The sequence below is a fragment of the Heloderma suspectum genome, chromosome 6 (assembly GCF_057233095.1).
Source record: "Heloderma suspectum isolate Gila_16-S chromosome 6, 16-S_ref, whole genome shotgun sequence".
NCBI classification, from domain to species: domain Eukaryota; kingdom Metazoa; phylum Chordata; class Lepidosauria; order Squamata; family Helodermatidae; genus Heloderma; species Heloderma suspectum.
Window position 1 is genome coordinate 121,510,156 of NC_139463.1, and position 71,745 is coordinate 121,581,900.

Genomic DNA, 71,745 nt, shown 5'->3' on the forward strand with positions numbered 1-71,745 from the left:
CTGTGGGAGTGCTGTGGAGATAACATACCTCGACTTCAGCAAAGCTTTCACAAAATTCCACATGATATCCTGAAGAGCAAACTAGCTCAAAGTGGGCTAGATGAGACAACCATCAGGTGGATCCACAGTTGGCTACAGGATCAGACCCAGAGAGTGCTCATCACTGGGATCTTCTCCAGCTGGGGAGAGGTAATGGGAGAGGTGCCACAGGGCTCATTCCTGGCCCCAGTGCTCTTCAACATTTTTAGTAATGCCTTGCAGGAGGAGGTGCAGGGAATGCTGATCAAATTTGCAGATGACACCAAATTGGGCAGGATAGCTAATACCTTGGAAGACAGAAACAAAATTCGAAGTGATCTTGATAGACTGGAGCGCTGGGCAGAAAACAACAGACTGAAATTGAATAGGGAGAAATGCCAAGTTCTGCACCTAGGGAAAAGAAACCAAAGGCACAGTTACAAGATGGGGTATACGTGGCTCAACAACACTACAAGCGAGAAGGATTTTGGAATTGTCGTAGATCACAAGCTGAATATGAGCCAACAGTGTGATATAGCTGTAAAAAAGGTGAATGCTCTTTTGGGCTGTATTAATGGTAGCATAACTTCCAAATCATTGGAAGTACCAGTTCCCCTCTACTCAGCATTGGTTAGGCCTCATCTGGAGTACTGTGTCCAGTTCTGGGCACCACACTTGAAGAAGGATGCAGACCAACTGGAGAGGCTTCAGAGGAGGGCAACAAAGATGATCAGGGCACTGGAAACAAAGCCCTGGAAAGAGAGACTGAAAGAACTGGCATGTTTAGCCTTAGAGAAGACAGAGGGGAGATAGGATAGCACTCTTCAAGTACTTGAAAGGTTGTCACAGAGAGGAAGGCCAGGGTCTCTTCTCGATCATCCCAGAATGCAGGACACGGAATCATGGGCTCAAGTGACAGAAAGCCAGAGTCCGGCTGAACATCACGAGAACTGTCCTGACTTTTAGGGCAATACGAGAATCGAACCAATGACCTGGAGAGGTAATGGGCTCTCCCACACTGGTGCCATTCAAGATATGGCTAGACAGCCATGTGTCAGGAATAGGGATGGGGGAGAATTTCTCCCCGAAACTTCGGGGGGCCGAGTGCCAACGCATTCGGTCCTCTGAAGGTTGTTCGGGGAGAAATTCTCCACCCCCCCCCCGGGATGGGACTTACCTTTCACGAATGTTGCTCCCGGCGGCGGGTCCCGGCGGTGGTTCGGCAGCTCTTCGTCTTTTGACCGGCTGCCACCGCTGCCATTACAAGAAAAGTAAAAAAAAACCCAACGCCCCTGTGATAGGCTACGTAACGATTTACGTAGCCTATCATGGCTAGATTTGCAAAGTCAGCCGTGATAGGCTACGTTACTCGTCACGTAGCCTATCACGGGTGACTTTAAAAAAAAAAAGCGCATACGGCTAATGGCGGCCCCCATAGGGAGCCGCCATTCGCGTTCCTTATTTGGTCCCTGTAGTCTGCGTAAAGATTCACGTAGACTATGGAGAAAATAAGGGCAACGCTACGTAAATCTTTACGTAGACTACAGGGACCAAATAAGGAACGCGAATGGTGGCTCCCTATGGGGGCCGCCATTAGCGTACGCGCTTTTTTTTTTCTTTTAAAGTCACCCGTCATAGGCTACATGACGATTAACGTAGCCTATCATGGCTGACTTTGCAGATCTAGCCGTGATAGGCTATGTAAATCGTTACGTAGCCTATCACGGGCCTTTTTTTTTTTTTTTACTTTTCTTTTGAAGTTCGCGGCCGGGGAGATGGGGCACTTCTCCCCAGCCTGAATTTCGGCCAGGCGAGGTGGGAAGCCTCCCCCCTGGCCTGAATTTCGGTGGGGCGAGGCGGGAAGCCTCCCCCCCCGGCCTGAACTTCGGGGGGAGAAGCGAAGCGCCTCCCCCCCACCGCGAAGCAAGCTGCGAGACCAGGTAAGTGACTTTCGTACATCCCTAGTAAGGTATGCTCTGACTTGGATTCCTGCAAGGAGCAGGCGGTTGCACTTGATGGTCTTGTAGGCCCCTTCCAATCCTAGTATTCTATGATTCTATGATTCTAAGACCATTGCACAGGAGGACACCTCCCTGGATTTTACTGATTAACATAGGATCTGCAGCTGTGTTCCTTTCTGGTTTGCTTTGTTGGTGTGAGGAAGTAATTAATGCCATGCTTTGATCCATCAAAGCATTACGAGAGTATCATGGGAAGGAGGAAGGCGATCCTGGATGGGGGTGGTGGAGACTTTCTTATTGGTTGAGAGGCCCCTGGCAGTCCGATGACATTTACTGCAATTCCCCCACTCCAGATGGAAGTCTGTCCTGTGAAGCAGCTTCTAGTGGTGCACGACACTTGCTCATGGAGCCCTGCCTGGACCAAAGTGCACCAAGGCTGATTCCTTGAAAATGTCCAGGTAACCCTCCCTTTGCTCCTCCTTATGCTGTGACATTGGATGTAAACTTTAATTTGTTTATTCTTTGTTTCAACCATATATGTAGGTAAAACAACCCACCATTTCTGAGGTTCCTCGCTGCTTGGTTCTTGCAGAAATAAACTCCACCAGAAAATGGAATTAATTTTAATTCTTTTGCCTTGCCTAAGTGTGGTCCTAATCTGATGCTGGACTTTCGGGGATACATGGAAACCCACTTTGGTGGAGACTGAAGAAGTGCTGCCAAAAGGGCCCTTTCCTTCCCCATCTATACGAACCACAGATCTTGATTCCTACATTTCCAGGCGAAAACTGATTAACCACATGGGTGGTGGCAGCGAAAACCCCTAAGAGACAACACAGTGGGTCTTGTGGCCTGTCCTACTTCATGGGGTTGGAGGTGCAGCTTCCCTTATGTTGCACTCTTCAATAAAAGTATTCACGGTACAGCAAGATCTCTTTGTTCCCATTTTTCTGGCTAAAAGAGAAGCAGGGGAGTCTTTTTTCTTTCTTTCTATTGTCTCAAAAGGCTAATTGAGAATGAATAATTCCCAGCTTCAAGTTAGGGCCCTCTGTTGGACATCTCCTCAGAAATCCATGCAGACAATCAGGCTTACAGGGAGAAGTACCTGCAGACGACAACAGAGACCTAGAAGAAATTAATGTTGTCTGCCATTGGAATGGTACAATATAAACCTCTTAAATGAGATCATTATAAACAGAAATGGAGACTGCCATTCTTTCTTTACAGATTACTCTGAGAGGAACACGATGTGTAATTTCTATCTCGGTTTGCTCCTTGCCAGCCTCGGTGCTTTCACTCACGGTGCTTTCACCACATGAGGTTCAGGGACATCAGCCTCCCAGTGACAGCCACAGCAATTTGCCCTCTCTGAAGGTCTCCCAGCAATGCTGACTTTGCCTGTAGATTATCATGAGGTTGCTTCAGTTGTGCACCACATCGGTATGAAGCTTGAATAACAAGTCAAAGCGGGCTGATTTGGAATGCCTCCTTCTTTGCGATATGAAGTGGATCAGACCAGCACCGAGGCACCACGGAGCGAAGTGCCTCCTTCACGAGGTGCCTCGTCAACCGCGGAGATGCGTAGCTCTTCTGCGTTCTGAGCAGCCCAAGCTGGCTGTCTCCAAAATGCATCAAATTGTTTCAGATGACGTGAATGGGCAGGAGGAGAAGGAGGGCAGAGGGAAGGCGAGAGGAGTCGGAGGTGCCAAATATAGCAGTCTGAGAGAGATCCAACACTGGGCAAAAGATGAGGATGGAGGGGGGGAAGGTGAGAGGAGACCGAGGTGCCAAATGTATCAGTCTGAGAGAGATCCGGCCACTGGACAGAATACGGGGAGGGGGAGGGGAGAGTAAACGGAGGTGCCAAGCGAATCAATTTGAGAGCGATCCGGCCACCTGGCAGAAGATGAGGAGGAATGGGGAAGGTGAGAGGACATGGAGGAGGAGGAGGGGGAGGAGGAGGGAGCTTTGCTGTAAGTCAGCCTCCATTTACTCATTGTGGAAGAGGTGGTGTTACTGGAGAGGACGAGAAGCTGGAGCATTGGTCTCCAAAGTGGGGTGCACCCACCATGGGGTGGGGGACAAGACAAACCATTTGGGTGTGCAAGCCGCCTGATAATTGAGCAGCCCCTGCTGCCCTGATGATCTGCCCGTGTGTGCAATGGTAGTGGCGGTGGTGGCGGCAGCAAGAATGGACGGGGGCAATGGGGGAAGCCCGATGGCAGTTCTCTCTCAGGTCCAATCCAACCCTGCCTCTACTGTGGCCACCGAGAGCAACTGCCCCAGCCTCTCCCAAGCATCACAGAGGTAGGGATGTATGAAAATCCCACCACAGATCTCGGGGAGGCCAAATGCCAGCACATTTGGCCCCTCGAAATTGGTGGCGGAATGGCCTACCCCCCCACCCCCCAGGATGAGACTTATCTTGGGCGGATCTTCCTGGAGGCGGCGGCGGCTCTGGTGGCAGCTCCGGTGGCGGGGCAGTGGCGGGGCGGCGGCGGCCAGTCTTCCTATCACCTGCCGCCGCCACCATTTCCAGTTTAAAACAAAAACAAAAACAAAAAAAACATGATAGGCTACGTAAAGATTTAGGTAGCCTATCACAGCTAGGTTTTTAAAAAAAACCTTGATAGCCTATGTAAATCTTTACGTAACCTATCACGGCTAACTTTAAAAAACAAACAAACAAAAAGCACGTATGCAAATGGCGGCGGCCAGGGCTGCCATTTGCCTTCCTTATTTTGGCATGTCTTAGTCTACGTAAACATTTATGTAGACTAAGACGGCGAAAATAAGGGGAACGCAAATAGCGTAGACGCTACGCTATTTGCGTTCCCCTTATATTCGCTGTCTTAGTCTACGTAAATGTTTATGTAGTCTAAGACATGCCAAAATAAGGAATGCAAATGGCGGCGGCCGTGGCCGCCGCCATTTGCGTACGTGTGTTGTTTGTTATAAGTCAGCTGTGATAGGCTACGTAAACATTTACGTAGCCTATCGTGGCTGACTGCAGGGACGCAAATGGAGGCGGCTATGGCTGCCACTATTTGTGTCCTGGCTAGCCAGCAGCCGGATGTCCAGCTGCTGGCAGAGCCGGCTGGAGGCTCCGCAGATTCACTGCGGAGCACAGCCAGCCGGCCAGGATTCTGGGGGGGGGGAGGAACTAAGCACCTCCCCCCCAGCGAGGATTCTGGGGGGAGGGATGGAATGCCTCCCCCCCAACCATAAACATAATCCGTGATAGGTAAGTACGTTTCGTACATCCCTAGACAGAGGACACCTTACCCTTCCCACTCCCCTTTGGCAGAACTAAGCCGAGAAGAAAGCTCATGTTAGTGTCTCCCCTCCCGTCCCCACCCCACCCCACCCCACCCCACCCCTTTCTTTAATAGGTTTACCATTCATTCTTGGTGTTTGTTCATTTAAAACTCCTGAAATTGTCACTGTAGTTGCTCATCTTTCCCCTGCGCCCTGACACACACCCTTTTTCAATGGTCTCTCAAAAACTAGTTTGCCATTACTTAGAAAGAGAGAGAGAGAGAGATCTCCCTTCCTTTTCTCTTTTCACTAAATAATAAAAAAAGAAATTTTAAAACTTGTTTCTCTTCTGTTAGGATTGTATGTAGTCATCCCTGCCCCCTGCTTGAAGTTTAGTGTTTGCTTTGCTTTCCTGAGCACATAAAACGATTCTGGCCTGTTTGCATTGGCTTCCTCTATGCTTCTGAGCCTGAATCAAGGTGTTGGTTTTAACCTACAAAGCTTAACAGAGCTTGGGAGAGCAATACCTGATGGAACACCTCCCTCAACATGAACATACCGAGACCCTACGATCAACATCTGGGGCCTTCCTCTGAGTGCTTCATCTGAAGCAGGCTTGGAAACTTCCAAAAAGGAAGAGGACCTTCTCAGTGGTGGCCTGCCAACTGTGGAATGAGCTCCCCAGTGAGGCCCACCTGGCAACAATCCTGTCCTCTGTTTGGTGCCAGGTGAAGACTGCCCTCTATGCCCAGGCATTTAATGGCATTTAATGGCAAATGATGGAGACCTTACCTTGGGTCTCTTGGACAGGTCTCTTATCAAAATTGAATTGAAATTGTATTTAGCTGTTTAATTGTTTTTAAATTGGTATCTTTAAGAAGAAGACCAGGTTTTATTATAATGTGGCTTTATACTGTTTCTAATGTGGCATTTCTCTGTATTTTTAATGTATTGTTGTGAATCTCCCAGAGAGCCTCTGCTATTGGGCAGTATAGAAATCATCATCATCATCATCATAACAACAACAACAACAAGAACAACAACAACAACAATAATAAGCACCACCACCACAACAAGAATAACAGTAATTAAAATGATAGTAATATCTGGAATCTTAAAATAAGATGGAGATTCCAGTTCTGTATGCTTTGCTTTCAGTAATACCCTCTGCTTCCGAGCATATATCATTGTTTAAATAGAACACTTCGAGATGAAAATTAATATTATACCACCCTAAAACTTTGTGGAAAAACCACTCGTGATCTATTCAGAACACACACCTAAGTCTTCCGTTGTTTCAGCTCATGGCCTCTACAGTCATGGATGGTAGACCAGCAAAGATACCTTTTCACTTGTGGTTTCGTCGGTATTGCAGTTTACATGAGGTCTCCCTCAGTATTTGTTTAAATTTTGTCTGTGTGTGAGAAGCACCCTTTTTCTGCAGATAAGAAAAAGAAACCAAATGCACATTTATAAGATGGGGGATACTTGGCCGAACAAGCAAGAAGGCCTCATCTTGAGTCCTGTGTGGAGTTCTCGGCACCACACTTTAAGCAGGATGCAGACAAACTGAAGAGGGTTCAGAGGAGGGCAACAAAGATAATCAGGGGCCTGGAAACAAAGCCCGGTGAAGAAAGACTGAAAGAACTGGGCATGTTTGGCCTTGTGAAGAGGCTAAACACACCCAGATTACCCTAGTTTCCTAGTTTAGATCCTCAAGACACCCTTGCACTCTTGGGCAGATGCTGGGACAAAGTCCTGAGCCAAGATTTCTATCGAGAGATTTAGGTGAGAATTTCATCTCAGCTCGTTCTCAGCTTTAGCCTTCCTGACGCCATCCCTGCAATCCTGTGCTCCCTGCCTATTCTCATCCTTTGTTGCTTGGCCTTCCTTCCACTTCCTATATGTGTCCAATTTTGTTTTCAGGTCATCTCTTAGCTTTTTGTGAAGCCACATTGGCTTCTTCTGTTGTCTGTCACCTTTATGTCTCATTGGAATTGTTTGTAATTGTGCCTTGAGAATTCCCTTCTATAAAAACTCCCACCCATCTTGGACTCCGTTTCTTGTTAGGGTTGCTTGTCACGGGACCTTCCTGATCATTCTTCTGAGTGTAGTAAAAACAGTTTTCCTGAAATCCAGGGTACGGGTTTGGCTACAATTGGCTTTTGCTTCCTTTAGAAATATGTAGGGATGTACGAAAGTGGCTTACCTGTTTGCGGATTATGTTGACGGTGGGGGGGAGGCGTTCCATCCTTCCCCCCAGAATACTCGACGGGGGGGAGGCACTCCATTCCTCCCCCTCGGAATCCACAAACGGCCGGCTGTGCTCCACGGCAGCTCCGCGGAGCAGCTGGCCAGGCCCAGACAGGACAAAGCCGTCTGCAGTCGGATTTCCGGCCATGGAGGGCTCTGGGTAAAAAACACACACAAAACCCACGTACGCAAATGGTGGCGGCTACGGCCGCCGCCATTTGCGTTCCTTCTTTTTCGCCATCTGAATCTACGTAAAAAATTACATAGACTATGATGGCAAAAATAAAGGGGAATGCAAATAGCATAGTGGGCGCTATTTGCATCCCTTTTTGATTCCCCGTTTTAGCCTACGTAAATCTTTACGTAGGCTAAAACGGCGAATCAAAAGGGGATGCAAATAGCGCCCACTACAAGATTTGCGTTCCCCTTTATTTTCGCCGTCATAGTCTACGTAAATATTTACATAGATTCAGACGGCGAAAAAGAAGGAACGCAAACGGCAGCGGCCATAGCCGCCATTTGCGTACGTGGGTTGTATTTTTTTTTTAAAACCCACCCAGCCATGATAGGCTACATAAAGATTTAGGTAGCGTATCACGTCTTTTTTTAAAAAAAAACCCAGCCAGCCATGATAGGCTATGTAAATCTTTATGTAGCCTATCACGTCTTTTTTTTTTTTTTTTACCTAGACTGGAAATGGTGGCGGCCAGCCGGTCGGAATACCAGCCGCTGCAGCCGCCGCTGCCGTCACCGCTGCTGGGGCCACTGCTGCCTGGAAGATCCGCCCCAGGTAAGTCTCATTCCAGGGGGGATCCGCGGGGGGTTGTGGCAGCTCGTTCTGACACAGATTTCGGGGGGCCGAATGCACTGGCAATCAGCCTCACCGAGATCCATGGCGGAATTCTCTGCCATCCCTAAAACTATGAACTCAAGAATAACATGGTCGCTTTCCCCCAGAGTTCCTCTTTAGAACCTCTTTCTCACTTTGGCACTATTGCGCATTTGTCCAGAAATACCAATCCCCCCTTCTTGCTAGACAACTATGGTGCAATAGGACTATAGCACAACAGTGCTATAGCGGTGACATCAATATGCAGATGACATGCAGCTCTACCCCTCATTCAAATCTTCACCAAGGTTGGCCATATAATCCCTGTCCAAATGTCTGGAGATGGTGAGTGGCTGGATGGGGAGGAATAAGCTGAAGCTGACCCCTGACAAGAGCGAGGTACTTTTGGTGGGGGATAAGAGGACTTTGGGGAATGTTGACCTGGTGTTGAATGGGGTACAGCTACCCTTGAAAGATCAAGTCCATAGTCTGGGGGTCATTTTAGGCTCCTAGCTGTCCATGCAGGCTGAGGTGTCAGCTGTGAGCCGGACAGCGCTGTACCAACTCCATCTGATATGGCAGCTGCTCCCCTGCCTTCCCGACCACCTGTTCCCATCGGTAGTACATAAGGATGTTGGAGAATTCTGCCAGGGACTCCAGTGAGGCAGGATTCTAAAGATTGCCCCAGACAGGGCAATCCCCCCTGCCACCACGCAGAATCCCCCCGGGACTGAGCCTACCTGGCTCCGGCGGCGGCTCCGGCTGTGGCGGCAGCTCCGGTTGGTCTACCGGCAACTGCTGGGCTGGGGCCACAAATGGCAGCCACTGTGGCGAACTCCATCTGCATCCCTGCCAAGCTGTGATAGGCTATGTAAGTATCTACGTAGCCTACCATGGCAAAAGGCAGGGACGCAAATGGCAGCCGCTATGCCATTGCTGTCCCTGCCTTTTGCTGTGATAGGCTATGTAGATACTTACGTAGCCTACCACAGCTTGGCAGCGATGCAAAAGGCGTAGCGGCCATCATTTCCATCCCTGCAGAGACCATGATAGGCTACATAAATATATACGTAGCCTATCATGGCCTCCGCAAGGACAGCACAGCCAGGCCATTTGCGGCAGTCCAGCAGCAGAAGGGGAAGCCCACATGGGCAAATAGCCTGCTAGTCCAGGGGGATCAGATGCAACAGCTCTCATCAGGGCTCCTGCACCTTTATTTCAGCAAGTGCAATTTTTATCCAGTTACATGAAACTGCAAAATCTTCCGAAATAACTTTCTGTGTACTGGACTCCTGTTCACGGACACTTCTTATGCCACAGTAGACTTGTGAGTCTTTAAGGTGCCACAAAGTATTTTCATTTTTGAACGCTAAAGAGCAAGAGCCCCCTATCCTCCTCCCACACCTCCTCCCTTTTCCCTGTCCTAGTGCAAACACCTGATGCCGCGAAGGACCATGAACCCATCAGAATCTGGCCACATGGATCCTGAAAAAAGCAGGTGCCCTCCAGAAAGTTTAATGCAGAGCCAAGGCGCTCCATGACAATGTTTTCTTACATTCTCATTCACATTTGAACTGAGGTCAAAGTGTTGTGCTCGTTTTGTGATCTTTTGTGCCACAGATCTCGAGACGTGTGCCTCCACACACAGTGTGAAAAGGACATACCCTCAGGTGGGCCTGGAGAAGGCTGAAATGTCTAAATTCTAACATCACCTCTGAACCTGTGCCAATGGTTTGTGCTGTGTTGTGACACAAATCCTGAGTTGTGTGCCTCCTGTTTAGTTTCTACAATATGTCACGTCATTTGCATTATCACTTGAACATAGGCGTCGTTTAACAGTTCTTCCTTTCCCCAACTCCCTTATGTGAAATTCATTTTAGCTTCTACTGGAGTGCTTTGTTAGAATCCTACTGATTTCATACATTAAGACCTTTTAATGCATCCCTTATTCTCCATGAAAATGTAAAAGTTATGTGAATGAGACACATGAAAGAACAGGTGGAAGGTAAAAGAATGCTATTTTGGATAAATATTTGCAGGTAGCCTACCATGCAGTTAGGTGCACAAGTCTTGTAAGATGCAAAGGCTTCTGGGGAAGGTATTTGTCACATTGGTTATATTGGACCATTTTCAGTTTTCTGGTACAGAGGCTGAATTTCGGGACATGTTAGGTATTTTTGTTGGATCAGCAATGTCATATGTGAGTTCTTTAGGGTACAATACTATTGAGATTAGGGGTGTACGAAACACTTACCATGTTCCTCTGGGGCCTCCATCCCCCCCCTCTCCTGGAATCTTCCCTGGCCGGCTCCTCTCCGCTGCTGGGCTCCGGCTACAAATAGTGATAGGCTACGTAAATATATACGTAGCCTATCACAGCTACCGCAGGGATTGAAATGGCATCCGCTATGCCATTTGCGTCCCTGTGCTAGCCGTGATAGGCTATGTAGATACTTACATAGCCTATCACAACTTGGCAGGATGCAAATGGTGGCCGGCGTACTGGCTGCCATTTGTGGCCATAGCCTGGCAGCAGCCAGAAGGCCACCCAGAGCCGCCGGAGTTGCTGCTGCTGCCGGAGCCGCTGCTGCCTCCAGGTAAACTCCGTCCCGAGGGGATTCCACGGGGTGGTGGCGGGGATTGCCCCATTCTGCCACAGACTCCAGGGGGCTGGATTCTAAAGAATCCTGCCTCACTGGAGTCCATGGCGTAATTATCCAACATCCCTAACTGAGACAGATGTCAGCCACTGAACTTGGATGCTGATGTTTCCCCAATGCAGGGTTGATGGAGCCTGAAGGGGATCCACTATTCAGTGCTCCACCTGGCCAGCATTTCTGGCTAGATGTGCGTTTCGCACCTCTGACCATGGGATTGGGGTAGGGAAAGGGGCCAGCCACCAGATAGGAAGGGTTATAAAGCAAGTTCTGCAGTCTCCTCACCTCCCGACCCCCAAGACCCTCCCGTATCTGCTCTCTCTGAGCTCCGTCGATGAGTCATTCCACGAAAATCTGTTCAGGAATAGAGAGCTGCCCTACATCTTCCACAGTGAGGACAGAGGAGAATAATGCCTTCAGTGTCTCTGCAATCTCTTGATCTTCCTACTTTACTCCTTGAACCCAGTGGTCCTGGTTACAACCAACGTGCTGGCAGAGAGCAGGATCATGCTGATCGCACTGCTTCTATTCATCCCCACAAGCATGATTTGACACAAAATGCTCTGTGCAATGTGTAAATTATATCGATGCAGAAGTCATTCACAGGGGAATACATGATGCTCCACTCAGATAATATCACATGTGATGTGGGAACACAGAAGCAAGTATTTCCAGAAACGTTTTTGACTGGATGGTTTATAGCACTCCCTTCAGCATCCCCCAAGGGATTGTATAGTGACGTGGGGGTATTGTAGAGCAGGTGGGAACACTTCAGGCTCACAGGATTTCCTTGGTTTTAACACAGTCTTAAGATGCACAGACCTCAGTCAAGTCCATAAGACTTCCACTTAAATCTAAGACTTCTGAGCCCAGCAATTTGTTTTGTGCACCAGAACTGTTTTGTGATCCCAATCCCTGCACAGAAATACCATCCTGATAACCACTCCCCCCTGCCCCATATGTTCATTCCATGAGTATAATTTAGGGCATGGAGTCACCTTATTATTGTCATCGTTAATCAATTCAGCTTCATACATGCCTGCAGATGACCCAGGAATGTACATATAGATCCCAAACTTCCTTAGTCCACTCCAGGTGTAGCCCCTCACCATTGGCTATTGTTATGCTCCTGTTGAGCATTGCAATAGCTGCTAGAGTTGGCCATAGGAGCAACCCATGGCAGGGGACCTGGGAGGGCCTGGGCCCTCAAGAGACACCCTGGGTCCATCCCCGCAGAAGGAAGGGTTTTCCACCTATGAGGCAGAGGCTTGGGACCCCCTCTCCCCGAGAGCATCATCTCCTCCAGATGCTAGTCAAGCTTCTTTAAGAAGAAATTCTTGAATGCAAAGTAAGACTTCTCAGTAGGGAGGGACTCCTCCGGAGCAAAGCTTATAATGAACTATAGCTGAGCCCTAAGTGGGAGTCAGGAAGCTCTGACAATTATAGGGATGGGTGAAAGTCACTTACCTGATCCCGATGCTTGCTTCGCGGTGGGGGGGAGGTGCTCCGTCCCTCCCCACTGGAATTCTGGCCGGGGGGGAGCACCCCGCCTCTCTGGCCGCAAAAATTCTTCTGCCGGGAAGAAGTTAAAAAAAAAAAGTGATAGGCTACGTAAAGATTTATGTAGCCTATCACGGCTAGATTTTCAAAAAACACCATGATAGGCTATGCAAAAGTTTACGTAGCCTATCATGGCTGACTTTGAAAAAAAAATGCGTATGCAAATGGCGGCGCCCATTGGCACCGCCATTTGCGTTCCTTATTTTGGCACGTCTAGTCTACGTAAATATTTACGTAGACTATGGTGAAAATAAGGGCAACGCAAATCAACATGTATGTAGATTATTAGAATTATGTATAAATTTGATTAGGAATTTTGTACTGGATGGAAAAAATAGTTCTGCAGCCTCCCATCCCAACAGCACATAATTCTTTCAGAAATATATAACATTGTCTCAATAAATTCACTGACACGAACCATATTGTACATGTGCTTTTTATTTAGGCAGCACTGAGGTGGCAATAAATGTGTGCTTACCAAAATGAACATGAGTTGTGTGATTAGGGACCAACAGGGTTTACGACTTTTCCCATGAAGAATCTTGTGTTACGCATTTCAATGCTAAGCAGGAGGAATGGCCTGTTAAATTTAATTGTAAGGGGAATGGACCTGGGAACGAATTTAACTACTGTGGTACCGGCAGCTTCGGTGCCATTTTCATGGATGTTCAAATAAGCTTTGTGAATAGCCTGAAAACAAGTAAGAAAGAATCATGATAGGCTCATGACACTGTAGTAGAGAACTGTAACCTAAAAGCCATTGTGTGTGTCTTAAGCAGCACACAGTATTATAAGAGCTGCGCATGCCTGGAATGAGTGAGCAGTAACCCTAAGATAAGGTAGCCAGGCAAACTGCTAGCAACCAATCAAAGTGACACGCTAGCTAAGGAATGCAAGCTGAGATGATAAAACTGTAGCGCGGGAGTTGCCCAGGGTCGACTCCGCTTTTTAGCATGACCTCCTTTGTCGAACTGTTTGCAAACAATAAAATCGAGTTGGACCCAACCTGAAGTTGACTCTCCTCTTTGGGGCAAATTGGACTAGCCTCCAGGGGGTGACACTAGCATTTTGTTCAACAATGTGGCCAGCGGTCAGGAGTCCCCTTGGATAACCCCGGGGGCAAACAACAAGACCGGCGAAGGTGCCCGTGGGGCGCGCCGGACCGCCTTTGAGCTGTGCCATGGCACCAGAGAATGGGGGTCGGGACACCTGGGAGGTTAAAGGCGTGGACTCCATTGACTGAGTCAACCAGGCTGAACGGGTCTGAAGGGACAGTGCCAGGGTGCTGGGCGGAGTAAGTATTTGATTTCCCTTGTGTCTTTCTGTTTGAGTTGCCTTCGGAGCATCTGAGGTTTTTCAGGCTCCGTGTATGGCTTTGAATACAGGTAGGCACAATGGGGTTGGGTAGCTCCCGTTAAGAAAACTCTGCAATCCCAATGGAATGCATGCTCAAAAGCTCTAGGAAGTTCAAAAGAGATGTTAGAATTAAGATGGCCAAGCATAAATTGACCTTCTTTTGCCACCTGGACTGGCCAGCATTTGGAATTAGCTGGCCAGACATAGGATCCTTTGATGTGAATCTTGTAAATGCTGTATATAAAAATGTGGTGAATAATGGGCAATGGGATCAATTCCCCTATATTGAGTGTTGGTTGAATTGGTACAGAAAGAATTCCCCTTAGTTACAGAAGTGTAAATGTGTAAATGTTAGAGATGTCGGAGAATTTCTCCACGAATCTCCAGAAGGCTGAATGCCAACGCATTCAGCCCCCCGAAATTGGTGGGGAAATTCTCCGACACCCCCCACCCCCCCGGGATGGGACTTACCTCGTGCGAATGTCCCTCCCGGCGGTGGGTCCCTGCGGCGGTGAGGCAGCGGTGCGGCGGCAGCAGCGGCCGGTCTTCTGACCGGCTGCCGCTGCCGCCATTTCCAAGTAAAGTAAAAAAAAAAACACACGTTGACTTTGAAAAAAAAAAGCGCGTATGCAAATGGCAGCACCCATGGTCGCCGCCATTTGCATTCCTTATTTGGGCACGGGTAGTCTACGTAAAGATTTACGTAGACTACAGTGAAAATCAGGGCAACGCAAATAGGGTTGCCCTTATTTTTGCCGTAGTCTACGTAAATCTTTATGTAGACTACCCGTGCCCAAATAAGGAACGCAAATAATGGCGCCCATGGGGGCCGCCATTTGTGTACATGCTTTTTTTTTTCAAAGTCAGCCGTGATAGGCTGCGTAAAGATTTACATAGCCTATATCAGCAGACTTTGAAAATCTAGCCGTGATAGGCTACGTAAATCTTTACGTAGCCTATCACGTTTTGTTTTTTTTTACTTTGCTTTTTTCTTTCACGGCCGGAGAGGCAGGGCGCTCCCCCCCGCCAGAATTTCGGCGGGGAGGGGGCAGGGCGCCTCCCCACCCGCCAAGAATTTCGGGGGGAGAAACGGAGCACCTCCCCCCCCGAAAAAAGCTGCGGGACCAGGTAAGGGACTTCCGTCCATCCCTAGTAAATGTGTTACTGGCAAAGGACTGCTGGGCCAGAGTCCCCAGGTGCTGTCTGAATAAAGTAGTGAGATAGATTTGCCTCAGGGAAAGTGAGGCTATCGGCATTTGGATAAGTGCCAACCAAAATCCACTGAAGGCGAGAAAAGGTTGAATATGAAGTTCAATATTGTAACGTCATGATGGTATGCTCTGGGGTAAAGCCCAAAGCCCCTGTTCTCCCCGATTCAAGCCCCATGGAAGGAGCTTGAAGATTGAGAGACCCTACCCAAGGTGCCCTGAGTTCCCCTCCCATCTTATTAGGTCTGTTAGGTTGGGAGGAGAGGTTGTTGGGGGAGGGAGGGGGCCCTCCAGAGACAGCTTGTCTGCCACCCTATCCAAGTTTGTTAGAAGAAGAAGCAAAAGCAGTTGAAAAAGTTGCAACTTCTGAAGAAAGATATTTGTTTGAAGTTGTAAAGACTGTGGCAAAATCCAGAAACAAAGACAGAGCAAGTTCTTAAAATATCAGGGTCTGTGTAAGCTCATCCCTGTCAGCCTGCTCAGAGCAGAGCCAAGGGGGAATTACCTAACCCCCCTCACCACCGCTGGTTTAGCTTTAGCAAGCAGAGAGGCTGGAAGGTGTCTGTGAGGACCTGACAAAAGAGTGAGATTTACAAAAAACAAGAAAAGCATCACAGCTGGAAAGCTGAGCAGCACTGCTCTGTTCTTATCTGTGGAAGAATCTAGAAGAGGTGTAAGGTTACACCTTCCCCATTTGAACTGATGAAGAGACAGAGAACTTTTGTTAAAAACATCCCGTCTTTATGGCCCAAAGCCTTCTTTTTTAGATCTATCATTGTTCAGACTTTTGAGAGGCACTCTGCACATGGACTGGAACTTTGGACAGTTAAAGACTTGCCGTAAAAAGTACTGTGAGGCTTGTCATAGCCTTAAACTCCAGTTCCTACAGATTGCGTGTTTGTTTGTGATCAGCTCAGTGTACAGTTTGATTTGTGGTTTCAACACTCAGATAAAAAGGCTGCATTTGACTGAAAGAACAGGGCATATTTAGCCTTGAGAAAAGAAGACTGAGGGGAGATCTGATAGCGCTCTTCAAGTACTTGAAAGGTTGTCACAGAGAGGAAGGTCAGGATGTCATCTTGATCATCCCTGAGTGCAGGACACAGAATAACAGGCTCAAGTTACAGGAAGCCAGATTCCGGCTGAACTTCAGGAAAAACTTCCTGACTGTTAGAGCAATATGACAATGGAACCAATACCCTAGGGAGGTGGGGGGTTGGACTCAATGGCCTTGTAAGCGCCTTCCAACCCACTATTCTATGATTCTATGATTTCCAAGGCTTTGATTTCATTTACCCTAATGAAGCATACAGAAGCAAATTGCTAGAGATTCACAGACAACAAAGGAAACAGCCTTCAAAAAGTTCAAAGAGAAACTACGAAAGTTAGTTTCCCTTGAAAAAGGGGGGCAGCAAATTCTCTTAACTTAAGGGGCGTGAGGGAAAGATCCCCCCACTCTCCCATGATACCTCTAAGCTCAGCTGTGTTTCTGAAGCCTGAGAAAGTTCCTGCCCCACGTGTTCCAGCTCTTTCTCAAAATCTGAAGTGTTCTGATGCTCCATTTGCTCAGGGGCAAACCTGACACTCTGCCCAAACTCATGCAGTGTGAAGTTGCCGATGCCAAAATGGTGGCTTGGAATGCTTTGAATGTATGAGAATGCCCTTCCCTTGATTTTGATGGGCCCTGACCATGCAGACAGAGGAGCAGTATAATTATTAGATCTGCTCCACTATGCCTTACCATGCAAAACACGTTTTCCAGTCATGGTGTTAGATTTTAATGATATGAAAAAGGTATAAAAGAAGGCAGAAGAAAGTAGCAGACGAAAAGGCTTAAACAAGAAAGGGACCTTATCCCAAATGTGTGTCGTTGAAATTAGTAAGAAGGTCTAAGCAAGTGAGTTTCTGTCAAGGCAATGGCAAACAGGCTAACTTGCAGAGAAGACAAATACAGAGTTAAAGCCGGTGCATGGTACAGAGAGTTTGAAACAAGACCTGCAGAACAGGCAAGCCAATTGCACTCATTTCACATGCCAGCAAGGTTATGCTCAAAATCCTACAAGCTAGGCTTCAGCAGGATGTGAACCGAGAACTACTGGAAGTACAAGCTGGGTTTCGAAGAGGCAGAGGAGCTAGAGATCAAATCACCAACATTCGCTGGATCATGGAGAAAGCAAGAGAATTCCAGAAAAATGTCTTTTTCTGCTTCATTGACTATGCTAAAGCCTTTGATTGTGTGGATCACAAGTAAGAACCAGACATGGAACAACCAATTGGTTCAAAATTGGGAAAGGAGTATGACAAGGCTGCATATTGTCACCCTGCTTATTTAACTTATATGCAGATTACATCATGAGAAACACCGGGTTGTATGAATCACAGGTCGGAATTAAGATTGCCGCAAGAATTATCAACAACCTCAGATACACAGATGATACCACCCTAATGGCAGAAAGCGAAGAGGATCTAAAGAGCCTCTTGTTGAGGGTGAAAGTGGAGAGTGCAAAAGCTGGTTTGAAACTCAACATTAAAAAAAACTAAGATCATGGCATCTGGCCCCATCACTTCCTGGCTTACAGAAGGGGAAGAAATGGAAGCAGTGGCAGATCTTATTTTCTTGGGCTCCAAGATCACTGCAGATGGTGACTGTACCCATGAAATTAAAAGACGCTTGCTCCTTGGGAGGAAAGCTCTGGCAAACCTAGACAGCATAGTAAGAAGCAGAGACATCACCTTGCCGACAAAGATTCGTCTAATCAAAGCTATGGTTTTCCCAGTAGTAACGTATGTTTGTGAGAGCTGGACTATAAGGAAGGCTGAGCGCTGAAGAATTGATGCTTTGGAACTGCGGTGCTGGAGAAGACTCTTACGAGTCCCCTGGACTGCAAGGAGATCAGATCAGTCCATCCTAAATGAAATCAACCCTGACTGCTCATTGGAAGGACAGATACTGAAGCTGAAGCTCAAATATTTTGGCTACCTAATGCGAAGAGAAAACTCCCTGGAAAAGACCCTGATGCTGGGAAAGACTGAAGGCAAAAAGAGAAGGGGACGGCAGAGGATGAGATGGCTAGATAGCATCACCGATGTAATGAATATGAACTTGAGCATACTCTGGGAGAGAGCAGAGGACAGGAAGGCCTGGCGTACTATGGTCCATGGGGTCATGAAGAGTCAGACACGACTGAACGACTGAACAACAACAGGTTGGTGCAAGACCAGAGAGCAGTGGCTAACTGCCCTTTGTGCCTCAAAAATGATTCAAAGATGTTTGAGCCCCCAGCTCAGATGAGAAGTCACCCATGGGCTTACTATCTTTTTCAGAGATTTCAAATTGACTTTTCAGAGTTGCCCCAGACTCATGGCTATCGGTACCTGCTAGTAATAATAAAACCAATTGACTGCACCGCACAGACAGTAGCCAAGATCCTGTTAAATGGTCCAGTTCTGGTCCTTCAAGGCTGAAGAATCCGTGTTGTCTCTTAGTAGACTTTGCTATGTTGCTATCTCAAACTGCCATGATCTTTTAATATGACTCTCTGAACCAGGATGCGATATGAAGCCATGGAAAGCATGCCAGTGCTTAGTGAATTGGGTGTGTTCAGTGCCCAGATGGGAGAACATTTGTGACATTTGTGGTGGGGGGGAGGCACTCCGTCCCTCCCCCTGAAATTCTGACCGGCCGGCTCCTCTCTGCAGGGATTCTGTGGAGCTGCCGGCCGGCTCCACCAGCAGCCGGACATCCAGCTGCTGGCTAGCAGGGACGTAAATGGTGGCGGCCATAGCCGCCGCTGTTTGCGTCCCAGCTTTCAGCCGTGATAGGCTACGTAAATGTTTACGTAGCCTATCACGGCTGATTTAAAAGGAAAAAAACGCGTACACAAATAGCGGCGCCCATGGTCACCACCATTTGCGTTCCGTATTTTGGCACATCTTAGTCTATGTAAACATTTACGTAGACTAAGATGGCGAAAATAAGGGGAACTCAAATAGTGTAGTGTCTACACTATTTGCGTTCCCCTTACTTTTGCCGTCTCAGTCTACGTTGCGCTGGCATTCGGCCTCCCCGAGATTCGTGGCAAAATTCTCTGACATCCCTAATTCATTGAGCTATCTACCACAGTGCCAACATGCCTCTGGGTCAGTCATAGACAGCTCAGACCCCATCAGCGTACATGTGAAGTTAGGCTGTGTTGCCCCAATGGAATCACTTTAGACTTTCTTGTGTTGAACTGCATTGGCCATTTAATGACCATGTGTTGAGAGATCTGAGAGATCTTTTCCGAGCACATCACCATCATACTTTGTTCTAAGCACCCTACATAGTTTGGAGTTGTCAGCAACTTTTTGACTTGAGTACTCATGCCATGCTTCTGCCCAGGTCATTCACCAACAAGCGAAAAAGCAGCACTGGTCCAAAATCAGGTCCTTGGGGAACCACAGAGTTTACATCCCGCCACTGTGAGAATGGTCTATTTACTCTCTGCTTCCTTTTCTTTAACCAGTTACCTATCAATCAGAGGATCTCATATCTTGTTCCACTAGATTTGCTCACAAAGTGACCCCTGCTGCCACATTGGCTCAAAAAGGATTTGATCTTTTTGCCATTTGCTTTAAAAGGTAATCCATGGTGAGGGGGGGGGGATTTTTTGAGGAATCAGAAGAAAGACTTGCAAATTCCAAGCATTGTATTCACTTGGCTCCTAGTCCTAAGGTGCCTCACACAGCTTACATCGCAGAGGGATGTGAACATGTATCCTTCGGCCTTACTCAGCGGAAGGTGGCAATGCCGCTGCTCTGACTCAGAAACACGTATGTCCATGTGCACAACCTTGAACAATGCCTGTTGGCCTCTAGAGCAGTTGTCCAGAGCAATCGAAAGATCGCAGGACCAGGGTGAGGCACTGAGCCTTTCCTATCACAGAGTCGGCACAGCCTTGTGAGCAGAGCCGTAGGTGTTCCGTAGGTGTCCCTGGCAGGGCCCCTGGGAGAAGGAGGAGTTACTTTGCAAATCATGGAGAGGTCATGGAGGACTAGGGCTGGATGGCACTACCTCCGGAGGGATCTTCTCAAAGGGCTACTGCGCAAGTGACCTTCGATCATGCACCATGCTCAATAGCAGATGGAAGGAAAGGGGGGGGGTTGATAAGTGTGTGAAATGACAATATTGTGTATTAAGTTGTAGATGGTGCCTAATGTCCCTTTGGAAGGTTGAGGACACAGCTCATCTCCATGTCTCTGCTTATGTCGCTATGACCTTCCATAATGGCTACCTTACACATGACATTTTTGTATGCAACTTCTGGTTAGAAGAAAACATGTGCAACTTTCCACACATGTCAGGATGCATAAATGTGCATTATGCCCATTTGGAATTCATGTGGTTATGTCCACTTGGAAGGTGATGTGTACATTTTGTTTATTTCAGGGGGATAACTTCATGTGTGAAGCAGATATCAGAGTCAAATGCAAGGACTGTAGTTCCCATCTTATGTTCTTTTGTTCACATGATGTACCCCATGACATCCTGATGAGCATAGCTCAAAGTGGGCTAGATGAAACAATTATCAGGTGGATCCACAGTTAGCTACAGAATTGGACTGAAATAGCGCTTATCAATGGGATCTTCTCAAATTGGGGAGAGGATAGGGATGTACGAATCCCACATACCAGTCTGCTGCCTGGGTCTACTGGGGGGGGGGGTGATCCATCTGTCCTCCCCCCCCCCCGGAATCCTCCCCTGCCGGCTCCACTCTGTGGCAAGGCCATGGAGCCACTGGGAAGGGGTGGTCCCAGCCGGACTTTCGGCCATGGCCGGGCTGCTGAGGCAGCAAATGGCAGCTGTCATAGCAGCCGCCATTTGCGTCCCTGCATTAGGCTGTGATAGGCTATGTAAGTATTTACGTAGCCTATCATGGCAAAAGGCAGGGATGCAAATGACGTAGCCAGAATGTGATGTGGCTGCAAAAAAGGCCAATGCTATTTGGGGCTGCATTAATAGACGCATAGCTTCCAAATCCCAGGAAGTTCTAGTTCCCCTCTACTCAGCACTGGTTAGACCTCATCTGGATTACTGTGTCCAGTTCTGGGCACCACACTTTAAGAAGGATGTAGACAAACTGGAGAGGGTTCAGAGGAGGGTAACAAAGATGATTAGGGGACTTGAAACAAAGCCCTGTGAAGAGAGGCTGAAAGAACTGAGAGAGTGAAGGCATGTTTATCCTTGCAAAGAGAAGACTGAGGGGAGATATGATAGTGCTCTTCAAGTACTTGAAAGGCTGTCACAGAGAGGAAAGCCAGGATCTCTTCTCAATAATCCCAGAATCAGGACACAGAATCATGGGCTCAAGTTACAGGAAGCCAGATTCCAGCTGAACATCACCAGAAATTTCCTGACTGTTTGAGCAATATGACAATGGAACAAATTCCCTAGGGAGGTAGTGGGCTCTTCCACACTGGAGGCATTCAAGATGAGGCTGGACAGCCATCTGTTGGGGAAGCTCTGCCTTGGATTCCTGCATTAAGCAGGGGTTAGGGATGGCGGTAAATTTCTCCACGAGTCTCCCTATTTACGTTGCCCTTATGTTCGCCATAGTCTATGTAAATCTTTACGTAGACTACCCCTGCCCAAACAAGGAATGCAAATGGTGGCGCCCATTGGCGCCGCCATTTGCGGACGTGATTTTTTTTTTCCAAAGTCGCCCGTGATTGGCTACGTAAAGATTTACGTAGCCTATCACAGCTGACTTTGAAAATCTAGCCGTGATAGGCTACGTAAATTGTTATGTAACCTATCACGTGTTTTTTTTTTTAATTTACTTTTTTTTATTTCGTGGCCGGGGACATCGGGTGTTCCTCCCCGGCCTGAATTTCGGTGGCGAGGGATGGGGCGCCTCACCCCCACCCTGAATTTTGGCCAGGAGGGGTGGGGCACCTCCCCCCCTGCCAAGAACCCCGGGGGGAGAACCGAGGCACCTCCCCCCCACCACGAAGCAAGCTGCGGGAGCAGGTAAGGGACTTTCGTCCATCCTTAGCAGGGGGTTGGATTCGATGTTCTTGTCGGCCCCTTCCAACCCTACTATTCAATGATTCTATGTGTGAAGCAGACATCAGAGTCAGATGCAAGGACTCTACTCCCCATCTTCTTCTTTTTGTCACCTGAACAGTCACCTGAAAGACAGTGCAGATTATTCGATTCAGAGCTTCTAGTATGAACAGTTTGAAGAGTCTTACCATGGAAACCTTCAGGTTGCGTGCTCCAGTAATTCCGGATAGGTCTGCAAGGTCTGTGAATACATCTGTAATCCCCAGTCTTCTTAATATCCCATTCAGAACATAGCTACTGGATATCGAAAACCTTGGAAGTGAGAGCTCCATTCTCCTGTTGAAAGAAGACCCGAAGGACAGTGAGTCTCTGAGAAAATGCACAATACATAGAAGACACACAGTATAGATGGGGTAGACAACATGGATGGTTGGGTGCGGAAGTTGCCACCTTGGAGCCCAGTAGAGAATACTAGGGCTGGCTCGGGGGTCTGAGCAGGTGGGGAATTCAATGGGCTCTCAAACACCTGAAGGCAGCTTTCAGAATCACTGTTTCTGCACAAACCCACCTGCACGAGGATTGTGTGTCCTGTCTCTCTGCAGCATCAAACCCCCCCCCCCCGCTCACCACTCACAGCCATCTGGCAGGTAAAGGGAACTCTGATTCTGCTCAGAAAAGTGGTGCATGTATTCTTCCATAGGCCCAGGTTGAAATGCAAACATCGGCACAGCAGATAGCTGGCCTCAGTGACGGTTGGCAGGGAGTGAAGTGCAGGGCAAACTGATGCTTCCACAGCCCTGCTGGTCACTCTGCCAGGGTAGGTAGTGCTGGGGAGGTCCCTCTACAGCCCCAGCAGGTCTTGATTTTTAAAAGGTTCCCCCCCCCCCGATCGCATCCATAGGGAGGGAAAAACTACCTCTGCAGAAAGAGGGAAGAAGCGCCATGGTGGGTTTGTCCTGAGAGGGGAAGTCGGCTTTGGATGTGGCAGATCTTTGACTGCCATCAAACACCACCAGAAAGCCTCTGTGAGATGAGGCTTGAGCTTCTCCTTCTGGTAGAAAGAACACCGCCAGTGGTTCTCATGAGCCCAAAGAGCTTTCTGCAGGCATACTGGTGCCTACACATCCCACCCACTGACCAACTCCCCTCCTACGGTCTTTCCTCCGTGGACAGCAGGGCTGAACAGGCAGTTCCCTGTTCCTCTGATGTAGTCCTGCACCATAAGTGCTCCGAAGTATGCTGGGCTGAGAGATGGGGAGTGGTTCGGTGTCCCCCAGAAGTTGGGACTGGAATCAGGTCATGCCCAGTCCAGATTATACACCCCATCCGCTACAGCACACAGGCTTACTGTGGTCTCAAGGAATTCAGCCATCGCAGCAACACTTCCTGCCCCAGAGCATCTTCCACTTGCTCCAGTTTCCCTGGGTCGGGCAGAATGAACAGCGCCGATGCGTCGCCCTGGTAAGCGAGCTGCACCACCTGGCAGGACAGATCCCTGTCGTAGTAGTGCTTGAACATGCCATCTCTGTTCATCATAGGAACTTTCACTGTTGTTTGCTCATCCACAAAGAAGTCATCTTCCTCCGTTAACAGAGGATTGAATGGCTCTCGCCAGGAAGCTGTGAAAAGTCCAAGGAAACACATCTTATTGTAGAGTGCCAAATGCTGTGATCATGCCAGTGATGAAAAGACTTTGCACACAAACAGACATTTCGAGATTTGAATATGATTTTCACACTTGTAAATGTGGTAGAGTAAGGAAAATAATAAGGATAATGATAATGATAATATCAACAACAACAACCTCCGTTTTTTCCTCGAATTTAAATGTAACTTGCAACAACAACAACAAAAGAGATACAAAAAGAAAGAGAAAAGCATGAATACAAACATTGAATTCAATGACCTACAATTAGTACATGACATTATAATCTAAAGTATTGAAAATACCCACAAAGTATCTAATTCTTTCTCATGTTCAGTATAATATTGTGAAAGCCAAAATTAGCCAGGTTAGTCTAAATCCAGCATTGCATGAACAGACTTCTGCTCAGGCAATGGGAGCTTCCCATCCTTTCCTCTGCAGCCCCCGTATATCCCAGAAATCTCATCCTGAGTCCCCCCCCCCAACTTCTGAAGTAAGTTTCGGTGGGGGGCTTCAGAGGTAAGGACAGTTTTCCCCTTCCTGTGGTTTCTATTCTGCTGGAGAAGGAGCACCATTGGCTACAGGATACAACCCGGAGACCTTTTTTTGTTTTTCGTACACAAAATCGTACACAATTAATATCTGGATTTGGATCCCTTTTACAAAGGTGATTTGGACAACCAAATCAACATTTGCTATTGAACAACAAGCTGCATCCCCTGTGGACTCCAAGGCAGATGTGCCATTTCTAACAAACTGATGTTCCCCACAGAAATGTGATGCCCCCTGAATTGCCCTTCTGCTGTTACAGATTCCCATTCAAGCTCTAAGACATCCGATGGCTTTTCTGAATCGCCCTCCCTGTCCAGCAAGCACTAGGAACATGGTTATGACACATTTAGTGAGGAGCTCCAGACCTTCATCTCCCCTAATTCCCCTTTAACATGTTTACCCTTCCAGTTTTTGCACTATTTTATCTCTACACAAATGAGGTGATTCTGAGATATAGAATGAGGAGGATCTGAATAGAAAGATGAAATATGAGAACCTTCCAAACAAGCAACGTGGCCTTCCAGGTGCAGGTGCTATTGTGTCATCAGGAAACTGGAGTCTGGTCCCCAGTCATTGAACTGGCCCACCAGATGCCAGACTCCTATCTGGCGCAGCAGAGGATGCTCATGGTTACAGTACACCGATGTATGGGGCAAGCAAAACTCCAACTTCTTCTGAGCTCACTGCTGTCTGATATCCCTGCATGTCTCTAACTGAGTATCTGTAGCCTGTTCCTCTCTGAAGACACCGAATTACCAGAAAAGAAAAAGAAAAAAAACTACCAGAAAAATACTGATAGTCTTTAGAGGTGGCTCAACAACACAAACACCCTGCTCCCGCTCCCAAAAGAAACACAACACCCATTAAATGGCATATAGGCCAAAATGAGACAGAGCAGGAGCCCAGCTATTGCTATTTGGGCATAGCATTAGTTCAAATTATTCACTAGTGATTTGTTTCTGGAGGACAATTGTGCATCTCCTCCTAAGATTGTCAAGATTTTGCCTTGGAACAATCTAATAAAATGTATTCCAGGACAGAGGATGATTAATCTAAAATCTAATTGTTCATTCTAAGGAAAGAAATAAGTCTTCCAATGTTTCAGCTCATGCCCTCTACAGTCGATGTAGATGGTAGACCAGCAAAGACACCTTTTCACTTGTGGTTTTGGTATTTCAGTTCACATGAGTTCTCCCTCAGTATTTGTTTAAATTGTGTGTGTGTGTGAGAACTGCCCAGAGAGCTTTGGCTATTGGGCAGTATATACATGAAATAAATAAACACAAAATAAATAAAAGCAAGACATTTATGGAAGCATACCTTGTTGGCTCGATAAAAGTTGGAACAAACTAGACAGCTTGCCAGCAGATACAAGGAGATAAACATCTTGAATAAGAATCACCACTGTCTTAATGGCATTACGAACAGTATGCATTACATTTAAGGCCAATTAAATTAGTTGTATCAGAGAAAAGGGATAGTTTAAAATCTAACTTTGCCCTTACATTTTTTGTTCCATTAACATGCTATTTTATAAAATGTGGAGCATAGGATCAGGGAATTTTTTTCATTAGTTTTAGATTATCACTTACCTGATCCCAAAGCTTGCTTCGCGGTGGGGGGGAGGCGCTCCGTCCCTCCCCCCGAAATTCTGGGCAGGGAGGGAGGTGCCCCATCCCTCCCCGCTGAAATTCTGGCCGGGGGGGGAGCGCACTGCCTCTCTGACTGAAAATTCTTCTCTTGCCGGGACACAAATGGCGGCTGCCGTAACCCCCGCCGTTTGCGTCCCTGGCCTGCAGTCAGCCGTGATAGGCTATGTAAATGTTTACGTAGCCTATCACAGCTGACTTTGAAAAAAAAAAAGCGCGTATGCAAATGGCGGCGCCCATGGGCGTCGCCATATCCATTCCTTATTTTTGCACAGGTAGTCTACATAAATATTTACGTAGACTACTTCGAAAATAAGGGCAACGCAAATAACGTTGCCCTTATTTTCGCCATAGTCTACGTAAATATTTACATAGACTACCTGTGCCAAAATAAGGAACGCAAATGGCGGTGCCCATGGGCGCCACCATTTGCGTACGCACTTTTTTTTTTTTTTCAAAGTCAGCTGTGATAGGCTACGTAAACATTTACGTAGCCTATCACGGTGTTTTTTGAAAATCTAGCCATGATAGGCTACGTAAATCTTTACATAGCCTATCACGTTTGTTGTTGTTGTTGTTTTACTTGGAAATGGTGGCAGCGGCAGCCGGTCAGAATGCGTTGGCATTCGGTCTCCCGGAGATTCGTGAAGAAATTCTCTGACATCCCTACAAAATAGCGGAGTTTTACATGTCGCTGAACTGACAATTTTTCCCAAGGCAGCTTCTTTGGCTTTAAGTTTGAAATTCCCTCTTTCATGAATGAAGCCCTAAGTGGCAGAGTTCAATGTATAAGGTGGCAGAGGTGACCTTTTTTCAGGTTACTGACCTGAGTGTGTAGCTGGGGTTTGACGTAAAGGATTTGCAAGTTACCTGGTAGTTGGTAGGCTGGTGCATCACATTTTAGTACATGGCATGGCCATATTTCATGGTCAGGCAGATGTTTACACAGCACATTGAAGTAGGGAGAAGTTTTGGTGAAACATGGGACATGGAGCAGGGTTTATTTGGGGGTACAGTAGGGTGATGTGAATTTCAGTTTTACATTGCTGTAGGCAGTGTCCACTGGTGGCTCACTGTGTGTGAGAGAGAATGGGGCTTGAAGAGGATTAGGTTTTGGTGACATATTTCAAGCTTTTGGTGACCTTTAAAGCTTACAAAGCAGTAAAAAAAACCCTCTGTGTGGACAATGTGCCATAAGCCTGAAACCATTTATAGTGTTAATGCAGTGTTGTGATAGGGCTTCATGTCAAACCAAACAATGTGCTGGACTCTAAAAACAACCTCAGCTGTGTATGAGGCAGTAAGGGTTGTGCCATTAGGGGTCCACAACCAGATGCTTGCCCCGGGTCCCATTAACATTAAAGATGGCCCTGCACACAAGTAGTCACACCTGAGAGGTGAGGGTGAAGGTGGGTAGCATTCCAGACATTTCCACATTGTTCTATAGAAGGAGATGGGGCAACCCTTTCTGTTAGTCTCTTATGAATAGGGCTAAAGTGTTATTAGAGCATCTGTTGAACATTTTAATAGTGGCATGAGACTCCATGTGGATTATATTGTAGTAGTGCTTACAGATTCAGTCTCTTGCATTTTTAGTAGTGTTTTTTTATTCAATCTGCTCATTATAATTGCTGTGCTTTTTTAATCAAGTCTGGTGGATTCAACATGACTCCAAAAAAACGGGGTTCCCCGACTCAGTTGTATGTCTTTGCTCCAACTGGAAAAACAACAAATGTTGTTTATAAACAAGCCTTACAATGAACTTCTACTTTCCTAATATTTAACTTTAGGTCCATAGTTGTTGGCGCCGTCACCATCATGTCACCCATCATGCTGCTCGGGAATCTCCATGTTCTTCCCACGTACAGTTAGAGCTTCCAGAATTAGTTTCTAACAATAAGCAAAAATTGTGTTGTGTCTTCTTTATAAGAAATTTAAAAAAATAAACAAAACATCCCCCAATTTTCCTTTCCCCCTTCCTTATGGAGCCTTTCCGAGAAGCGTAAACCTACCTTAATGTGTTTCTAACCAATAGTGCCAATGACAATTTTACATCCCAGGCAAAGCTGGGCCTATCAGCAAGTCTCCAAATGAAATTAAAACATTTTGTAAGAAAATTCAGGTAGTTTCACACCCTCCACAAGCTTACAATGCTCAGAGGACAACTCCAGAGAGGAATGTGTCAGGGACTACGGGTTAAACCCTGGCCATCTAAATGCTGGCAAAGAGCAATACGAAAAGCAACACAAGACTGTATTTAAAAGTGCAAAGTTCTTCTGACTTACCATTCAAGAACATACAGTTTATAAGAACCATGGCAGCCTCTCGTTCGAGACCCTGAATAACATCGACTACGTTGCCATGGGTTTTCTTGTGTATGTAGCTATTGATCTGCTCCTCCGCTGCTTCAGAACTGTTGAAATCAGTAGGGAAAATCTCTGCCTGATAATAATGTGTGACGTCATCCACAAACTTCTTGAGTAGTTTCAGTTTGTCATCTGTAAACAGGGCATTCCCTAGGCTCAGCTCGATTTTGGCCTGAGGATGGTTTACCTTGAGGAGAAGATTATGGAAACTGTCATGTGTTTCCTGTGCACTATTTTCTGTCTGGTTCAAGCCAAGTACTGACAAAATCTGACTCTCTGTGGTAGACCTAGCCCCCAGTGAGAGCATGGTTAAGGCAGTGACAATGCTCAGAGGAGAGAAAAATAGATTCTCCCCAGCAGCCTCTGAAGCAACCTCATGGTACAATCGAAAGGCAAAGTCAGCATTGGCAGGGTTGATCTTCAGAGAGGGCAAAATGCTGTGGCCTTCAGTGGGAGGCTGGGGTCCACTGCACTCCTGTTGACCAAGGCGACAGTGGGCACAAGTGCAGAAACTGGCAAGGAGCAAACACAAGTAGAACATGGACATTGTGTTCCTCTGGCAGTGATCTGGAGAGACAAGATGACATTCTCAATTTCAGACTCGAATGATATCGTTGAAGATGGTTGTTTGTACTGTACGTCATATTATTAAGGCATACACACTTGATTTCTTTGTGGATCTCTACTGTCGTCTGTGGGTATATTCCCCCTCTGGGCTCGATGGTGTGAATTGCTTTCTGAGGATATGCTCAACAGAGGGCCCTCACTTGCCTTTGGGAATTACTTAATCCCTATGTACTTGTCTTAAATTGTGCCATTCTTCCGACACAAATCCAAGACACTCCACCCCATGCATTTTCACAGATCCAATATGCAAATGTCCATTAAACGTTGAAAACAAATCATATCACTTGCTAAGCCTGCATGCCCTGCTGTCCATGGAGACATTAAAACAGATACCGTATGAAGCTTGCATACTCAATTTAAAACAAAAACACAAGGCAAGGACATAACAATAGCCAAGACAACAATGGGACCAAGCATCAAACACAGGATTTCAAATCCAGTGTTACTCCAACGTACACATAAGTCCCACCAGTGACTTTCAAGAGATGTCTGCACTTGCTTCGACCATTTTACAAATCTCATTCCCACCCCGGCAGCCTCATTTGAGCATGTGCAGCAACCCTCACCTGTCCTGCAGTGGAGCTTGCACTGTCTTATCTTGTGAAGTAACCCCTGCTGGTGCACAGGGACGGTTGGGCTGAAGCCACCATCGACAGTCAAGCACATTAGCGAATAATTAACAGGGCAGATGAGATGGTCCGCAGCCAACACCCACTTCCCGTTGCCAGCCACATTGCCACACATGGCTTCTTGATCTTTGTGCTGGAGAAGCCACTGCTGTTGTAGCTGTTTGGTGGCACACAGGACCATGAGTCCAGCTGGCCCGGAGGACAGTCATTGGAGGATCAGCAGGAGTAAGAGGCTCACACCCCACATGGCAGGAACCACAGGCACACGTGCAAGTGCACAGCCACTTCCCAAAAGCAAAAGCAAAACAGAGCTGCTGAGGGCATTGGTGAAGGAGATCTGGAACAAGGTCCACCTGCCCTGCAGGGGTTGGACAGGCCAATGCTGGCCGGCAATTCCTGAAAGGTGGCCAGTAGCCACCCTCCCAGCCCAGGAGCACTGGAATGAGCACTCACGTTGCCCAGGAGGAATCACACCAAGCTGAAGTGGGAGCAATGCTTATGTAGGGAAGAGGGGCGGAGGAAAAGGGAAGGTGGAGGCAGTAGATTGTACAGAGGGCTACAAAGATTCCCATCCCTCCCCAGCAGAATTTTGCAATGTGTAAGAGACTGTTGGGTGCAGAAAATACTCTGTTCATGGTTCCACTGAGGGAAACAGTTGCATTGGCAGAATTAGAGCATTGGACATTGCCCTGTGACTTTATTTTGGGGGGAGCTGAGTCCTAAAAAAGAACTCACCCAAAGTAGCTTGCGGGCAGGAGAGAGAAGAAGCCCACCAAGGACTCTCCAGCCCGACTTAGTCATTTCAATGCCAGCCAGAGCAGTTTGAGTGGTGCAGGAGTGGACTGAAGGGAATGGGGGAGCGGGGAGACAGAAGGAGTCCACCAAGGAAGGAGTGCAGATCGGAGGGGAGAGGTGTTGGCCAACTGCGGGGAACAGGAGTGAAAGCCAAAGAGAGAGGGAGGTTAGAAACAAGGGCAAGGATGGAAGAGAAGAACCACAGGTTGGCAAAGGTGGTCGAAAGCAGCTGAGCCAGCTGGAGAACCCCCTCATGTTTTTGGATTGAATGGAAAAGCTAAAGGTTACCAGGAGCAAATCTGGAAAACCAAGCCAGAGGTCCTAGTGGGCTCCACCTGCCTACTGCTACTTAGAGAAATCCCATTTGGAGTGAAGGAGACAGAGAGCTGGCAGGCATCCCCATGAGCTCTAGTCAGACAAGCCCTGCCCTGCCAGTCACTGCCAACATCAATGGAATTCAGTCTGAGAGGTAAGGAGACTGCAGACCAGCACTGCCAACCTGATGAGGCATTTGGCTTGTCCCTGGGCAAGAGAGAGAATATGAGATTTGCTTTCCTTCACTGCCCACCGGCCCTGAAGAACCTCTTAAGGAGTGTGTTCTTTGGCAGCAACTCACTGAGCAGGCACTTTGACCACAAAATGGAACATATTTGCCATTCACAGGCGAATCTCAAAAGAAAATGCTTTGGATGGTCCCAAAAGATGATGCTTCGGCATACGTTCACAGCCCACCTGCCCTGAATAAGAGGTACCCTCTCAAGGAGGATTTTCTTTGGTGGCCACTTGCTTTGCAGGCACTTGGCCAGAAAGCAAGAGACATTTTAGCTTCTCTGATTTGCCATGCACAGACTCCATCGGGGGATCCCCTATGTAAGGTAGCAATTGATGCACGTGCAGCTGGGAGAAGAACCAGCTTTACACAGTGGGAGGGAAAGAGATTCTCCATCCAGTTCTCCAATTGCAGAATTTGCTTGCTGAGCAGCTCAATGTAGCAAAAGGAGGCTTTTTCCCCAGTGGCATGTAGAACACTATGCCGTTCTCTTGCCCACAAGAAAGGCACCCTCATTTTGCGGCTTCCCAGGGGAGCACAAGACTGAGGGCCACCACATACCTGGGGGACCTAGGATTAACCCCATGTCTCTGCACTGACTAGCATGGCTGGATCGATTCCAGCTGCAATCAGAGATGGTGTCGGTCTGAGTCTCTGACTATCCTCATCGGGCTCAAGCTGAATATGCACGTTAAGGAGAGCATCAAAAACGAGCTCTGCTTTAATGTGCATGTAGGAGGCAGGGAAGAAATCTGGCTTCCTCAATTCACCCTTGATTGTCAGGAGGCTTTCTTGACAGTCCAGAGTGGTTTGTGACATGGCAAGAGGCAGAGATGGCTATGGATTGACTGGGAAAGAATGAGTTTTGACCCCCAGGGACAGGCAATAATGTGCATAGCCTCTGCTTGGGCATACAATGGCATTGCAGCCCTGGACTTTGGGAAGCTGGATTACATGCTCCAGAGAAATGGCAACCCAAAGATGTGACTCAAGTCAGGGATATGAGGAAGGGCGTTATGCAGATGGGACTGAAAGAGAGAAGGGCAGACAGGTCTGAGATAATGGAAGAGGGGAAGAAGAATCCGTAAGGCAAAGGCAGGAGTGATGGATGAAACAGGCAGTCAAGAACTGATCAGTGGAAAGGCCAAGGGAAGGGAAAGGGATGCTGGGTCCTGCAATATACTTTAGAATACACATTCTGTGAATAATTCCTGGGGACAAGGCAACCCAGTAGAATAGGGGCCACACTCACCAGTCATGACTCAAAATAGCTTTACCTAGCAAGACCCATTCCAGATCGATGTAACCACAAACCATTTTCATATTCACTTCAGAAAAAAGATGATTTGCTACTTGTCATACATTCAGAGATGTTCACATTGATATCTTCAATTTTTTTGATATTGACATCCGAAAATGACCATTTGCTGCTTACCTTACATTCAGAGGTGTTCTCCTGTTGAAGCAGTGGAAGTTTTTGTTGAGGGCTTTCTTTTATATGACGTGGCTTTGCAGAGGCATGTGTTTTCTCCACTAAACATTAAACTGACAGAAGTGGTCCCAGAACAACACATATTGGTCAAGAAGAGTTACTGTTTTTGACAGGAACAGCTCAGTCCACTGTGTTCTCATCTGTAGACATAGAATTCAATGCAATATCATGGAGCTCATAGGAAATGCAAAGGCAGACGTTCCATCTGAATCCTGAAATAGAATCCAGGGCAAGAGGCATACCATACGTCCAAGCATTTGCTTCCTCACAGCTTCAGCTTCAATGAAGAGACAAGGCTTGCACTCCCAAGAACTCTGATTCTGAAGGGTTCCCACTGATATCACTAGGATAACCAGAATATGCAAACCACTGTCAGGATGACAGAAGTTGATGGGGACCTGCCCAATGCAAGGACTCACTGCAGCAGCCACGATGGACTAACATGGCTCTGCAAAGATGCTGAGGAAAACCAGTGAAAAGGAGGCTAACCCTCACCAAGAGGGTTAATTCTCTCCAAGATGCAGGGGGATTACTGCCAAAGGTCTCTGTAATTTTCGTGAGAGATGCATTACCTTTTTAAAAGCCATATTGATTCTTCATCATCAGGAATTGTCTTTCAGTGTGACATTTTTTCTTTCTTTAAGAGTGCTTTCGACTAATTTACCTGAAACAGACACTGAACTAGCTTGCAACCTCCATTTGGCTACCAGGATCTCCTCATAACATTTCTTCATCTTGCTTCTCTATTGGCTAAATCTTCCGCTGATTTGACCACCCCCACCCTGCCTGTAGAAACATATCCCCCAGGGCATAGGATATCTGTCTGTCCTCAGAAAAATGGATCCCTTTCTCAGAGCAACACCCTCCTTCCCTGAAGCCCTCATTCTTCACAAATGCAGAAGAACTGTTATGGTGAGATTGGAAGGCTGCTATCACAGCCCTCAAGGTCTCATCCACAAAGCACCCTGCCTCTCACAGCTTCTCCTGTTCTGCAACCTTTCCTTCAGGAAATGGGTATCCTCCCTCCGGGTCATGAGACCTTTCCTCCTAGCACCCCCCCAGGACTTCTGCCCAGCCCCCACACCACTACAAGCACAAGGAACAGGGGGAGGGTCGACTGGCCAAGCCACCTTGCCCTCTTGCTGAGCCTGGATGGATGCCGCTGAACTCAGAAGTGGGCTTCCCTTTCCCTTGACACTTGGTCACGGGGTGGAGACACTTCTTCCTTACACTCAGTGAGCTTGCATGTGCTTGCTCCCACCCACTGTGTATCTATAAAGCATTTCATTCCTCTCAATAACAATTTTGAGTACGTGCCCTTTGGCCCTGGATCAGTTTGACTGACTGGGCTGTCAGTCAGACTATCTTGAAATAGTCTGACTGACTAGACTCTTGAAATCAGACTATCAAACCCAGCAGGATGTTTTTCTTGCAAAAACTCCACAAGAGTATTTCATTCCTGACTTCATCGGAATGTTGGTTCTAAAGCTTCTGCACCCACCTACTCCGGTGTTCCCTAAGTCGCCTGTTCAGCTGAGCTTCAATGGGGGTTAAACTGCCTTGTTTCTTAGTGCATTCAGTTCATCATGCAGACTTTCCTGACTGCTGTTAATCTATCACATTGGGAAACAGGCCTCCTCCTAGCATCATGGAATATCCTTTTTCATACCTGGGTTCATGGGCCCAAAGTACAATAGTGTGAACAATAGTGTGTTCAGTGTATGAACATTTGCTTTGTTTCCCTACCACAGACACCACCAGTCTGAAAAAACAGATGTCTTCAAACATGCTGATCTCCTCCCCCCCCCCAATTCAGAAGAACCTTGAACATCTCCCCCTGTCAGGAAAACCAACATCCCCTGTTCACAACATTTTTTCTTTTTTAATTTAAGAGTGTGTTGTTGCATCAGAGATAGCTGCTAGATGCTCTTTCTTGCTGTTGCCCCTTCTATGCTACTGTTCCCTCAGCCCCAATGCCGAACTCCACCAACACTCAAGAATATGTATCATTTAGGCTAACCAAATATCCAAATATCCAAATATTTGTCTGGAGACCTCTGTCTGTAGTTAGTGATGTACAAACTGCCCATCTCCTGTTCTGGGGGTTCTGGGGAAGGGCAATCTGTTCCTCTCAGGGCCTCGTGGAATCCTCCAGAGTAGCTCTCCATCTCCATAGAAGACCCAAGACACTAATGGCAGCTGCCCTTAGAGTACTCCTGGGAAAGTCAGCGTGGGACTTTCGCATCCATCCTTTCAGGAGATAGAAGAGGATCTAAAGGGAAAGAGAAATACTCTGATTGAATGACTGGGGACGAATGACTGGCACCGATGAGAGACATTTTGGATTCTGGGACCACAGGCTAGACTTCCTGGAAGATGGACTGTTGGCAAGAGATGGGTTGCATCTCCCCAGGGTTGGAAAGTATGTGTTTGGCTACAGTATGAAGAGCTTCATCAGGAGGTCTTTAAACTGAATCCTACGGGGAAGGAAGACATAAAGTTGGGAGTAAAAATGAACGAAGGCTCATGAACCACAAAAGAACAGAAGGATCAGAAAGGGAGGTGGAGTTGCACTATATGTTAGAAAACCCCTGCACAGAAAGACAGGAAGAAAAGCTTGGTAGGCCCATCAAGTGCATCTGGGTTAAAATAAATGGAGCAAAGAAGAAAAGGAGCAGGGTGGTCAGAGTCTACTGCCAGCCACCCAATCAAGGTGAAGTGGAGGATGACACTTTTGAAATGCAAATTGCCAATGTTTCAAGGAAGCGAGATGCAGTAGTAATGGGGGGCTTCAATTTCCCTGATATTTATTTTTAAATATTCACGTAGACTAAGATGAAGAAAAATAAGGAACCCAAATGGCGGCAGCTGTAGCTGCTGCCACTTGCGTACACCTATTTTTTTTTTAACCTAGACATTTTAGGCTATGTAAAAACTTACGTAGCCTATCACATCTGGGTAAAAAAAAAAAAATGCATACGCAAATGGTGGCGGCTAGGCCACCACCATTTGTGTTCCTTATTTTTCTTCTTCTTTTTTTTTTTTTTTACAGAGACATGATAGGCTATGTAAAAACATATGTAGCCTATCATGTCTCTGTAAAAAAAAAAAAAAGACAAGACTGCAAATGTTGCCAGAGCTGTCACCGCCCGGAACATCCACCGCAGGTAAGTCTCGTCCTGGGCGGGTTCCATGGGGGGGCGGGGGGGCAGGCCGTTCTGCCACGGAGTTCGGGGGGCTGAATATACTGGCATTCGGCCTCACCGACGTCCATGGCAGAATTCTTTGACATCCATACAAGCGACTTTAATGGGAATTGCACAGAATAGCACAGAATTGCAGGGATGGCGTCAGGAAGGCTAAAGCTGTGAATGAGCTGAGGTTAGTGAGAGATGCTAAAAGCAACAAACTGGCTTTCTTCTGATATGTGCATAGTTAAAGACAGAGGAAGAACTGTTGGTTCATCTATTCAATGAGGATAGAAAAATGATCGCAGATGACACAGAAAAGGCAGAAGAGCTCAATTCCTACTTTGGCTCTGACTTCTCCTTAGAGAAGCTCTATGAGCCCCATGGCAAATGCTGAATACAGGATGAAGGGGCAGGATTGCAGCTTGAGATCAATAGGCATATGATCAATGAGCACCTACTGACTTTGAAGGAGTTCCAATCTCCAGGGCCAGGGAACTGCATCCTCTAGTAATGAAGGAACTGGCAGAAGAACTCTCAGAACCACTGTCTATGATGTTTGAGCAGTCATGGAGAACGGGTGAAGTGTCAGATGACTGGAGAAGGGCTAATGTTGTTCCTATCTTCAAAAAGGGTAAAAAGGAGGAACCTGGGAACTCCAGACCCATCAGTCTGACATCAATCCCTGGAAAATTCTGGAGCAGGTGATAAAGCAATCCATCTGTAAGCACCTTGAAAACAATGCAGTGATTACTGGAAGCCAACATGGATTTGTCAAGAACAAATGCTTCCAGATGAATCTGAACTCTTTTTTGATCAGGTCACCTTCCTTGTGGACTGTGGGAGTGCTGTGGAAATAACATACCTCGACTTCAGTAAAGCTTTCACAAAGTACACCATGATATCCTGATGAGCAAACTAGCTCAAAGTGGGATACATGAAACAACCTTCAGGTGGATCCACAGTTGGCTACAGGATCAGACCCAGAGAGTGCTCCTCAATGGGATCTTCTCAACTGGGGAGAGGTAACAAGAGAGGTACCACAGGGCTCAGTCCTGGGCCCAGTGCTCTTCAACATTTTTCGTAATGCCTTGGAGCAGGAGGTGCAGGGAATGCTCATAAAATTTGCAGATGACACAGAATTGGGCAGGATAGCTAATACTTTGGAAGACAGAAATTTTTTTGGAAGTCATCTTGATAGACTGGAGCGCTGGGCTGAAAACAACAGAATAAAATTGAATAGGGATAAATGACAAGTTCTACACCTAATGGAAATAAACCAAATGCACAGTTATAAGATGGGGGATACGTGGCTCAACAACACTACAAGCGAGAAGGATCTTGGAATTGTTGTCTATCACAAGCTGAATATGAGCCAACAGTGTGATGTGGCTGCAAAAGAGGCCAATGCTATTTGGGGCTGCATCAATAGAAGCATAACTTCCAAGTCCTTGGAAGTACTAGTTCCCCTCTACTCAGCACTGGTTAGGCTTAATCCGGAGTACTGTGTCCAGTTCTTGTCACCACACTTTAAGAAGGATGCAGACCAACTGGAGAGGGTTCAGAGGAGGGCAACAAAGATGATCAGGGGACTGGAAACAAAGCCCTGTGAGGAGAGACTGAAAGAACTGGGCATGTTTAGACTTGCGAAGAGAAGACTGAAGGGAGCTAGGATAGCGCTCTTCAACTACTTGAAAGGTTGTCACAGAGAGGAGGGCCAGGGTCTCTTCTCGATCATCCCAGAGTGCAGGACATGGAATCATGCACTCAGGTGACAGGAAGCCAGATTCTGGCTGAACAACACGAGAATCTTCCTGACTTTTAGGGCAATACGACAATACAATCAATGACCTGGGCAGGTAGTAGGGATGTACGAAAGTTCCGCCACGGATCTTGGGGAGGCCGAATGCCAGCGCATTCGGCCCCCCGGAATCCGTGGCGGAACGGCCCGCCGCTCCCCCGCCCCTCCGGGACGGGACTTACCTTAGGCTAGGGATGGACGAAAGGTACTTACTGGTCCCGCAGCTTGCTTCGCGGTGGGGGGGAAACACTTCGGTTCTCCCCCCGAGGTTCAGGCGAGGGGGGGGAGGCGGCCCTGGCCAAAATTCTGGCCGGTGGGGAGGCGCCCCATCCCTCGCCGCCGAAATTCAGGCCAGGGAGGAGCGCCCTGTCTACCCGGCCGCGAAAAAAAAAAGGAAAGTAAAAAAAAAAACCCACCCATGATAGGCTACGTAATGATTTATGTAGCCTATCATGGCTAGATTTCCAAAGTCAGCCATGATAGGCTATGTAAATCGTCACATAGGCTATCACGGCTGACTTTGGAAAAAAAAAAAAGCACGTACGCAAATGGCAGCGCCCATGGGGCACCGCCATTTGCCTTCCTTAGTTTGGCACGTCTAGTCTACGTAAAGGGACCAACAGGGTTTCTCACTTTTCAGATCATGAGGATGCTTCTGCCTCCCACTGAAGGCCACAGCAGTTCACCCTCTCTGAAGACCACCCCCGCCAATGCTGACTTTGCCTTTAGATTGTACCATGAGGTTGCTTCAGAGGCTGCTGGGGAGAATCTCTTTTTCTCTCCTCTGAAGAAACCTCATGGTACAAAATTTAAACAAATACTGAGGGAGACCTCATCTGAACCGCAATACCAAAATCACAAGGGAAAAGCTGTCTTTGCTGGTCTACCATCCATGACTGTAGAGGGCATGAGGTGAAATATTGGAAGACTTAGGTCCTTCCTCAGACTGAACATTTAGATTTTAGATTAATCATCCTCTGTCCTGGAATATATGTTAGTAGATAGTTCCAGGGCAAAACCTTGACAATCTTAGGAGGAGATACAAAATTGTCCTCCAAAAACAAATCACTAGTGAATAATTTAAACTAATGACCTATATGCCATTTAACTGTTGTCATGTTTCTTCTTCTGGGAGCAGGGGGGGGGGGGTTGAGACAACTCTAAAGACTATAAGTATTTTTCCGGTAGTTTTATTTTCCTCGTAATCAGATGTCTTCAGATAGGAACATGCTACACGCAATAAGTTAGACACATGCTACAGAAACAGGGATATCAGACAGCAGTGAGCTCAAAAGAAGTTGGAGTTTTGCCCCATAACTCAGCGTACCGTAAGCATGACCATCCTCTGCTGCGCCAGATAGGAGTCTGGCATCCGGTGGGGCAATTCAATGACTGGGGACCAGACTCCAGTTTCCTGATGTCACCACAGCACCTGGAAGGCCACGTTGCTGGTTTGGAAGGTTCTCATATTCCATCTTTCTATTCAGATCCTCCTCATTCTATGTCTCAGAATCACCTCATTTGTGCAGAGCTAAAATAGTGAGAAAACTGGAAGGGTAAACGTGTTAAAGGGGAATTAGGGGAGACGAAGGGCTGGAGCTCCTCACTGAATGTGTCATAACTTCCCCATTGGGATACTCACTGCCCTGCACCATGTTCCTAGTGCTTGCTGGACATGGCAGGGAGATTCAGAAAAGCCATCAGATGTCTTGGAGATTGGATGGGAAGTTGTAACAGCAGAAGGGCAATTCAGGGGACATCACATTTCTGTGTGGAACACCAGTAGGTTGAAATGACACATCTGTCCTCGAGTCCACAGGGGATGCAGCTTGTCGTTCAATAGCAAATGTTGATTTGGTTGTCCAATCACATTTGTAAAAGGGATCCAAATTCAGGTATTAATTGTATACGAAATTAAAAAAAAAAGGTATCTGGATTGTATCCTGTGTCCAATGGTGCTCCTTCTCCAGCAGAATAGACATCATGGGCAGAACAACACTGTCCTTCCCTCCGCAGCCCACCACTCCCCACCGAAACCGACTTCAGAAGTTTGGGGGGGGGGACTCCAGAGGAGATTTCTGGGATACACAGGGGCAGCAGAGGAAAGGATGGGAAGCTCCCATTGCGTGAGTGGAAGTCCGTTCTTGTAAGGTTGGATTTAGACTAACACAGCTAATTTTGGCTTTCACAATATTATACTATACATGGGTAAGAATTAGATATCTTGTGGGTATTTTCAATACTTTAAATGTCATCTAGTAATTGCAGCTCATTAAATTTGATGTTGGTATTCATGTTTTTCTCTCTTTTTGTATCTCTTTTGATGTTGTTGTTGTTGCAAGTTACATCTAAATTTGAGGAAAAAAGGGGCGTTGTTGAGCTGCTGCTGCTTCTTCTTCTTCTTCTTCTTCTTCTTCTTCTTCTTCTTCTTCTTCTTCTTCTTCTTCCATACTTACTCACCAGATCTTCTCCTTAGTTACCAGCTACAGATAGGGATGTACAAAAGTCACTTGCCTTTCACGGATTATGTTGATGGTGGGGGGGAGGCGTTCTGTCCCTCCCCCCGGAATCCTCGCCGGGGGGGAGGCGATCCGTTCCTCCCCCCCGGAATCCTCGGCAGCCGGCTGTGCTCCACGGCAGCTCTGCGGAGCAGCCGGCCAGGCCCAGCCAAACCAGAGCCGTCCGCAGCTGGATTTGCAGCCGCGGAGGGCTCTAGGGGAAAAAACAAACAAACCCGCGTACGCAAATGTAGCCGCCGCTATTTGCATTCCCCTTATTTTCGCCATCTTAGTCTACGTAAATATTTACGTAGACTAAGACAGCCCAAACTAAGGAACGCAAATGGCAGCAGCCATAGCCGGCGCCATTTGCGTACGCTTTTCTTTTTTTTTTTTTACCCAGACGTTTTAGGCTATGTTAAAACTTACGTAGTCTATTATGTCTATGTAAAAACAAACAAACAAAAACATTGCAAATCGTGGCGGCGGCAGCCGGTCGGAAGACCAGCCGCCATAGCCGCTGCCGCCAAAGCTGCCGCTGGAGCTGCCGCCACCCGGAAGATCCACCCCAGGTAAGTCTCATCCCAGGGGGGATCCGTGGGGGGGCAGGGGGGGCAGGCCGTTCCACCACAGATTTCAGGGGGTGAATGCACTGGCATTCAGCCTCACCGAGATCCATGGTGGAATTCTCTGCCATCCCTAGCTACAGATGCCATTGCCTTTAAGGTGTGTAGAAACAGAAAGTTGTAGACATCTTGATTAGGAGCACTTTGTAACCAATGGCCTTGACCTGAAACCCCTTAAGAAAACGTGAAATTGAAATGTACATTTGTCTTTCAAAACCATCTTCCAAACTGGAAAATGGAGAGCATTTACGAGCGTGAAAATCATATTCAAATCCGGAAATGTCTGTTTGTGTGAAAAGCCTTTTCATCACTGGCATGATCACAACATTTGGCCCTCTACAATAAGATGTGTTCCCTCGGACTTTTTGCAGCTTCCTGGCAAGAGCCATTCAATCCTCTGTTAACGGAGGAAGATGACTTCTTTGTGGATGAGCAAACAACAGTGAAAGTTCCTATGATGCACAAAGATGGCATGTTCAAGCACTACTACGACAGGGATCTGTCCTGCCAGGTGGTGCAGATCCCTTACCAGGGCGACGCGTCAGCGCTGTTCATTCTGCCCGACCCGGGGCAACTGGAGCAAGTGGAAGATGTTCTGGGGAAAGAAGTGTTGCTACGTTGGCTGAATTCCTTGAGACTACAGTAAGCCAGTGTGCTGTGGTGGATGGGGAGTTAGATCTGGACTGGGCATAACCTGATTCCAGTCCAGACTTCCGCATGATGAAGAATCACTCCACGTCTTTCAGCCTAGCTTAACTCGGAGTGCGTATGGTGTATGACTAGATCACAGGAACGGGGAACTGCCTGTTCAGCCCTGCTATCCAAGGAGGAAAGACCTTCAGAGAGGAGTTTCTCAGTGGTGTGGGTGGGTGGGTGGGTAGGTGGGATGTGTAGGCACCAGTATGCCTGCAGAAAACTCTTTGGTCTCATCAGAACTACTGGAGGTGTTCTTTCTTCCAGAAGGAGAAGCTAAAGGCTGGTGTCGCAGAGGAATTCTGGTGGTGTTTTGGGGCAGGCAAAGATCCACCACATCCAAATAGGGATGGAGGAGAATTCCCCCATGGATCCCCCAGAAATGCGTGGCGGAACTAAGCCCCCCACCCCACAAAAGGAGCGCAAAACGGAGCGCTTACCTGGTGCCGTTTGCGCTGCGTTGCGAATGACGGTCATGTCTGCGGCTGCCATTCGCTTCCCTGTTTAGGCAGTGAGAGGTTATGTAAATACTTACGTAGGCTATCACAGCTAATGCAGGGACGCCATTTGTGTCCCTGCAAGGGCCGCCATAGGCTAGGCAAGTATTTACATAGCCTCCCACGGCAAAAAAAGGGAACGCAAATGGCGGCCGCTGTAGCCGCCACCATTTGCGTTCCTGGTTTTTTTTGCCGTGATAGGCTAAGTAAATATTTACGTAGCCTATCATGGCCAAAAACATGAACGCAAATGGCGGCTGCCTTAGCTGCCAACATTTGCGTCCACAGTCCGGGTTGGGATTTAAGGGGAAGGTGCAGAGCGCCTACCCCCCACCGCAAATCACCCCTGTGAAAAGTTAAGTGACTTTCGTACATCCCTACATGCAAAGCCGACTTCCCCTCTCAGGACAAACCCAGGTGGCTCTCCTTCCCCCTCCCTGCAGAGGTAGTTTCCCTCCCAATGGATGCAGTTGGAGGGGGGGACCTTTTAAATATCAAGACCTGCTGGGGCTGTAGATGGACCTCCACAGCACTGCCTACCCTGGCAGAGTGAACCAGCAGGGCTGTGGAAGCATCAGTTCACCCTGCACTTCACTCCCTGCAACTGAGGCCTGCTATCTGCTGTACCGATGTTTGCATTTCAACCTGGGCTTGGGAAGAATACGTGCATCTTTTTTCCAAGCAGAGTCAGAGTTCCCTTTACCTGCCAAAGGGCTGTTGGGTGAGCGGAGGGAGAGTGATTCTGCAGAGAGACAGGGCACACGATTCTCGTGCAGGTGTGTCTGTCAAAAAACAGTGATTCTCAATGCTGGCTGCAGGTGTTTGAGGGCCCCTCAAATTCCCCACTTGCTCAGACTCCAGAGCCAGCTGTAGGATTCTCTGGGCTGGGCTCCAGGGTGGCAACTTCTGCACCCCAACCATCCAAGTTGTCTACCCTATCTATACAGTGTGTCTTGTAAGTATTTTGCATTTTCTCAGACTGACCATCCTTTGGTTCTTCTTTCAACAGGAGAATGGAGCTCTCACTTCCAAGGTTTTCGATGTCCGGTAGCTATGTTCTCGATGGGATATTAAGAAGATTGGGGATTACAGATGTATTCACAGACCTTGCAGACCTATCCGGAATTACTGGGGCATGCAACCTGAAGGTTTCTGAGGTATGCCTCTTCACACTGATCATACTAGAAGCAATGAACCAAATAATCCACACTGTCTTTCAGGTGAATGTTAGGCTCCAGTTACACTGCTGTCTCAAGCTAAGAAAGGACGTGAGACGGGAACGAGAGTCCTTGCATCTGACTCTGACGTCCACTTCACACATGAAGTTATTCCCCATGAAATAAACAAAATGTGCACATCACCTTCCAAGTGGACAGAACTGCATCAGTTCCAAATGGGCACAGTGCACATTTATGCATCCTGACATGTGTGGAAAGTTGCACATGTTTTCTTCCTACCAGATGTTTCCTACAAAAATGTCATGATTGACGTCACCATTCGGGAAGGTCACATGCACTTAAGCAGAGCCATGGAGATGACCTATGTCATGCACCATCCGAAGGAACAGAAGACACAATCTGCACCTTACTACACTACGTTGTGATTTCGCACACTTATCAAAATGCCCCCCTTTCCTTCCATCTGCTAGTGAGCATGGTGCATGATCGCAGGTCACTTACGCAGCAGTCCTTCGAGGAGATCCCTCTGGAGGCCTTGCCATACAGCCATAGTCCTCCCAGGTCTCTCCACAATTCACAAAGGAACTCCTGCTTCTCCCATGGGCCCTGCCAGAGAAACCTATGGAACACCCATGGCTCTGCTCACAAGCCTGTGCCGACTCTGTGATAGGAAAGGCTCAGTGCCTCACCCCAGTCCTGTGATCTTTCGATTGCAATGGCCACCTGCTCCGGCAGGCAACAGACATTGTTCACCTGCTCCGGCAGGCAACAGATTGTGCACATGGAGACACGTGTTTCTGAGTCAGAGCAGCAATAATGCCATCTTCCGCTGATTAATGCAGGCCAGCTGTTGGTTAGAATGATTTGCTACAAGTTTGCCTCACTCTGTGATGTAAGCTGTGTGGGGCAGCTTAGGACTAGAAGCCAAGTTAATACCATGCTTGGAATTTTCGAGTCTCTCCTCTGATTGCTCAAAAAAATTGCCCCCTCACCATGGATTGCCTTTTCAAGCAAATGGCAAAAAGATCAAATCCTTTTTGAGCCAATGTGGCAGGGAGGGTGGCATAGTGAGCAAATCTAATGGAACAAGATGTGAGATCCTCTAATCAACATGTCACTGGTTAAAGAAAAGGAAGCAGAGAGTAAATGGACTGTTCTTGCAGTGGGGAGATGTAAACACTGCAGTTCTCCAAGGACCTGATTTGGGACCAGTGCTGCTTTTTAGCTTGTTGGTGATTGACCTGGGCTGAAGCACGAGCAGTCAAGTGGAAAGGTTGCTGATAACTCCAAACTATGTAGGGTGCTTAGAACAATGCACTGTGGTGATGTGCTCGGAAAACATTCCTCAGATCTCTCTCAATGCATGGGCATTAAAATGGCCAATGTTGTTCAACGCAAGAAAGTCTAAAGTGGTTCATTGGGGCAACACATCCTAACTTCACATGTACACTGATGGGGTCTGGCTTGTCTATGACTGACCAAGAGGGGTATGTTGGCTCTGTGGAGGATACCTCAATGAATAGGACCCAGTGGGCAGCTGCTGTGAAAAAGCTGAATCCATTGTATGGATCATTTGGCAGGGACATCAAATTCCCATTTCCAAAATCACGAGGCCTTTCTATGAACCTCTGTTCTGATAACACTTGGAATACTGTGTATAACTCTGATCACTGCTCCTTTAAAGGAGATGGTAGAGCTGGAGAAGTGAGAGGAATAGACAAACAAAATGATCAAAGTGCAGATGCAATGAAGCAAAGAGGAAATGTGATGATATTTGCCACTTTTTAGTTTTGGTGAATAAAGTGGGAGAAGACTGATATGCACTAAATTATGCAGGGCTTGGGGAAATGGTTCTGGATTCATTGTCCTTCGTCTCTCATAATACTAGTTCCCAGTAGGGGTGGATGAAAGTCCCTTACCTGTCGTCGAAGGACGTTCGCGGTGGGGGGGAGGCGCTTCACTGCTCCCCCCACGAAGTTCAGGCCGGGGGGGGGAGGCTTCCTGCCTTGCCCCGGCCGAAATTCAGGCTGGGGGGGAGGCTTCCTGCCTCGCCCCGGCCAAAATTCAGGCCGGGGAGGAGGCTTCCCGCCTCACCCGGCCGCGAACGCGAAAGTTTTTTTTTTTAAAAAAACGCCCCCTGATAGGCTAAGTGACGATTCACGTAGCCTATCACGGCTAGATCTGCAAAGTCAGCCATCATGGGCTACGTCAATCATCACGTAGCCTATCATGGGTGACTTAAAAAAAAAAAACGCGTACGCTAATGGCGGCCCCCATAGGGAGCCGCCATTCGCGTTCCTTATTTAGTCGCTGTAGTCTACATAAATGTTTACGTAGGCTACGGCGAAAATAAGGGCAACGCAAATAGCCTATCATGGCCATTCGAAAGACGCGAATGGCGGCTGCAGACGCGGCCGCCATTTGAGGAGCACCGGAATGGCTGACAAAGGTAAGCTCCGTTCCGGGCCCATTTCTCAGGGTGGGGGGGGCAAGGGGCTTTGTCCTGCCATGGATTTTGGGGGGCCGAATGCACTGGCATTCGGTCTCACTGAGATCCGTGGCAGAATTCTCCGCCACGCCTACTGAAGGGTGGATCCCCTCCATCCAAGTTCAGTGGCTGACATCTGTCTCAGTTAGGGATGTTGGAGAATTCCGCCATGGACTTCTTTAGAATACAGCCCCCTGGAGTCCATGGCAGAGTGGGGCAATCCCCCCCAACACCTCACGGAATTCCCTTGGGATGGAGGCTACCAGGTGGCTCTGGGTGGCCTTCCAGATGCTGCCGTGGTATGGCCGCAAATGGTGGCCCCTATGCCGGCTGCCGTTTGCATCCCTGCCAAGATGTGATAGGCTACGTAAGTATCTACATGGCCTATCACGGCTAGCACAGGTTCGCAAATGGGGTAGCGGCCGCCATTTGCGTCCCTGCGGTAGCCGTGATAGGCTACAAATATATTTACATAGCCTATCACCATTTGTAGCCAGAGCCCAGCAGCGGAGAGGAGCTGGCCAGGGAGGATTCTGGGAGGGGGGGGGATGAAGCGCCTCCCCCCACCACGGATGGCCCCAGCGGAACATGGTAAGTGTTTCCTACACCCCTAATCTCAATAGGATTGTACCCTAAAGAAGTCAAATGTGACATTGCTGATCCAACAAAAATATGTAACATGTCCCTAAGTTCAGCCAGTGTAGTACCAGAAAACTGAAAATGGGCCAATATAACCAATGTGACAAATACCTTCCCCAGAAGCCTTTGCATCTTGCAAGACTTGTGCACCTAACTGCATTGTCGGCTACCTGCAAATATTTATCCAAAATAGCGTTCTTTCATCTTTCACTTGTTCTTACATGTGTCTCTTTCACAAAACTTTTACATTTTCATAGAGAATAAGAGATACATTAAAAGGTCTTATAGTATGAAATCAGTAGGATTCCAACAAAGCACTCAGTAGAAGCCTTTGTGCTGACATTCTGTGACTTCTGACTGAAGCTTACACTGACCTAGGGACCTTCTGATGAGAGCAATGAATTGTTCCTTGTTGAACTCAGGAAAGGACCAAAATGAATTTCATGTAAGGGAGTTGGGGAAAGGAAGAATTGCGAAATGATGCCTACGTTCAAGTGATAATGCAAATGACGTGACATACTGTAGAAACTAAACAGGAGGCACACGACTCAGGATTTGTGTCACAACATAGCACAAACCATTGGCACAGGTTCAGAGGTGATGTTAGAATTTAGACATTTCTGCCTTCTCCAGGGCCCACCTGTGGGTATGTCCTTTTCACACTGGGTGTGGAGGCACACGTCTCGAGATTTATGGCACAAAAGATCACAAAACGAGCCCAACGCTTTGGCATCCGTTCAGATGTGAATGAGAATGTCGGAATACATTGTCATGGAGCACCTTGGCTGTGCAAAAAACTTCCTGGAGGGCACCTGCTTTTGGCAGGATGCACGTGGCCAGATTCTCGTGGGTGCATGGTCCTCCTTGGCATCAGGTCTTCATACTCAGCCAGGCAACAGGGACGAAGTGTGGAAGGAGGATAGGGGCCCCTTGCTCATTTGTGTTCACGAGCAGAAATGCCTTCTGGAGCTTGGAGAATCACAAGTATGCTGCGGCACAATAAGTGTTCATGGACAGGAGTCCAGTACACAGAAAGTTATTTTGAAAGATTTTGCAGATTTATGTAACTGGATAAAAATGGCACTTCCTGAGATAAAGGTGCAGGAGCCCTGATGAGCGCTGTTGCTTCTGATCCCCCTGGACTAGCCAGGTATATGCCCATGTGGGCTTCACCTCCTGCTGCTGGGCTGCGCCGGCCGCAAATAGGCTGGGCTGTGCCATCCTTGTGGAGGCCATGATAGGCTACACATATATTTACATAGCCTATCATGGCAAAAAGCAGGAATGCAAATGATGGCTGCTACGCCATTTGCCTCCCTGCCTTTTGCAGTGATAGGCTAGGTAAATATATAAGTAGCCTATCACGGCCTCTGCAGGGATGCAAATGGTGGCTGCTACGCCTTTTGCATTGCTGCCAAGCCGTGATAGCCTATGTAAGTACCTACATAGCCTACCACAGCAAAAGGCAGGGATGGAAATGGCGTAGAAGCCGCCATTTGTATCCATACCTTTTGCCATGATAGGCTACATAGATACTTACATAGCCTATCATAGCTTGGCAGGATGCAGATGGCAGCAGCCATAGCGGCTGCCATTTACAGCTGCAGCCCAGCAGCAGCCGGTAGACCACCCGGAGCTGGTGCCACCGCCGGAGCCAGGTAGGTTCAGTCCACAGTCCAGGGACGATTCCATGGGGTGACAGGGGGGGATTGCCCCATCCAGGGCAATCTTTACAATCCGGCCTCACTGGAGTCCTTGGCGGAATTCTCCAACATCCCTATGTACTACCGATGGGAGCAGATGGTTGGGAAGGCAGGGGAGCAGCCGCTGTATCACATGGAATTGGAAGAGCGCACAGCTGAGACCTGAGCCTCCATGGACAGCTGGGAGTCCAAAATGACCCCCAGGCTGTGGACCTGGTCTTTCAAGGGTAGCCGCACCCCATTCAACACCAGGTCAACATCCCCCAGCCTCCTCTTGTCTCCCACCAAAAGTACCTCAGTCTTGTCAGGGTTCAGCTTCAGCTTATTCCTCCCCGTCCAGCCACTCCCCATCTCCAGACATTTGAACAGGGATGCTACGGCCAATCTTGGTGAAGATTTGAACAAGAGGTAGAGCTGCGTGCCATCCGCATATTGATGTCACCACTATAGCACTGTTGCGCTATAGTGCTATTGCCCCATAGTTGCCTAGCAAGAAGAGGCGATCAGTATTCATGGACAAATGTGAAATAGTGACAAAGTGAGATAGTGGTTCTAAAGAGGGAGACATAATAATAATAATAAAAAGGGGGAATTGGGCATAGCTTGGGGAAGGTGTGTCCTCAGAAGTTACTCCCGTTGTAGACAATGAGGCTCGTTCTCTCAATATCCATCCTGTGTTGTTTACTGTTTGCTTTGTTGAAAGGAAGCAATTAATGAGGGGGCAGAGAAAAAGAAAGAGAGTGTGATTTTTGTCAAGGTTTTTGTCATTTTTGTTCAATTTCCCTGATATTTGTTGGGAGAAAAATTCTGCGAAACATGGCCCCTCCAGGAAATTCCTTACTTATGTGGCGGATAACTTCCTCCTTCAGAAAATTGCAGTAGGAACTAGAGGATCAGCTATCCTTGACTTGATCCTGACCAAGAGAAATGACTTAGTGGGTCAAGTAGCCGTTCAGGAACTCTGGAGGAAAGCGACCATGTTATACTTGAGTTCATAGTTCTAAAGGAAGCAAAAGCCGACTGTAGCCAAACCCGTATCCTGGATTTCAGGAAAGCTGATTTTAATACACTCAGAAGAATGATCAGTAAGGTCCCGCGACAAGCGACTAGGGATGGACGAAAGCCCCTTACCTGTCCTCGAAGCTTGCTTCGCGGTGGGGGGAAGCGCTTTGGTTCTCCCCCCGAAGATCATGCAAGGGGGGGTGGCGCCCCGCCTCGCCCGGCTAGGGTTGGCGGAGAATTTCTCCCCGAAACTTCGGGGGGCCGAGCGCCAACGTGTTCGGTCCCCTGAAGAAGTTTCGGGGAGAAATTCTCCGCACCCCCCCGCACCCCGCACCCCCCCCAGGACGGGACTTACCTTTCCCGAATGCCCCTCCCGGCGGCAGGTCCCGGCGGCGGTTCATCAGGTCTTCGTCAGGGGTGGGGGCGGCAGCCGATCTTTCGACCGGATGCCGCCGCCGCCATTCCAATAAAAGTAAAAAAAAAACACATGCCCCCGTGATAGGCTACGTGACGATTAACGTTGCCTATCACGGCTAGATTTGCAAAGTCAGCCATGATAGGCAATGTAAATCGTCACGTAGCCTATCACGGGTGACTTAAAAAAAAAAAGCGCATACGGCTAATGGCGGCCCCCATAGGGAGCCACCATTCACGTTCCTTATTTGGTCGCTGTAGTCTATGTAAAGATTACGTAGACTACAGCGACCAAATAAGGAACGCGAATGGCGGCTCCCTATGGGGGCCGCCATTTGCGTACGCGCTTTTTTATTTTTTTTCAAAGTCACCCGTGATAGGCTACGTGATGATTAACGTAGCCTATTACAGCTGACTTTGGAGATCTAGCCATGATAGGCTACGTTAATCATTACGTAGCCTATCACGGGGTTTTGTTTTTTACTTTCCTTGTAATAGTGGCGGCCCCCGCCCCTGACAAACACCCGATGAACCGCCGCCAGGACCCGCCACTGGGAGTGACATTCGTGAAAGGTAAATCCCATCCCGAGGGGGCGGGGGGTGGAGAATTTCACCGCCGATTTCGGGGGGCCGAATGCGTTAGCACTCGGCCCCCCGAAGTTTCAGGGAGAAATTCTCCCCCATCCCTACAAGCGACCCTAATGAGAAAAGGAGTCCAAGATGGGTGGGAGTTTCTAAAGAGGAAATTCTCAAGTCCCAATTACAAACAATTCCAACAACAAGAAAAGGTGGAAGACAACAGAAGAAGCCAATGTCGCTTCACAAAAAACTAAGAAATGACCTGAAAACAAAATTGGACAAATATAGGAAGTGGAAAGAAGGCCAAGCAACAAAGGATGAGTACAGGCAGGGAGCACAGAATTGCAGGGATGGCGTCAGGAAGGCTAAAGTTGAGAACGAGCTAGGGATGGCAGAGTATTCTGCCACGGATCTCGGTGAGGCCGAATTCCAGTGCATTCGGCCCCCCCAAAATCTGTGGCGGAAAGGCCTACCATCCCCCGCCCCCCCCCACGGATCCCCCCCGGGACAAGACTTACCAGGGGCAGATCATCCAGGTGGTGGCGGCTCCGGTGGCTGGTCTTCTGACCAGCTTCCGCCGCCGCCATTTGCAGTCTTGTCGCTTTGTTTTTTTTGGTTTTTTTTTACAAGACGTGATAGGTTACATAAAGACTTACTTAGCCTATCACGGCTAGGTTAAAAAAAAAAGCGTATGCAAATGGCGGTGGCTACAGCCGCCACCATTTGCATTCCTTATATTTGGCCGTCTTAGTCTACGTCAAGATTTACGTAGACTAAGACAGCGAAAATAAGGGGAACGCAAATAGCGTAGCGGATGCTATTTGCGTTCCCCCTTATTTTCGCCGTCTTAGTCTATGTAAATCTTGACGTACACTAAGATGGCCATAAATAAGGAATGCAAATGGCGGCGGCCGTAGCCACGGCCATTTGCTTACACACGCTTTTTTTTTTTTTTTAAGCCAGATGTGATAGGCCACGTAAGTCTTTACGTAGCCTATCACGGCTGACTACAGGGATGCAAACGGCAGCGGCTGCGGCCGCTGCCATTTGCATCCCTGCTAGCCAGTGGCCAGATGTCCGGCTGCTGGCGGAGCCGGCCGGCGGCTCCGTGGAATCCCACGCGGAGTGGAGCAGGCTGGGCAGGATTCTGGGGGGAGGGATGGAGTGCCTCCCCCCCCAGCAGAACCTGATGCAGCCAGGTAAGGGGACTTTCGTACATCCTTAGCTGAGATGAAATTCTCACCTAAATCTCTCAGTAGAAATCTTGGTGCAGGACCATGTCCCAGGATCTGCCCAAGAGTGCACGGGTGGCCTGAGGATCTAAACTGGGAAACTAGGGAAATCTTGGCATGTTTAGCCTCCTCACAAGGCTAAACATGCCCAGTTCTTTCCATCTCTCTTCACAGGGCTTTGTTTCCAGGCCCCTGATTATCTTTGTTGCCCTCCTTTGAACCCTCTCCCATTTTTCTGCATCTGCATCCTTCTTCAAGTGTGGTGCCCAGACCTGGCCACAGTACTCCAGATGAGGCCTAACCAATGCTGAGTAGAGGTGAATTGTACTTCCCAGGATTTGGAAGTTAGGCTTCTATTAATGCAGCCCAAAAAAAGCATTGGCCTTTTTTGCAGCCACATCACATTGATGGCTCATATTCGCCTTGTGATCTATGACAATTCCAAGATCCTTCTTGCTTGCAGTGTTGTTGAGCCACATATCCCCCATCTTGTAACTGTGCATTTGGTTTCTTTTTCCTCAGTGCTGAACTTGGCATCGGCAGTCTCCCTTCATAGGACTTTGTTTCCAGTCTCCTGAACATTTTTGTTGCCCTCCTCTGAACGCTGTCCAGTTTGTCTGCATCCTGCTTAAAGTGTGGTGCCGAGAACTCCACACAAGACTCAAGATGAGACCTTCTCTCTTGTTCGGCCAAGTATCCCCCATCTTGTAACTGTGCATTGATTTGGTTTCCTTTCCCTATGTGCAGAACTTTGAATTTCTCCCTATTCAATGTCATTTAAAATTTCATTTAATTTACCTTCTTGTTTCCTCTCCCCCATTTGAGAAGTTCCCATTGATAAGCAGTCTTTGAGTCTGAATCTCTAGCCAACTGTGGATCCACCGAATCATTGTTTCGTGTAACCCACTTGGATCTAGTTTGCTCATCAGGATATCATGGGCCACGTTGTCGAAAGCTTTGCTGAAGTCAAGGTATATTCTAGGGTTGTACGAAACTCATACCTGGCTCCTCATTGGGCAATCTGCGGTGGGGGGAGATGCTCTGTCCCTCCCCCCAGAATCCTCCCCGGCCAGCTTCACTTCGCCGCGACTCCGTGGAGCTGCTAGGGATATCAGAGAATTCCGCAACGGATCTCGGTGAGGCCGAATGCCAGTGCATTCGGCCCCCCAAAATCCATCACAGAATGGCCTGCCACCCCCCCGCCCCCCGCGGATCCCCCCCGGGATAAGACTTACCTGGGGCGGATGTTCCGGACGGCGGCGGCTCCAGCAGCTGCTTCGGCGGTGGCGGCGGCGGTTGGTCTTCCAAACGGCTGCTGCCGCCGCCATTTGCAGTCTGTGCTTTTTTTCTCCCCCCCCCCCCATAGACGTGATAGGCTATGTAAAGACTTATGTAGCCTATCACGTCTGGGTTTAAAAAAAAAAAACGCGTACACAAATGGCGGCGGCTACGGCCGCTGCCATTTGCATTTCTTATTTTTCGCCCTCTTAGTCTATGTCAATATTTACGTAGACTAAGACGAAGAAAAGAAAGGGGAACGCAAATAGTGCCCAGTATACTATTTGCATTCCTCTTTTTTTTCTTCGTCTTAGTCTACGTAAATATTGACGTAGACTAAGACGGCGAAAAATAAGGAGCGCAAATGGCGGTGGCCGTAGCTGCCACCATTTGTGTATGCATTTTTTTTTTTTTACCCAGAGCCCTCCGCAGCTGGAAGTCTGGCTGTGGACGGCCCTGGCCTGGGCCTGTCCGGCTTCTCCACGGAGCCACTGTGGAGCACAGCCGGCCGTCGAGGATTCCGGGGGAGGGAGGACTGGATTGCCTCGAGCGTCGAGCATTCTGGGGGAATGTATGAAACACCTCCCCCCCCCATGAACAGAATCCGCGAAAAGTTAAGTCACTTTTGTACATCCCTAGGAGCCGCCGGCCGGGGCCGCCCGCAGCCAGACATCCAGCCGCTAAGCTTCACAGGGATGCAAATGGTGGCCGCCATAACCACCAACATTTGCGTCTGTGTCTTTAGCCGTGATAGGCTACGTAAATATATACGTAGCCTAACATGGCTAAAGACACGGACGCAAATTGCAGCGGCTACAGCGGCCACCATTTGCGTTACTTCCTATTGCCGTTACAGGTTACGTATATATTTATGTAGCCTATCATGGCAAAAGAGGGGCACAAATGGATGCTATGCCATTTGCGCCTCTGTCTTTTGCTGTGATAGGCTATGTAAATATACACGTAGCCTATCATGGTGAAATACACGGACGTAAATGGCAGCAGCTATCCCATTTGCATCCGTGCCCTGAGCTGTGATAGACTACATAGATACTTACATACGGATGTACGAAAATTCCGCCATGGATCTTGGGGAGGCCGAATGCCAGCGCATTCGACCCCCCGGAATCAGTGGCGGAATGGCCCACCACCCCCGCCACCCCCCCGGGACGAGACTTACCTTGGGTGGATCTTCCTGGCAGCGGTGGCTCCAGCGGCGGCTCCGGCGGCAGTTCAGTGGCTGCGGCAGCCGGTCTTCCGACCGGCTGCCACCACCATTTCCAGTTTTAAAAAAAACAAAAAAAGTGATAGGCTATGTAAAGATTTACGTAGCTTATCACGGCTAGGTTTTTTTAAAAAAACGGGATAGGTTACGTAAATGTTTACGTCGCCTATCACAGCTGACTTTAAAAAACAAAACAAAACGCGCGTACGCAAAAAACGTTTTTTTTTAACTGGAAATGGCAGCGGCGGCAGCCAGTCAGAAGACCGGCCGCTGCAGCCGCTGCCGCCGAACCGCCGCCAGAGCTGCTGCCGGAGCCACTGCCACCCGGAAGATCCACCCCAGGTAAGTCACGTCCTGGGGAGTGACGGGGGGTGGCAGGCCGTTCTGCCACTGATTTCAGGGGGCCGAATGCACTGGCATTCGCCCTCCCTGAGATCCATGGCAGAATTCTCTGACATCCCTAAATAAATATCAGGGGAAATTGAAGCCCCACATTACTACAGCATCTTGCTTCCTTGAAACATTGGCAATTTGTTTTTCAAAAGTTTCATCCTCCTCTTCTCCTTGATTGGGTGGCCGGTAATAGACTCTGACCGCCCTGCTCCTTTTCTTCTTAGCTCCACTTGTTTTAACCCAGATGCTCTCGATGGGCCTACCAAGCTTATCCTCCTCTCTTTCTGTGCAGAGAGGTGTTTTCTAACACATAGTGCAACTCCACCTCCCTTTCTGATCCTTCTGTTCTTTTTGAACAAATCATATCCTTCAATTGCTCTATTCCAATCATGGGAGTCATCCCACCAAGTTTCAGTTACACCTATCAAAGAAGAATTCCCCTCCCGTGTTAAGGTTCAGGTTGGTTCTGTTTATTTCCCATACTCCAGGCATTAATATATAGACCTCAAAGATGAGGCACTGTATAGTCTGGCTTTCTTCCTACATGTTTCTGAAGACTGTTCTTGGGCACTATTAGAGCTGTTCTCTCCATTGTGGTGCAGGAGCCTTTGTTCATTTCTACCCCCAACTTTATGTCTCCCTTCCCCGTAGGATGCAGTATAAAGCCTTCCTGATGAACCTCTTCATGCTGTAGCCAAACACGTACTTTCCAGCCCTGGGGAGGTGCAACCCATCCCTGCCAACAGTCCATCTTCCCGGAAGTGGATTGCTACCTTACGTAGGGGATCCCCCAATGCAGTCTGTGCATGGCAAATCAGAAAAGCTAAAATCTGTTCCGCTTTCTGGTAGGGATGGCGGAGAATTTCTCCCCGAAACTTTGGGGGGCCGAGCGCCAATGTGTTCGGCCCCCCGAACAAGTTTCGGGGAGAAATCCTCCGCACCCCCCCCCGCCCCTCGCCCCCCCCTCGACGGGACTTACCTTCCCTGAATGTCCCTCCCGGCGGCGGGTCCGGCTGGCGGTTCGTCCGGTGTTCGAGCGGGGCAGGAGCGGCAGCCGGTCTTTCGACCGGCTGCCGCCCCCGCCATTGCAATCAAAGAAAAAAAAAAAACGTCCCCTGATAGGCTACGTGACGATTCACATAGCCTATCACGGCTAGCTTTGCAAAGTCAGCCGTGATAGGCTACGTGAATCATCACGTAGCCTATCACGGGTGACTTAAAAAAAAAAAAAAAAGTGTGTACAGATAATGGCGGCCCCCATAGGGAGCCGCCATTCCCGTTCCTTATTTATCGCTGTAGTCTATGTAAATGTTTACGTAGACTACGGCAAAAATAAGGGCAACGCTATTTGCGTTGCCCTTATTTTCGCCGTAGTCTACGTAAACATTTACGTAGACTACAGCAACTAAATAAGGAACGCGAATGGCGGCTCCCTATGGGGGCCGCCATTCGCGTATGCGCTTTTTTTTTTTTTTTTTAAGTCACCCGTGATAGGCTACGTGTCGATTCACGTAGCCTATCACGGCTGACTTTCCAGATCTAGCCATGATAGGCTACGTGAATCGTCACGTAGCCTATCAGGGGACGTTTTTTTTTTTAACTTTCGTGTTCGCGGGCGGGCGAGGCGGGAAGCCTCCTCCCCGGCCTGAATTTCAGCCGGGCGAGGTGGGAAGCCTCCCCCCCGGCCTGAATTTCGGCCGGGTGAGGCGGGAAGCCTCCCCCCCCAGCCTGAACTTCGCGGGGGGAGCAGCGAAGCGCTCCCCCCCACCGCGAACAAGCTGCGAGAAAAGGTAAGTGACTTTCGTCCACCCCTACTTTCTGGCCAAGTGCCTGCAAAGCAAGTGGCCACCAAAGAACACCCTCCTTGAGAGGGTAACTCTTATTCAGGGCAAGTGGGCTGTGAACAGATAGCAAAGCCCCTATTCTCTCCCTTCAGGGACAAACCAAATGCTTCATCAGATTGGGCAGCTCTGTTCTACTGCCTCCTTTCCTCTCGGCCCAACTTCCATCAGTGCTGGCAGTGGCTGGGCAGGGCTTGTCTGACAGGAGCTCATGGGGAGGCCTGCCAACTCTCTGTCTCCTTCTCCCCCCTCATTCCTTCCTTCTCTCCGAATGGGCTTTCTCTAAGTAGCAGTAGGCAGGTGGAGCCCACTAGGACCTCTTTCTTAGATTTCCAGAATTGCTCCTGGTAACCTTTAGCTCTAACATTCAATCGAAAAACATGGGGGGGGGGTCTGTCCAGCTGACTCAGCGACTTCCAATCCCATTTGCCGACATGCGGTTCTAATCAATTGGTCATCCAGCTTTTTTCTCACTGCCCTTACTCTCTGGTTCTCACTCCTGTTCCCTGCAGTTGCCCAACACCTCTCCCTTCCTATCTGCACTCCTTCCTTTGTGGCCTCCTTCTGTTTGCCCCTCCCTTCCCTTCAGTCCACTCCTGCACCCTTCAAACTGCCCTGGCTGGCACTTAAATGACTAAGTCGGGCTGGAGAGTCCTTGGTGGGCTTCTTCTCTCTCCTGCCCGCAAGCTGCTTTGGGTGAGTTATTTTTTAGGACTCAGGTCCCCCCAAAGTAAAGTCACAGGGCAATGTCCAATGCTGTAATTCCGCCAATGCAACTATTTCCCTTGGTGGAACCATGAAGAGAGTATTTTCTGCACCCAACAGCCTCTTACACATTGCGAAATTCTGGTGAGGAGGGATGGGAATCTTTGTAGGCCTTTGTACAATCTACTACTTCCACCTTCCCTTTTCCTCTTCCCCTCTCCCCTACATAACTGCTCCAGTTTCAGGTTAGTGTAATTCCTCCTGGGCAACCTGAGTGCTCATTCCATTGCCCCTGCCTGGGAGGGTGGCTACTGGGTGCCTTTCAGGAATTGCAGACCAGTACTGGCCTGTCCTACCCTTTTAGGGGAGGTGGAGCTCGTTCCAGCGCCCCTTCACCAATGCCCTCAGCAGCTCTGTTTGGCTTTTGCTTTCGGGAAGTGGCTGTGGACTTGCACGTGTGCCTGTGGTTCCTGCCATGTGGGGTGTGAGCCTCTTACTCCTGCTGATCCTCCAATGCCTGTCCTCCGGGCTAGCTGGACTCATGGTCCTGTGTGCCACCAAACAGCTACAACAGCAGCGGCTTCTCCAGCGCAAAGATCAAGAAGCCATGTCTGGCAATGTGGCTGGCAACGGGAAGTGGGTCTTGGCTGGGGACCATCTGCCCTGTTAATTATTCACTAATGTGCTTGACGGTCAATTGTAGCTTCAGCCCAACCATCCCTGTGCACCAGCAAGGGTTACATCACAAAGTAAGACAATGCAAGCTCAACTGAAGGACAGGTGAGGGATGCTGCACATGCAAATGAGTCTGCCGAGGTGGGAATTAGATTAGTAAAATGGTCGAAGCAAGTGCAGACATCTCTTGAAAGTCATTGGTGGGATATATGTGTACATTGGAATAACACTGGATTTGAAATCCTGTGTATGATGCTTGATCCCATTGTTGTCTTGGCTATTCTTATTTCCTTCCCTTGTGTTTTTGCTTTGAATTGAGCATGCAAGCTTCATAAGGTATCTGTTTTAATGGCTCCGTGGATGGCAGGCCATGTAGGCTTAGCAAGTGATACGATTTGTTTTCATTGTTTAATGGACAACTGCATATCGGATCTGTGAAAATGCATGGGGTGGAGTGTCTTGGATTTGTGTTGGAAGAATGGAACATTTTAAGACAAGCACGTAGAGATTAAGTAATTCCCAAATGCGAATGAGGGCCCTGAGCATATCCTCAGAAAGCAATTCACACCATCGAGCCTACAGGGAGAAGAACCTGCAGACGATAGTAGAGATCTACAAAGAAGTCAAGTGTGTCTGCCATGGGAATATGAAGTACAATACAAACAACCACCTCCAATGAAATGGTTCCAATCTGAAATTGAGAATGTCATCCTGTCTTTACAGATCACTGCCAGAGGAACATGATGTCCATGATCTTCCTGTGTTCTTGCCAGTTTCTGCACTTGTGCCCACAGACAACAGTAGAAAACCATGAAAACCATGAAGAAATCAAGTGTGTCTGCCATGGGAATATGAAGTACAGTACAAACAACCATCACCAATGATATCATTCTAATCTGAAATTGAGAATGTCATCCTGTCTCTGAAGATCACTCCCAGAGGAACATGATGTCCATGTTCTACCTGTATTTGCTCTTCACCAGTTTCTATGCTTCTACAGTTTCTACAGTGACCAAGGCCCACTGTCGCCTTGGTCACCAGGAAGGCAGTGGACCCCAGCCTCCCACTGAAGGCCACAGCAGTTCACCCTCTCTGAAAACCACCCCTGCCAATCCCAACTTTGCCTTTAGATTGTACCATGAGGTTTCTTCAGAGGCTGCTAGGGACAACCTATTTTTCTCTCCTGTGATCATTTCCCGTGCCCTTGCCATGCTCTCACTGGGGGCTAGGTCGACCACACGGAGTCAGATTTTGTCAGTACTTGGCTTGAACCAGACACAGAACAGTGAGCAGGAAATACGTGACTGTTTCCATGATCTTCTCCTCATGGTAAACTGTCCTCAGGCTGAAATCGAGCTGAGGCTGAGCCTAGGCAATGCCCTGTTCACAGATGACAAACAGAAACTACTCAAGAAGTTTGTGGATGATGTCACACATTATTATCAGGCAGAGATTTTTCCTACTGACTTCAACAATTCTGCAGCAGTGGAGGAGCAGATCAATAGCTACACATACACAAGAAAACCCATGGCAAAGTTGTTGATGTTATTCAGGGTCTCGGTCGAGAGGCTGTCATGGTTCTTGTCAACTCTATGGTCTTGCAAGGTAAGCCAGAAGGACTTTGCACTTCTAAATACAGTCTTGTGTTGCTTTCCTTATTGCTCTTTGCCAACATTTAGATGCCTATGGTTTAAGCTGTAGTCCCTGACACATCCCTCTCTGGAGTTGTCATCTGAGCATTGTAAGCTTGTGAAGGGTGTGAAACTACATTGGACCTCAATTTTCTTACAGAACGTTTTAATTTTATTTGGAGATGTTCCTTTTCCTCCCCGGCCTAGAAGAAGGTGTGCATTGGGCCAGTATTTGTCTCCATATTCTCCACCTTTGTTTTTATGTGTGTGTGTGTGCTGTGTGTGTGGGGGGGGAGGGGTATACATCCATACACATGCCTCAGACTCCCATTATCCCAGAAAAACTCAAATTTGGGCATTGGGAAGGCAAGAGATGGTGACGCAGGCTACGGAATCCTCGCTGGGGGGGAGGTGCTCCATTCCCTCCCACCCCGGAATCCTGGCGAGCCGGCTGTGCTCCGCAGCGATTCTGCGCAGCCGCCGGCTGGCTCCACCAGCAGCCGGACATCCAGCCACTGGCTAGCAGGGACGCAAATGGCAGCGGCCATAGCCGCCACCATTTGCATCCCTGCAGTCAGCCGTGATAGGCTACGTAAATGTTTACATAGCCTATCATGGCTGACTTAAAACAAAAACGCGCGTACGCAAATGGTGGCCGCCATGGAGCGAAACGATTTACGTAGCTAACTGCTGTGGCCTTCAGTAGGAGGCTGGGGCCCACTGCCCTCCTGGTGACCAAGGCGACAGTGGGCAGAAGCGTAGAAACTGGCGAGGAGCAAATACAGGTAGAACGTGGACATCATGTTCCTCTGGGAGTGATCTTCAGAGACAGGATGACATTCTCAATGATATCATTGGTGATGGTTGTTTGTACTGTACTTCATATTCCCATGGCAGACACACTTGATTTCTTCATGGTTTTCTACTGTCGTCTGTGGGTACTTCTCCCTGTCATTTTGGTGGTGTGAATTGCTTTCTGAGGATATGCTCAACAGAGGGCCCTCACTTGCCTTTCGGAATTATTTAATCTCAATGTGCTTGCCCTAAACTGTGCCATTCTTCTGACACAAATCCAAGACACTCCAGCCCGTGAATATTCACAGACCTAATATGCAGTTGTCCTTTAAACAGTGAAAACAAATCATATCACTTGCTAAGCCTACATGCCCTCCTGTCTATGAAGCCATTAAAATGGACACAGTATGAAGCTTGTATGCTCAATTCAAAGCAAAAACAAAAGGCAAGGAAATAACATTAAGAAGAAAACAATGGGATCAAGCATCATACACAGGATTTCAAATCCAGTGTTACTCCAATGTACACATATATCCCACCAGTGACTTTCAAGAGAAGTGTGCAGTTGCTTCAACCACTCTACAAATCTCGTTCCCACCCTGGCAGCCTCATTTGAGAACGTGCAGCATCCCTCAACTGTCCTTCAGTGGAGCTTGCACTGTCTTATCTTGTGAGGTAACCCCTGCTGGTACACAGGGACAGTTGAGCTGAAGCCACCATCGACAGTCAAGCACATTAGCGAATAATTAACAGGGTAGATGGTACCCAGCCAACACCCACTTCCCATTGCCAGCCACATTGCCAGACATGGCTTCTTGATCTTTGTACTGGAGAAGCTCCTGCTGTTGTAGCTGTTTGGTGGCACACAAGACCATGAGTCCAGCTGGCCTGGAGGACAGTCATTGGAGGATCAGCAGGTGTAAGAGGCTCACACCCCACGTGGCAGGAACCACAGGCACATGTGCAAGTCCACAGCCACTTCCCAAAAGAAAAAGCCAATCAGAGCTGCTGAGGACGTTGGTGAAGGAGCACTGGAACGAGCTCCACCTGCCCTGCAGGGGTTGGACATGCCAATGCTGGCGGGCAATTCCCGAAAGGCAGCCAGTACCCACCCTGCCAGCCCAGGAGCACTGGAATGAGCACTCAGGTTGCCCAGGAGGAATCACACCAACTTGAACTTGGAGCAATGTTTATGTAGGGAAGAGGGGCAGAGGAAAAGGGATGGTGGAGCTAGTAGATTGTAAAGAGGGCTACAAAGATTCCCATCCCTCCACAGCAGAATTTTGCAATGTGTAAGAGGATGTTGGGTGCAGAAAATACTCTGTTCATGGTTCCACTGAGGGAAACAGTAGCATTGGCAGAATTAGAGCATTGGAAATAGTCCTGTAACTTTATTTTGGGGGGAGCTGAGTCCTAAGAAAGAACTCACCCAACGCAGCTTGCGGGCAGGAGAGAGAAGAAGCCCACTAAGGACTCTCCAGCCTGACTTAGTCATTCCAATGCCAGCCAGAGCAGTTAGAGGGGTGCAGGAGTGGACTGAAGGGAATGCGGGGGCAGGGAGACAGAAGGAGTCCACCAAGGAAGGAGTGCAGATTGGAGGGGAGAGGTGTTGGCCAACTGCGGGGAACAGGAGTGAAAGCCAAAGAGAGAGGGAGGTTAGAAACAAGGGCAAGGATGGAAGAGAAGAACCAGAGGTTGGCAAAGGTGGTCGGAAGCAGCGGAGTCAGCTGGAGAACCCTCCTCCCCACCTCATGTTTTTGGATTGAATGGAAAAGCTAAAGGTTACCAGGAGCAAATCTGGAAAACCAAGCCAGAGGTCCTAGTGGGCTCCACCTGCCTACTGCTACTTAGAGGAAGCCCATTTGGAGTGAAGGAGACAGAGAGCTGGCAGGCATCCCCATGAGCTCTAGTCAGACAAGCCCTGCCCAGCCACTGCCAGCAGCAATGGAAGTCAGGCTGAGAGGAAAGGAGACTGCAGACCAGCGCTAGGGATGTACGAAAGTTCCGCCATGGATCTCAGGGAGGCCGAATGCCAGTGCATTCGGCCCGCTGAAATCAGTGGCGGAACAGCCCGCCCCCTGCCCCCCCGGGACGGGACTTACCTTGGCCGATCTTCCTGGCGGCAGCGGCGGCTCCGGCAGTGGCACCGGCAGCGATTCGGCGCCGGCGGCTACCGCCGCCGCCATTTCGAGTTAAAATGATAGGCTATGGAAAGATATATGTAGCCTATCACGGCTAGGTTTTTTTAAAAAACCATGATAGGCTACGTAAATGTTTACGTAGCCTATCACGGCTGACTTTAAAAAACAAAAACAAAAAATGCGCATACGCAAATGGCGGCGGCCATGGCCGCCACCATTTGCGTTCCTTATTTTGGCACGTCTTCGTCTACATAAACATTTACTTAGACTAAGACTGCAAAAATAAGGGGAACGCAAATAGCGTAGACGCTACAGTATTCGCGTTCCCCTTATTTTCACCGTCTTAGTCTACGTAAAGGTTTACGTAGCCTAAGACGTACCAAAATAAGGAACGCAAATGGCGGGGGCCATGGCCGCTGCCATTTGCATATATATATATATTTTTTTTAAGTCAGCCGTAATAGGCTATGTAAATATTTACATAGCCTATCACGGCTGACTGCAGGGACGCGAACGGCGGCGGCTACAGCCGCCACCATTTGCGTCCCTGCTAGCCAGTGGCCGGATGTCAGGCTCCTAGTGGAGCCGGCCAGTGGCTCCGCAGAATCGCTGCGGAGCACAGCTGGCTGGCCAGGATTCTGGGGGAGGGGGACGGAGCCCCTCCCCCCTCCAGGATTCCGGGGGGAGGGACGAAGCGCCTCCCCTCCCCACCATCAGCATAATCCACGAAAGGTAAGTGACTTTCGTACATCCGTAACCCGCGCTGCCCAGTGAGATGAGGCATTTGGCTTGTACCCGGGGAAGGGAGAGAATAGGGGCTTTGCTCACTGTTCACATCCTGCCCTCCCTGAATAAGAGGTAACCTTTCACTTAAGGTGTTCTTTGGTGGCCCCTTGTAGAACAGATTTTAGGTTTTCTGATTTGCCATTCATAGACTCCATCGGGGGATCCCCTATGTAAGGTTGCAATCTGATGCTCGTGCACCTGGGAGTAGAACCCATGTTACACAGTGGGAGGGAAAGAGATTCTTCATCCAGTTCTCCAATTGCAGAACTTGCTTGCTGAGCAGCTCAATGTAGCAGAAGGAGGCTTTTTCCCTGGCTGCATGTGGAAAACTACTCCATTCTCTTACCCATGAAAAAAGTAGGGATGGGGGAGAATTTTTCCCCGAAACTTCGGGGGGCCGAGTGCCAACGTGTTCGGCCCCCTGAAGTAGTTTCGGGGAGAAATTCTCCGCACCCCCCGCACCCCGCACCCCCCCCCCCGGGATGGGACTTACCTTTCCCGAATGTCCCTCCCGGCGGCGGGTCCCGGCGGCGGTTTGGCAGGTCTTCGTCAGGGGCGGGGGCGGCAGCCGGTCTTTCGATCGGCTGCCACCGCTGCCATTCCAATAAAAGTAAAAAAAAAAAAAACGCCCCCATGATACGCTACGTGACGATTAACGTAGCCTATCATGGCTAGATTTGCAAAGTCAGCCGTGATAGGCTACGTAAATCGTCACATAGCCTATCACGGGTGACTTTAAAAAAAATAAAAAAGTGCGTACGGCTAATGGCGGCCCCCATAGGGAGCCGCCATTCACGTTCCTTATTTGGTAGCTGTAGTCTACATAAAGATTACGTAGACTATGGCGAAAATAAGGGCAACGCTATTTGCGTTGCCCTTATTTTTGCCGTAGTCTATGTAAAGATTTACGTAGACTACAGCAACCAAATAAGGAACGTGAATGGCGGCTCCCTATGGGGGCCGCCATTTGCGTACGCACTTTTTTTTTTTAAAGTCACTCATGATAGGCTACGTGACGATTAACGTAGCCTATCACGGCTGACTTTGCAGATCTAGCTGTGATAGGCTACGTTAATCGCCACGTAGCCTATCAGGGGGCGTTTTTGTTTTTGTTTTTACTTTTTATTTCACGGCCAGGCGAGGCGAGGGGCCTCCTCCCCAGCCTGAATTTCGGCCGGGCGAGGCAGAAAGCCTCCCCCCCGGCCTGAATTTCGGCCAGGCGAGGCGGGAAGCCTCCCCCCCCGGCCTGAACTTCGGGGGGAGCAGCGAAGCGCCTCCCCCCCACCGCGAAGCAAGCTGCGAGACCAGGTAAGTGGCTTTCGTGCACTCCTTGAATAAAGGCACCCTCATTTTTCAGCTTCCCAGATAAGGATGTACGAAACCCCCTTACCTGGCTCTTCCAGGTTCCGCTGGGTGGGGAGGCGCTCCGTCCCTCCCCCCAGAATCCTTGCCATGGGGGGAGGCGCTCAGCCGCTTGTATCCCTGTTGTCAGCTGTGATAGGCTATGTAAAGATTTATGTAGCCTATCACGTCTGGCTTAAAAAACAAAAACCAAAAAAATTCATACGCAAATGTCGGCGGCTACAGCCGCCGCCATTTGTTTTCCTTATTTTAGTCTATGTAAATTTTAGCCTTATTTCCTTATTTTAGTCTATGTAAATATTTACGTAGACTAAGATGGCAAAAATAAGTGCAACGCAAATAGCGTCCACTACGCTATTTGCGTTCCCCTTTTTTTGCCATCTTAGTCAACATAAATATTTAGGTAGACTAAGACGGCCAAAAATAAGGAACGCAAATGGTGGCAGCCATAGCCACCGCTATTTGCGTACCTGTGTTGTTGTTTTTTTAAGCCAGACGTGATAGGTTACATAAATCTTTACGTAGCCTATCGCAAATGGGAAAAAAAAACAGACTGCAAATTGTGGCGGCGGCAGCCATTCGAAGGACCAGCCGCCGCCGAAGCCGCCGCTGGAGCCGCCGCCATCCGGAACATCCGCCCCACATAAGTCTCATCCCGGGGGGATCCGCGGGGGGTGGGGGGGTGGCAGGCTGTTCCGCCACGGAGTTTCAGGGGCTGAATGCATTGGCATTCGGCCTCACCGAGATCCATGGTGGAATTCTCTGACATCCCTATTCCCAGAGGAGCACAGGACTCAGGGCTGGCATGTACCCCTGGTAACTAGGATTATCGTCATGTCTCTGCACTGACTAGCATGGATCTATTCCAGCTGCAATCAGAGATGGTGTCAGTCTGAGTCTCTGACTATCCCTCATAGGGCTGAAGCTGAATATGTCCACTAAAGAGAGCATGTTTGGCTATCAAAAACGAGCTCTGCTTTAATCTGCATGTAGGAGGCAGGGAAGAAATCATGCTTTGATTTGACAGCTTAGTCCACTGCATTCCCTTCCCTAGAGATGGAGTTCCCTAGAGATAGAATTCAATGACTTATCATGGAGCTCTTATGAAATGCCAAGGCAGATGTTCCATCTGAGTCCTGAAATAGAATCCAGGGCAAGAGGCATTCCATACGTCCATCATTTGCTTCCTGAGGGCTTTGGATTCAATGAAGACACAAGGCTCCCACTCCCAAAAACTGATTCTGGAAGATTCGGACTGATGTCACTACTATGACTGTAAGACACAAACCATGGACTTAAAATGTAAGACTTCTGACCCCAGCAAATTGTTTTGTGCACCAGAACTGTTTTGTGATCCCAATTCCCTCACACAGAAATACCCTCCTGATAACCACTCCCCCCACCCCCTATATTCATTTTATCAGTATAGTTAAGGGCATTGAGTCACCTTATTATTGTCATCATTAAACCACTCAGCTTAATACATGCCTGCAGATGACCCAGGAATGTACGAATAGATCCCAAACTTCCTTAGGCCACTCTAGATGTAGCCCCTCACCGTTGGCTATTGTAATGCTCCTGTTGAGCCTCCTAGGGTTGGCCATGGGATCCAAGACTTTGCAATAGTGAGGGACGCCTCAGGAGCAAGGCTTATAATGAACTGTAGCTGAGCCCTGGTGGGACTCAGGAAGCTCTGACAATTGAAGGCAGCAGAATTGGTCTAGCCAATGCTGGAAGCAATGTCTTTCACCTCCTCCAGGGCCTTATACCGGTGACCTTGCTCCCTGAGCAAACCTTTGTCCAACTCTCCTTGGACTCCTGCTTGACTCTACTTCTTGGATTGTGTATTGTATCTGAGTACTCATTTGTGTTTCGACCTTTCCTGCTCTTCAGATCTCTCTTTCGGAACTCTCCCCTTTGCATTCTATTGTTTAATGTGGTTACAGGAGATATAATAGCTATGCCTCTGACATTTGACCTGTGGTGGTGGCACTTCAAGTTCACTTTTGGTAAACCTCTGAGTCACAACAAGCATGTTTATAAGAATGCATGGGTTTGGTTTTGTGTCTTCTTCTTCCTCTTCCTCTTCCTCTTCCTCCTCCTCCTCCTCCTCCTCCTCCTCTTCCTCTTCCTCTTCCTCTTCCTCTTCTTCTCATATTTGGTCTTAAAAAGCCCCATCTACTAAAACATATTTTCTTGTAGAATTCAACCTGTATACAGATGATTAGAATTCTGTACAATTCACCTTTGATTGTGTGGATCACAACAAACTGTGGCAAATTCTTAAAGAGATGGGAGTACCAGACCACCTTACCTGTCTCCTGAGAAACCTGTACGAGGGTCAAGAAGCAACAGTAAGAACCGGACATGGAACAACTGATTGGTTCAAAATTGGGAAAGGAGTACGACAAGGCTGCATATTGTCACCCTGCTTATTTAACTTACATGCAGAGTACATCATGAGAAACGCCAGGTTGGATGAATCACAGGTCAGAAATAAGATTGCCGGGAGAATTATCAACAACCTCTGATATGCAGATGATACCACCCTAAAGGCAGAAAGTGAAGAGGATCTAAAGAGCCCCTTGCTGAGGGTGAAAGTGGAGAGTGCAAAAGCTGGTTTGAAACTCAACATTAAAAAAATGAAGATCATGGCATCTGGCCCCATCATTTCCTGGCTTACAGAAGGGGAAGAAATGGAAGCAGTGACAGATCTTATTTTCTTGGGCTCCAAGATCACTGCAGACAGCGACTGTAGCCGTGATATTAAAAGACACTTGCTCCTTGGGAGGAAAGCTATTGCAAACCTAGACTGCATAATAAGAAGCAGAGACATCACCTTGCTGACAAAGGTCTGTCTAATCAAAGCTATGGTTTTCCCAGTAGTAACGTATGGCTGTGAGAGCTGGACTATAAGGAAGGCTGAGTGCTGAAGAATTGATGCCTTTGAACTGTGGTGCTGGAGAAGACTCTTATGAGTCCCCTAGACTGCAAGGAGGTCAAATCAGTCAATCCTCAATGAAATCAACCCTGACTGCTCATTGGAAGGACAGATCCTGAAGCTGAAGCTCAAATATTTTGGCCACCTAATGTGAAGAGAAAACACCCTGGAACAACAGACCCTGATGCTGGGAAAGACTGAAGGCAAAAGGATAAGGGGATGGCAGAGGATGAGATGGCTAGATAGCATCACCGATGCAATGAATATGAACCTGAGCACACTCCGGGAGAGAGCAGACAGGAACGCCTGGCGTGCTATGGTCCATGGGGTCACAAAGAGTCGGACATGACTGAATGACTGAACAACAACAACTGGAGGGAAAGAAATAGTTCTGCAGCCTTCCATTCCAACAGCATATAATTATTTTAGAAATATCTAACATTGTCTCAATAAATTCACTGCCATGAAGCATATAGTAAGTCTGCTGTTTATTTAGGCACCACTGAGGTGGCACTAAATGTGTGCTTACCAAAAAGAACACGAGTTGTGTGACCAACAGGATTTCTGACTGTTCCCAGGAATAAGATGCTACTGGTCTTTCCTTCCGTGATAAGTGGGAGGAACAGCCTGTTAAATTTAATTAAAAGAGGAACGGACATGGGAAGCAATCCAATAACCATGGTACCTGCAGCTTTGGTGCCATTTTCATGGACATTCAAAGAAGCTTAAGGAATAGCCTGAAAAGCAAGTAAGAAAGAATCATGATAGGCTAGTGACACTGATGTCATTAAATGGTCCATGTTCCAGTTTGGAACAGGGTTTTGAATGACAAACATACACTTCAATCTTACGTTTTCTTCATGGGTTTCAGTGCAACGACATTGGTTACAAAGTGCTCCTAATCAAGATTCTACAAATATCTGTTTCTACAAGCCTTAAATGCAATGGCATCTATAGCTGGTAACTAAGGAAAAGTTCTGGTGAGTAAGTAGGTGGATGTCTTCTCCCTGCTCCTTCGAAAAGCTTGAGAAGAAGGAGAAAGACCCAGAGGAGGACCTGGATCAGTAGTCAGCACAGTGCAGTCAGGTGGACACACACTGCTCTAGATAGCTCCCCACCCTGTGTAAACCACCCAGAGAGCTTCGGCTGTTGGGCAGTGTAGTAAGGAAAGTAATAGTAATATTAATAATATTAACAACAACAGCAACAACAATGATGCCAACACAACCACAACAACCACAACAACCTTTCCCCCCCTTCGAATTTAGATTAAACTTGCAACAACAGCAACAAAATAGATACAAAAAGAAAAGACAGAAAAAACATGCATACCAACATCAAATTCAGTGAGCTACAATTACTAGATGACATTAAAATCTAAAGTATTGAAAATAGGACAAAATATCTAATTCTTACCCATGTTCAGTATAATATTGTGAAAGCCAAAATTAGCTAGGTTAGTCTAAATCCAACATTGCATGAATGGACTTCCGCTCACGCAATGGGAGCTTCCTATCCTTTCCTCTGCAGCCCCTGCATACCCCAGAAATCTCCTCTGGAGTGTCCCCCCAAACTTCTGAAGTTGGTTTCGGGTGGAGGTAGGGGGTTGCAGAGGGATGGACAGTTTTTCTTTGCCCATGGTGTCTATTCTGCTGGAGAAGGAGCACCACTGGATACAGGATACAACCCAAAGAACTTTTTTTACTGGAAAAGACCCTGATGCTGGGAAAGATTGAAGGCAAAAGGAGAAGGGGATGGCAGAGGATGAGATGGCTAGATAGCATCACCGATGCAATGAATATGAACCTGAGCACACTCCGGGAGAGAGCGGACAGGAACGCCTGGCGTGCTATGGTCCATGGGGTCATGAAGAGTTGGACACGACTTAATGACTGAACAACAACAACACAATTAATATCTGGATTTGGATCCCTTTTACAAAGGTGATTTGGACAATCAAATCAACATTCAGCTATTGAAGGACAAGCGGCATCCCCTGTGGACTCCAAGGCAGATGTGTCATTTCTAACCTACTGGTGTTCCCCACAGAAATGTGATGCCCCCTGAATTGCCCTTCTGCTCCTACAGCTTCCCACCCAAGCTCTAAGACATCTGATGGCTTTTCTGAATCTCCCTCCCTGTCCAGCAAACACTAGGAAAATGGTGCAGGGCAGCAAGTGTCCCAATGGGGAAGTTACGACACATTCAGTGCGGAGCTCCAGCCCTTCATCTCCCCTAATTCCCCTTTAATTCCCCTAACCCTTCCAGTTTTTGCACTATTTTAGTTCTACACTAATGAGGTGATTATAAGACATATAAATAGGAGTATCTGAATAGAAAGATGGACTATGAGAAGGTCATGGAAGCTGTCATGTATGTCCTACTCACTGTTCTGTGTCTGGTTGAAGCCAAGAGATGACAAAACCTGACTCCGTGTGGTAGACCCAGCCCCCAGTGAGATCATGGCAAAGGCAGTGGTAATGCTCTGAGGAGAGAAAAATGGATTCTCCCCAGCAGCCTCTGAAGCAACCTCACGGTAGAACCTAAAGGCAAAGTCGGCATTGGCTGGGGACATCTTCAGAGAGGGCAAACTGTGGGGGCCTTCAGTGGGAGGCTTGTGTCCACTGCCCTCTTGGTGACCAAAGTGACAGTGGGCACAGGTGCAGAAGCTGGCAAGGAGCATCACAGGTAGATAATGGACATCATTTTCCTCTGGGAGCGATCTGTAAAGACAGGATGACATTCTCAGTTTCAGAGTAGAATGATATCGTTGAAGATGGTTGTTTGTACGGTACTTCATGGCAGACACACTTTATTTCTGCGTTGATTTTTACTGTGGTCTGCGGGTGCTTCTCCCTGTCGCCTCGATGGTGTGAATTGCTTTCTGAGGATATCCTCAACAGAGGGCCCTCACTTACTTTTGGGAATTACTTCATCTCTATGTGCTTGTCTTAAACTGTGCCATTCTTCCAACACAAGTCCAAGACACTCCACCCCAAAGTGAAGTTCCACAGATCCCATATGCAGTTGTGCGTTAAGAAATGAAAACAAGTCATATCACTTGCTAAGCCTACATGCCCTGCTGTCTATGGAGCCATTAAAACAGACACCATATGAAGCTTGCATGCTCAATTCAAAGCAAAAGCACAAGGCAAGGAAATAACAATAGCCAAGACAAAAACGGGATCAAGTGCCATACACAGGATTTCAAATCAAGTGTTCCTCCATTGTACACATTTATCCCACCAGGGACATTCAAGGGACATCTCCACTTGCTTTGACTGTTTTACAAATATCATTCCCACCTCAGCAGCCTCATTTGAGCAAGTGCTAGGGGTGTATGATTTACTTACCTCTGTCCATTGTGGGGCTTCCGCCGTGGGGAGGAGGCGCTCCTCCCCTCCCCCCAAAATCCTCCCAGGCCTGCTCCACTCCGCGGTGACTCCGCAGAATCCTCCGCGGCGACTCCGAGCCGTGATAGGCTACATAGGTTTTTATGTAGCCTATCCTGGCAAAGGCAGGGATGCAAATGGCAGCCACTATGACAGCCACCATTTGCAGCTGCAGCAGCCCGGCAGTGGCTGGAAGACAAGTCGGAGCTGCCGCCACTGCCACCAGGTAGGTCTGTCCCAGGGAGGGATTTCGGGGGGGGGGGAGTCCATTCCGCCATGGACTCCGGGGGAATCCTTGGAATCCAGCCTCACTGGAGTCTGTGGCAGATCTCTCCACTTCCCGTTGCCAGTCACATTGCCAGACATGGCTTTTTGATCTTTGCACGGGAGAAGCCGCTGCCATTGTAGCTGACCTCACCTGACCTCACCGGAGCTGTCCTGACCTCACCTCACCTGACCTCACCAGACGTGTCCTCCCCTCCCCTCCCCTCCCCTCCCCTGACCTCCTCAGACAATAAACAGAAAAGATGGAGGATTTCCCTGGATGACTCAACCCCAGGGCAAGAAAGCCTCCACAAAATGCCTCATACAAAGGGCAAACCCGCTCGCAGTCTTTCTTCCTCCATTTCTAATTTATGTTTTTATTTACGTAATTATTTTCAAAAAATCCGCCCTTTGCTGGACAAAAAAAAAGTGGGTCTGCGTGAGCTCCGGTCCGGGTCAACCTGGCTGCCTCATTCCAAGGAGGATTCCATGGACCGGATTTGTCAGAATTGGAGCCCATTTAAAATCCAGGCAGAATTCTCTGTCATCCCTAGAAATAGGGGCCACATTCACAAGTCATGAATCACAATACGTTTACTCAACAAACCAAATTCAGAGTAATGTAGAAGGCAGATCACATTCATGTTCACATCAGAAAAAAGATGATTTGCTGTTCACCTTACATTCAGAGGTGTTCTTCTGTTGAAACAGTGAAAGGTCTTTGTCCATTCCTTTTGTTCATATGACGTGGCTTTGCAGAGGACTGTGTTTTCTCCAGTCAACATTAAACTGAGAGAAGTGGTCCCAGAACAACACATATTGGGCAAGAGTTATGCTTTTTGACAGAAACAGCTCAGTCCACCGTGTTCTCTTCCCTAGAGAGAGATTTCAATGCAGTATCATGGAGCTCTTAGGAAATGCAAAGGCAGAAGTTCCGTCTCAGTCCTGAAAGAGAATCCAGGGCAAGAGGCATTCCATACGTCCAAGCATTTGCTTCCTGAGGGCTTCGGCTTCAATGAAGACACAAGGGTTGCACTCCCAAGAACTCTGATTCTGGAGGGTTCCCACTGACGTCACTAGGATAACCAGAATATACAAACTGCCGTGAGCATGATATAAGTTGATGGGGCCCTGCCAGATGCAAGGACTCACTGCAGCAGCCATGGTGGACTAACATGGCTCTGTAAAACCCTGAGGAAAGTTTGTAACAAGGATTTTAATGGAGTCATCAAGAGGGTTAATTCTCCCCAACACAAGTGGAGATTATACTGTCGAAGGTGTCTATAATGTTAGTGAGAGAGGAATTAACCTTCCTAAAGCCATATTGA

At 48.1% G+C, this 71,745-nt stretch overlaps 1 protein-coding gene across 2 annotated transcripts; it reads right to left on the reverse strand.

The window, feature by feature from the left end:
* Nucleotides 1–12,954: 12,954 nt before the first annotated feature.
* LOC146342934 (alpha-1-antiproteinase-like) lies at nucleotides 12,955–32,427 on the reverse strand. 2 transcript variants are annotated; one of them, XM_084806394.1, is made up of 5 exons: nucleotides 32,394–32,427; nucleotides 28,277–28,924; nucleotides 23,494–23,764; nucleotides 22,334–22,481; nucleotides 12,955–13,226 (listed from the first exon to the last, which is right to left on the reverse strand). In XM_084806394.1, the coding sequence occupies exons 2-5, from the start codon at nucleotides 28,902–28,904 to the stop codon at nucleotides 13,038–13,040; spliced, it is 1,236 nt and encodes a 411-aa protein (XP_084662520.1). In that variant the 5' UTR covers nucleotides 28,905–28,924; nucleotides 32,394–32,427; the 3' UTR covers nucleotides 12,955–13,037. The 2 variants fall into 2 exon arrangements, with proteins under 2 accessions (XP_084662520.1, XP_084662519.1); XM_084806393.1 differs by lacking the exon at nucleotides 32,394–32,427 and adding an exon at nucleotides 29,551–30,085.
* Nucleotides 32,428–71,745: the final 39,318 nt, after the last annotated feature.

Excerpts from the sequence above, each read along its gene's own strand:
- LOC146342934 (XM_084806393.1), bottom strand. The coding sequence starts at position 29,794 with ATGGTCCTGTGTGCCACCAAACAGCTACAACAGCAGTGGCTTCTCCAG. Across the intron at positions 28,925-29,550 it reads CAAGCTCCACTGCAGGACAG|ATCACTGCCAGAGGAACACA; the intron begins GTGAGGGTTGCT and ends TTGTCTCTCCAG. Across the intron at positions 22,482-23,493 it reads CTGAATTCCTTGAGACCACA|GAGAATGGAGCTCTCACTTC; the intron begins GTAAGCCTGTGT and ends TTCTTTCAACAG.